General features: G+C 41.0%; 1 protein-coding gene and 1 non-coding gene across 14 annotated transcripts; both read left to right on the top strand.

Moving 5' to 3' along the window:
- The first annotated feature begins 16,368 nt into the window (after positions 1 to 16,368).
- LOC113893852 lies at positions 16,369 to 16,499 on the top strand. The gene has a single exon (XR_003511375.1). It is a non-coding gene; the product is annotated as a small nucleolar RNA SNORA38 (small nucleolar RNA).
- A 20,666-nt stretch (positions 16,500 to 37,165) lies between these two features.
- On the top strand, positions 37,166 to 69,304 carry LOC113893135 (natural resistance-associated macrophage protein 2-like). Of its 13 annotated transcripts, none has more exons than XM_027542851.1 (17): positions 37,166 to 37,273; positions 42,974 to 43,057; positions 45,278 to 45,429; positions 46,131 to 46,250; positions 46,682 to 46,801; positions 48,248 to 48,354; positions 49,629 to 49,699; positions 49,807 to 49,874; positions 50,938 to 51,093; positions 51,755 to 51,913; positions 52,591 to 52,677; positions 53,581 to 53,700; positions 53,855 to 54,004; positions 54,539 to 54,612; positions 55,481 to 55,634; positions 57,580 to 57,635; positions 66,243 to 69,304. In XM_027542851.1, exons 1-17 carry the CDS (start codon positions 37,228 to 37,230, stop codon positions 66,256 to 66,258), a joined length of 1,740 nt encoding a protein of 579 aa, XP_027398652.1. In that variant the 5' UTR covers positions 37,166 to 37,227; the 3' UTR covers positions 66,259 to 69,304. The 13 variants fall into 13 exon arrangements, 12 of the variants coding, with proteins under 12 accessions (XP_027398652.1, XP_027398653.1, XP_027398654.1 ...); XM_027542852.1 differs by lacking the exon at positions 66,243 to 69,304 and adding an exon at positions 58,999 to 59,576; XR_003511233.1 differs by lacking the exons at positions 55,481 to 55,634; positions 66,243 to 69,304 and adding an exon at positions 58,999 to 59,576 and having other exon boundaries at positions 57,580 to 57,705.
- Positions 69,305 to 71,849: the final 2,545 nt, after the last annotated feature.

Below are 71,849 nucleotides of genomic sequence, written 5' to 3'. Positions count from 1 at the left end.
ACAAAAAACAAATAACAGTAAAACGATGATAGTAGGTACACTGAGAAATGTACCTTATCTATTGGCTCTCTTTCCTTATCAAATCAAGACTCTATTCTTACTAAAATTTGTTTTGTTTCTTTTAGAGATTGAAGTCAGAACCTTTACTGCTTTCCATACAGTATCTCTGTAGTTTGTGTATAATTGAGGTTAGCTGGAAACACTGTTATCTTTCTACTTTATTTTTTTTATCCTTCATTTTGTTTTTTGCTTTAATTTTTTATTTTTTTAAATTATAAAAGTATGATGTCACATTTATAAGAGACTTGGAAAATACAGAACAAACTTACATATAGCTCTACTATATATTACAATTAGTTTTTTTAAGTAGATAAATTAAGATTTTTAGTTGGCATTTCAATATCGAACTCTAAAAAATCAATAGAATGAATATACAGAGAAGTAGATGGATATAGTAGACCTGAAAAGCACTGTGAATGAATTCAACATAATTAAGATTTATACAATTTTCATACAACAGTGCATACTTAATCACTCAGTTGTGTCCAACTCTTTGTGATCCTGTAGACTATAGCCCACCAGGCTCCTCTGTTTATGGTATTCTCCAGGAAAGAACACTGGAGTGGGTAGTCATTCCCTTCTCCAAGGGATCTTCCCCACCCAGGGATCGAATCCGAGTCTCTTGCATTGCAGGCAGATTCTTAACCATCTAAACCACCAGGGGAAGCCCCTCATACGACAATAGGATACAAATTCTATTCACGCTCCCATAGACTATAAACTAGGAGACACTGGAACATATCCAGGGACATGAAACAATGTGCAAAAATGTCATGATCTAAAGGTAGTGAAATCATACAGAACCTGTTCTCACTGTCAAATTATGTTAGAAATCAATATCAAAAGATATTTTTAAATAACCCATATATTTTCAAGTGCTGCTGCTGCTAAGTCGCTTTAGTCGTGTCCGACTCTGTGCGACCCCATAGATGGCAGCCCACCAGGATCCCCCGTCCCTGGGATTCTCCAGACAAGAACACTGGAGTGGGTTGCCATTGCCTTCTCCAATGCATGAAAGTGAAAAGTGAAAGTGAAGTCGCTCAGTAGTGTCCGACTCCTAGCGACCTCGTGGACTGCAGCCCACCAGGCTCCTCCGTCCATGGGATTTTCCAGGCAAGAGTACTGGAGTGGGTTGTCATTGCCTCCTCCTTTCAAGTGCTATGTGACATTTACTAAGAGAGATCTTTGACTTAACCACTGAAAGTCTCAATAAAGTTAGACTGAAAAAAACACAGAGGGTGATTGCAGAGAGAAAGCATTTGAATGAGAAATTAGTATCAAAATGAGAAATTAATATTAAAGATACTTTAACAAAATCCCATGTGTTTGGGAATTAAAGGTCCACTTTTATTTTTTATATAAATTTATTTATTTTAATTGGAGGCTAATTACTTTACAATATTGTATTGGTTTTGCCATAGATCAACATGAATTCACCACGGGTGTACACGTGTTCCCCATCCTGAATCCTCCCCCCCCCCCCCCACCTCCTTCTCCATACCATCCCTCTGGGTCAACCCAGTGCACCAGCCCCAAGCATCCTGTATCATGCATCGAACCTGGACTGGCGATTCGTTTCACATATGATATTATACATGTTTCAATGCCATTCTCCCAAATCATCCCACCCTTGCCCTCTCCCACAGAGTCCAACAGACTGTTCTATACATCTGTGTCTCTTTTGCTGTCTCACATATAGGGTTATTGTTACCATCTTTTTAAATGCCATATATATGTGTTAGTATACTGTATTGGTGTTTTTCTTTCTGGCTTACTTCACTCTGTATAATAGGCTCCAGTTTCATCCACCTCATTAGAACTGATTCAAATGTATTCTTTTTAATGGCTAATACTCCATTGTGTATATGTACCAGAGCTTTCTTATCCATTCATCTGCTGATGGACATCTAGGTTGCTTCCATGTCCTGTCTATTATAAACAGTGCTGTGATAAACATTGGGGTACACGTGTCTCTTTCAATTCTGGTTTCCTGAGTGTGTATGTCCAGAAGTGGGATTGCTGGGTTGTATGGCAGTTCTATTTCCAGTTTTTTAAGGAATCTCCACACTGTTCTCCATAGTGGCTGTACTAGTTTGCATTCCCACCAACAGTCTAAGAGGGTTCCCTTTTCTCCACACCCTCTCCAGCATTTATTGCTTGTAGACTTTTGGATAGCAGCCATTCTGACTGGAGTGAAATGGTACCTCATTGTGGTTTTGATTTGCATTTCTCTGATAATGAGTGAAAATTTTGGGGGGCTCCAAAATCACTGCAGATGGTGACTGCAGCCATGAAATTAAAAGACGCTTACTCCTTGGAAGGAAAGTTATGTCCAACCTAGATAGCATATTCAAAAGCAGAGACATTACTTTGCCAACAAAGGTCCATCTAGTCAAGGCTATGGTTTTTCCAGTGGTCATGTATGGATGTGAGAGTTGGACTGTGAAGAAAGCTGAGCACCGAAGAATTGATGCTTTTGAACTGTGGTGTTGGAGAAGACTCTTGAGAGTCCCTTGGACTGCAAGGAGATCCAACCAGTCCATTCTAAAGGAGATAAGCCCTGGGATTTCTTTGGAAGGACTGATGCTAAAGCTGAAACTCCAGTACTTTGGCCACCTCATGCGAAGAGTTGACTCATTGGAAAAGACTCTGATGCTGGGAGGGATTGGGGGCAAGAGGAGAAGGGGTCGACAGAGGATGAGATGGCTGGATGGCATCACTGACTCGATGGATGTGAGTCTGAGTGAACTCCGGGAGTTGGTGATGGACAGGGAGGCCTGGCGTGCTGTGATTCATGGGGTCGCAAAGAGTCGGACACGACTGAGCGACTGAACTGAACTGAACTGAATTGATAATGAGTGATGTTGAGCATCCTTTCATGTGTTTGTTAGCCATCTGTATGACTTCTTTGGAGAAATGTCTGTTTAGTTCTTTGGCCCATTTTTTGATTGGGTCATTTATTTTTCTGGAATTGAGCTGCAGGAGTTGCTTGTATATTTTTGAGATTAATTCTTTGTCAGTTGCTTCATTTGCTGTTATTTTCTCCCATTCTGAAGGCTGTCTTTTCACTTTGCTTATAGTTTCCTTTGTTGTGTGGAAGCTTTTAATTTTAATTAGGTCCCATTTGTTTATTTTTGCTTTTATTTCCAATATTCTGGGAAGTGGGTCATAGAGGATCCTGCCGTGATTTATGTCGGAAAGCGTTTTGCCCATGTTCTCCTCTAGGAGTTTTATAGTTTCTGGTCTTACGTTTAGATCTTTAATCCATTTTGAGTTTATTTTTGTGCATGGTGTTAGAAAGTGTTTTAGTTTCATTCTTTTACAAGTGGTTGACCAGTCTTCCCAGCACCACTTGTTAAAGAGATTGTCTTTTCTCCATTGTATATTCTTGCCTTCTTTGTTGAAGATAAGGTGCCCATAGGTGCATGGTTTATCTCTGGGCTTTCTATTTTGTTCCATTGATCTATATTTTTGTCTTTATGCCAGTACCATACTGTCTTGATGACTGTGGCTTTGTAGTAGAGCCTGAAGTCAGGCAGGTTGATTCCTCCAGTTCCATTCTTCTTTCTCAAGATTACTTTGGCTATTCGAGGTTTTTTGTATTTCCATATAAATTGTGAAATTGTTTGTTCTAGCTCTGTGAAAAATACCGTTGATAGCTTGATAGGGATTGCATTGAATCTATAAATTGCTTTGGGTAGTATACTCATTTTCACTATATTGATTCTTCCGATCCATGAACACAGTATATTTCTCCATCTATTAGTGTCCTCTGATTTCTTTCACCAGTGTTTTATAGTTTTCTATATATAGGTCTTTTGTTTCTTTAGATAGATATATTCCTAAGTATTTTATTCTTTTCGTTGCAATGGTGAATGGAATTGTTTCCTTAATTTCTCTATTTTCTCATTATTAGTGTATAGGAATGCAAGGGATTCTGTGTGTTGATTTTATATCCTGCAACTTTACTATAGTCATTGATTAGCTCTAGTAATTTTCTGGTAGAGTCTTTAGGGTTTTCTATGTAGAGGATCATGTCATCTGCAAACAGTGAGAGTTTTCCTTTTCTTTTCCAATTTGGATTCCTTTTATTTCTTTTTCTGCTCTGATTGCTGTGGACAAAACTCCCAAAACTATATTGAATAGTAGTGGTGAGAATGAGCACCCTTGTCTTGTTCCTGACTTTAGGGGAAATGCTTTCAACTTTTCACCATTGAGGATAATATTTGCTGTGGGTTTGTCATATATAGCTTTTATTATGTTGAGGTATGTTCCTTCTATTCCTGCTTTCTAGAAGGTTTTTATCATAAATGGATGTTGAATTTTGTCAAAGGCTTTCTCTGCATCTATTGAGATAATCATATGGCTTTTATTTTTCAATTTGTTAATGTGGTGTATTACATTGATTGATTTGCAGATATTGAAGAATCCTTGCATTCCTGGGATAAAGCCCACTTGGTCATGATGTACGATCTTTTTAATGTGTTGTTGGATTCTGATTGCTAGAATTTTGTTAAAGATTTTTGTATCTATGTTCATCAATGATATTGGCCTGTAGTTTTCTTTTTTTGTGGCATCTTTGTCAGGTTTTGGTATTAGGGTGATGGTGGCCTCATAGAATGAGTTTGGAAGTTAACCTTCCTCTGAAATTTTCTGGAAGAGTTTGAGTAGGATAGGTGTTAGCTCTTCTCTAAATTTTTGGTAGAATTTAGCTGTGAAGCCGTCTGGACCTGGGCTTTTGTTTGCTGGAAGATTTCTGATTACAGTTTCAATTTCCGTGCTTGTGATGAGTCTGTTAAGCTTTTCTATTTCTTCCTGGTTCAGTTTTGGAAAGTCGTACTTTTCTAAGAATTTGTCTATTTATTCCAAGTTGTCCATTTTATTGGCATATAATTGTTGATAGTAGTCTCTTATGATCCTTTGTATTTCTGTGTTGTCTGTTGTGATCTCTCCATTTTCATTTCTAATTGTATTTTTCTCCCTTTGTTTCTTGATGAGTCTGGCTAATGGTTTGTCAATTTTATTTATCTTCTCAAAGAACCAGCTTTTACCTTTGTTGGTTTTTGCTATGGTTTCTTTTGCATTTATTTCTGGCCTAATTTTTAAGATTTCTTTCCTTCTACTAACCCTGGGGTTCTTCATTTCTTCCTTTTCTAGTTGCTTTAGGTGTAGAGTTAGGTTATTTATTTGACTTTTTTCTTGTTTCTTGAGGTATGCCTGTATTGCTATGAACCTTCCCCTTAGCACTGCTTTTACAGTGTTGCACAGGTTTTGGGTTGTTGTGTTTTCATTTTCATCCGTTTCTATGCATATTTTGATTTCTTCTGTGATTTGTTGGTTATTCAGCAGCATGTTGTTCAGCCTCCATATGTTGGAATTTTTAATAGTTTTTTCCTGTAATTGAGGTCTAATCTTACTGCATTGCAGTCAGAAAAGATGCTTGGAATGATTTCAGTTTTTTTTGAATTTACCAAGGCTAGATTTATGGCCCAGGAGATTTATGGCCTATCCTGGAGAAGGTTCCGTGTGCGCTTGAGAAAAAGGTGAAATTCATTGTTTTGGGGTGAAATGTCCTATAGATATCAGTTAGGTCTAACTGGTCTATTGTATCCTTTAAAGTTTGTGTTTCCTTGTTAATTTTCTGTTTAGTTGATCTATCCATAGGTGTGAGTGGGGTATTAAAGTCTCCCACTATTATTGTGTTATTGTTAATTTCCCCTTTCATACTTGTTAGCATTTGTCTTACATATTGTGGTGCTCCTATGTTGGGTGCATATGTATTTGTAATTGTTATATCTTCTTCTTGGATTGATCCTTTGATTATTATGTAGTGTCCTTCTTTGTCTCTTTTCACAGCCTTTGTTTTAAAGCCTATTTTATCTGATATGAGTATTGTTACTCCTGCTTTCATTTGGTCTCTATTTGCATGGAATATCTTTTTCCAGTCCTTCACTTTCAATCTGTATGTGTCCCTTGTTTTGAGGTGGGTCTCTTGTAGACAACATATATAGGGGTCTTATTTTTGTATCCATTCAGCCAGTCTTTGTCTTTTGGTTGGGGCATTCAACCCATTTACATTTAAGGTAATTATTGATAAGTATGATCCTGTTGCCATTTACTTTATTGTTTTGGGTTCGAGTTTATACATCCCTTTTGTGTTTCCTGTCTAGAGAAGATCCTTCAGCATTTGTTGGAGAGCTGGTTTGGTGGTGCTAATTTCTCTCAGCTTTTGCTTGTCTGTAAAGTTTTTGATTTCTCCTTCATATTTGAATGAGATCCTTGCTGGGTACAGTAATCTAGGCTGTAGGTTCTTTTCTTTCATGACTTTGAGTATGTCCTGCCATTCCCTCCTGGCTTGAAGAGTTTCTATTGAAAGGTCAGCTGTTATCCTTATGGGAATCCCCTTGTGTGTTATTTGTTGTTTTTCCCTTGCTGCTTTTAATATTTGTTCCTTGTGTTTGATCTTTGTTAATTTGATTAATAGGTATCTTGAGGTGTTTCACCTTGGGTTTATCCTGTTTGGGACTCTCTGGGTTTCTTGGACTTGGGTGATTATTTCCTTCCCCATTTTAGGGAAGTTTTCAACTATTATCTCCTCAAGTATTTTCTCATGGTCTTTCTTTTTGTCTTCCTCTTCTGGGACTCCTATGATTCGAATGTTGGGGTGTTTAACATTGTCCCAGAAGTCTCTGAGATTGTCCTCATTTCTTTTAATTCATTTTTCTTTTTTCCTTTCTGATTCATTTATTTCTACCATTCTATCTTCTACCTCACTTATCCTATCTTCTGCTTCCATTATTCTACTGTTGGTTCCCTCCAGAGTGTTGTGTATCTCATTTATTGCATTATTCATTATATATTGATTCTTTTTTATTTCTTCTAGGTCCTTGTTAAACCTTTTTTGCATCTTCTTAATCCTTGTCTCCAGGCTATTTATCTGTAACTCCATTTTGTTATCAAGATTTTGGATCATTTTCACTATCATTATTCAGTATTCTTTTATCAGGTAGATTCCCTAGCTCTTCCTCTTTTGTTTGGTTTGGTGGGCATTTATCCTCTTCCTTTACCTACTGGGTATTTCTTTGCCACTTCATCTTGTTTATATTGCTGTGTTTGGGGTGGCCTTTCTGTATTCTGGCAGTTTGTGGAATTCTCTTTATTGTGATGTTTCCTTGCTGTGGGTGGGGTTGGAAAGGTGGCTTGTCAAGGTTTCCTAGTTAGGGAAGCTTGTGTCGGTGTTCTGGTGGGTGGAGCTGGATATCTTCTCTCTGGAGTGCAATGAAGTGTCCAGTAATGAGTTATGAGATGTCAATGGGTTTGGAGTGACTTTGGGTAGCCTGTATATTGATGCTCAGGGCTATGTTCCTGTGTTGCTGGAGAATTTGTGTGGTGTGTCTTGCTCTGGAACTTCTTGGCCCTTGGGTGGTGCTTGGTTTCAGTGTAGGTATGGAGGCATTTGATGAGCTCCTATTGATTAATGTTCCCTGGAGTCAGGAGTTCTTTGGTGTTCTCAGGATTTGGACTTTAGCCTCCTGCCTCTGGTTTTCAGTCTTCTTCCTACAGTAGCCTCAATACTTCTCCATCTATACAGCACCAATTATAAAACATCTAGGTTAAAGATGAAAAGTTTCTCCACAGTGAGGGACACCCAAAGAGGTTCACAGAGTTACATGCAGAAGACAAGAGGGAGGAGGGAGATAGAGGTGACCAGGGGGAGAAGAGGGGGAATCAAAAGGGGAGAGAGCAAACTAGCCAGTAATCACTTCCCTATGTGCTCTCCACAGTCTGGATCCCTCAGAGATGTTCACAGAGTTACGCAGAGAAGAGAAGAGGGAGGAAGGAGACAGAGGTGGCCAGGAGGATAAAGGGGGGAATCAAAAGGAGAGAGACAGATCCAGCCAGTACTCAGTTCCCTAAGTGTTCTCCACCATCCGGAACACACAAAGAGATTCAGAGTTGGGTAGAGAAGAGAACGGGGAGGGAGGAGATAGAGGTGACCTGGTGGAGAAAAAAGAGAGTCCAAAGGGGGAGAGAGCAGTCAAGCCAGTAATCTCGCTCCCAAGTAAAAATGGGTACTGAAGATTGGGTTCTTAAAGGTACAAAATTGATTTTAAAAAAATACCAAAAAGCAAAGATTAAAAATCTAGAGTAGAGGTTGGATTCTCAAAAACACAATATTAAAGAAAAAAAGAGTCACAAAAAATTATAATATATATATTTGAAGTTTGCTTTAAAAATAGGGTCTTTTTTGCAAATTAATAATAGGTTATAAAAATGAAAAAGTAATAGAGGACTTAAAAATTAAAAAAAAATTTTTTTTTTAAATTTAAAGAATGATAATAGTAAAAATATATCTAGGACTTCTCTGGAGCTCTTGCTTACAGTGTGGGGTCAGTTCATTTTTAGATAGTTCCTTGGTCCGGCTTATACTTCTCAAGATCTATAGGCCCCTTCCTATGTAGTTGGTGCTAACTACAGGGTTTTAATCTATTGCACCTGTCACTTCCAAGGCAGTTCCCTCTGTTTTAGCTTCTTCTGTTTGCTGGTCTCTTCAGTGTCTAATTTCCACCCTGACACAAGGGGGCGGTGGTGGTCACTTTTTTTTAGGCTCACTTGTTCAGTCATGCCATGGGGAGGGAGGAACACTGCAAACAAGTAATACTGGCGTGTGCTCGCAGTGTCTCAGCCACACTGGGTTTGCCCCTGTTCACGGCGTGTGTACTTTCCCTGTCTACACTGCTTAGGCTCTAGGTTGCTCTGCCAGGAACTGTCTGAGGCCGGCTCTGGGTTGTGCACACTTCCCAGGCCTAAGCCACTCAGGTTCAGGTACTCGGGTAGTCCTCAGAGGCACAGACTCAGTTGGGCCTGCGTTTTGTGCCCTTCCCACGTCCGAGCAGCTCAGGTGACTGTTGAGGTCCTTTAATGGACCAGAACCTGGTGGTCCGGAGTTGATCGATAAGAAAGTAATGGAGAGAGAAAGAGGCTGATATTCCTTGGTTTACGCAGAAAGCCGATAAAGCCCCTGCACGGGGCTTACTCTGTTCACAGAGGCCTCAGGCGCCCTCTCCATGCGGTGAAGGTGCAGAGGGCCTTTTCAAGAGGGTCTTAGAAGTCCAGGCAGGAAAGTGAACTCAGAGAGCCTCTGTGTTCCAGGGGATCAGCCTGAAAAAGAGAGAGGGAGAGAGAGAGAGAGAGAGAGAAAGAAAGACATGGGGACCAGAGCTCTAATGGAGCAAAGGTGTTTTAATCAACATGGTGTGGGCATATATACTGTCTTACAAGGTAGTTATTCTCAGCAAAGATAAAGATTAAAATTCCAGACTTACAAAACATAGGCAATCCATATTAAAGAGAGAGAGAGTTGTAAACAATCACTTTTACAGTATGGTTCACAAGAAGGAAGAGGGTACTCATCACCATATAGAAACACTAATGAAGGAAATGCCAGGATTCCTCAGTCCCGGGAGAGGCTTGCCTCTCCTCTTAATTCCTGAGTAAGGAACAGAGAATTCCTGACAGATCCAAAACAGCACACAGGAAGCCTCCTGTTATATGCTTCCTGACAGGTGACCAGGTGTTTGTCGAGCACAGTCTCTGCGACTTATCGCCTCCCCGGTCCCTGCCGCTCGGTTTTCTGGGTGTACAACTGGCGCACCTTCTCAGGCAGATGTTGACCGTCCAGAATTCCAAGAAGTCTTGGTTAGCAACGAAGCCTGCTTGCAGTTTGGTAGATGATGCCTCTCTGGAGCCGTGATTGCCCGCTTCTGGCTCTGGCTGCCCTTGCCTGCCTGTCTCCGGTGGGGGATGGACTGGTCCACAGCTGGCTAGCTCTGTTCAGTCCTTTGTTCTGTGCGTGGGCTTGGCAGCGTTTTAGGTTAGTGCTTTTCGCAGGGTAGCTATCCCATAGTCTGGTTTGCTATCTCAAGTTAGTTCCTTCAGATTGCCCTCGGGGCATTCAGGTCCGGTTCTTACTCTAAGCAATGCAGCCCGCGCCTCCCTGCCCAGTCCCCGCTTGCTAGTAGCAAATGCACGCGTCTGCGCTGTTTCTCCACTGGAAGTTACCATTGGGCATGTAATCTGTGGGTTTTAACTATTTATTTATTTTTCCTCCCGGTTATGTTGCCCTTTGAGGTTCCAAGGCTCGCCACTGACTCTCCAGTGAGAGTGTTTCTTGGTGTTTGGAAACCTCTCGTTTTTAAGACTCCCTTCCTGGGATGGATCTCCGTCCCTACCTCTTTTGTCTCTCTTTTTGTCTTTTATATTTTTTCCTACCTCCTTTCAAAGACAATGGGCTGCTTTTCTGGGTGCCTGATGGCTTCTCCCAGCATTCAGAAGTTGTTTTGTGGAATTTACTCAGGGTTCAAATGTTTGTTTGATGAGTTTGTGGGGGAGAAACTGGTCTCCCCATCCTATTCCTCCGCCATCTTAGGACTGCCCTACTCTCTTTCACTTTCTTATCATTGACTGTGGACTGCCAGGTTCTGGTCCATTAAAGGACCCCAACAAGTGGCACCCAGAACAGGGATCTGGTATACACGGCATTTCGGACAGAGTGACTCAGGGCCTATTGAGGTCGGGACCTACTGAGGTCGGTAAGTACTAAGACACGGGTCAAACGGCTGGAAAGCCCCATCATTTCTCTACTTTACTTCACCATTTGCTTAAAGTTCAGGGACTTTTGGTTTCACACCAACGAATAGAGCCTTGCCTTCAAACAGTAGTTGAACATAGTCCCTGATTCCCTGATAAAGACAGTTTTGATTTAGAAATTTGGCACTGGGTCAAAGAAAATGTTGAATGAGCTGCCAGATAGAGAAAAAATATTCCAATTGATTTCTGGCCCCTATGAGCTCTCATTAAAGCTGTAATCCTGCCATTTCAAGGTAATTCTAGCCCTCACAATATTCGACAACAGACAGAACACTTGTTACATAAATATGAATTAGATGATAAAACTTTACAGAAGGCCCAATTAGAACAACATAAAATATTTCAAAAATTTCCTACTAATCATACCCCAGCTGCTCCAAATGCTCCTCATGTGCCAGTGGGCACAAATCCAAAAGTCTCTTCTTTGCTAGACTTACTTGCTTTCCTTGAAATTCTCCTATTTTTGTTATAAAAAGAAAATCTAGCAAATGACGTCTCTTAACAGATCTTAATCCCAGGGATGGTGGAGCCTGGCAGGCAGCCGTCTATGGGGTCACACAGACTCAGACATGACTGAAGCGCCTTAGCAGCAGCAGCAGCAACAGACCTTTAAAAAGTTAATGAAAGGAGATCCTAATTTAAATAGCCCTCATTCACTTTCTCAAGAGACACAAGAGAAACTCTATTTAGTGCAAAAAAAATTACAAAAACAGTTTCTTACTCGCATCAGACTAGATTTACCTCTAAAATTATTTGTACTCCCTTCTCTTCATTCTCCCACAGGACTTCCTGACCCAACAGCTCCAACCTTGATATAACAAAAACATGCCTAGGTAAAAGCCTATAATTAACTCTTATCACATTATTGAAATAGACAACCCACTTTGCCCTGAGATGTCAGCCTTAGACAGATTAGTATAACTTCAAGCCAGAAAAAAAAAAGGGGGGGGGGGGGACAAACAGACCTTTTATATCTTAAAGCAGAAAACTATGAGACCTCTGTCTGTCTGGATATATATACATATATATATATATATAGAGAGAGAGAGAGACATATATATATATATATGTCTGTCTGGATATATATATATGTCTCAATATATATATGTATGTCTCATATATATATATATGTCTCAATGTATGTCTTTATCTCTGGATAATATTGCTGAGGTTGATTTATAAATGAGCTAAACAACAGTTCATGGTTTCTGAAAGAAAGTAAGATGCATGTTTTCAGTAAAAAGCGTATAAGAAATGGAATTGGCTTGTAGATGGCTATTCTATGAATAGACAAATAAAGTGATAAACACAGAAAGTGAAAAAAAAGTTTGTGAAAAGTGAGACCCAAAAAGAAAGTTCTACATGTGGTACATTTTATTAAGAGAAAAAGAAGGAAATATGGCTTATAGATGACTGTTCTATTAATGAACAGATAACGTGATGAATACAGAAAGTGTAAAAAAGGTTTGTGGAAAGTGAAACCCAAGAAGAAAGTTCTATATGTGGTACATTTTATTAACAGAAAAAGAAGTATGACTTACAGATAAATACAGAAAGTGTAAAAAAGGTTTGTGGCAAGTAGAAGAGAGTTTTATGCATGATACAAGTTTCTTAAGACTTATGAATTTACTAATAACTGCTAGCTAAAGCTATATTGTTTTCTATGTCACTTGTTTCGGAAGAATTTCTTATGTTAACAAATGTGCGACTGAGCCTATGATATAATGCTGATATGCAGTTCCACATGAGATCAATGATTATAATAATGTAACTCTAGATATGGGAAGAAACAACAAGAGGGAATATTTTCTTGGACCAAGAGGCTAGTAAGACAGTGGTCCAGAGACTTTTGCTACTTGCAAGGCCTGGTCCAATAACAGCACACTGAGTGGCCTATCAATGAAATCTTCCCTAGACCTGGAAATGAGCCTTCCCAACACCGCGAGACACAATAGCCGTGAAATGCCCCCCAAACATGGTCAAATATGTGGCTATGAAGGGACCCTGCTGACTGGAAGTTGGTACTTGCCAGCTGCCTCTACAAAGATTACATCACGACCACTACAAGGTGCTGACCTTCAACACCCCCTGAAAGGAGTTCAGGGTGGAAATCAGAAATAAGGCACTCTGTGCTCTGAGAAAAAACCCAAAAGGACTGGCCTTCAGACAGTCAGATGTTTTCAGGTAAAGATTTTATGAGCCCTAATTCTTGCATCTTCTCACACTTAGAGAAACACTAATGTCATGAACCAATGTCTGGGCCTAGTTCTCCTGGTGGTCCCTGAACAGCTTTTCTACTTATATTAATCTTTGGGCCATGTACCTTTAACTTTCTTGTTAAGTTTGTTTCTTCCAGAATACAACAAATCTCTAAATGGTAGTATGACAAGAATATTCCCTGACCAACAACTAGACAATGCTGAAACAAGTCATCTTATCATTCCATGGACTCTCATCTCCCTCTGTTAATGCACCCTGTCGGAGAACAGGCAAAAGGAACCCAGAACCCCATGACGTCCTTGTATAGCCTGAAGAAGCCAGAGCAGTCATCGCCCCCTTTCCCCTGAGACTGGGTTCCCAAATGCCCGAGAAGAAAAATAGGTAGACAGTTAGACATGAAAAGGGTATCAAAAGGGACCAAAATCCAAAATCAGGATTTCCAAAATCAGGAAAATTAATGCTTATGGCTAATCACACCATTATCAATTGGGGACCCCATGGTATGTGGTTATCTAAGTGCTCAGATGATACATTAACAATACTATGTATGACTATGCTACTCAAGTAACATGAAAAGTTACTAATACTACGATGGAACATTAGCATGACAAAGGACTTCTTGGCTGGTTTGACGATGAAATGACACCCCCTCATCCTTGAATTGTCCTTGATAAACAGATTGGGCCTGAACAATGAGACATCTGGAAACTTGCTGCGAACACCAAAAAACTTAAAACTTGGACTAGACATTTCACAGAGACCAATCGTAGTCATAATAACTATTTCTTTCATTATAATCAATCATATTTCATACAAGCTTGTGTTCCCCTTCCTTTTGTTACAATTATATTTGTTGTTTACCATTGCCTTTATGCAAAAATTGTTAAAACTAAACAGACTCAACTAGTCAAGACCCTTTTTACAGATATAATAAATAAGGGGGAATTGTCAGGGAACATTTAACAGGAGGATTCCTGCATGCTGTTTTCTATTTCTCAAGGATTCTCTGTTCCTTATCAGTTCCTATTCAGGGAACAAATGAAACAGCACACTGTTCCCAGGACTGAGGTCATAGGATGAGACATGTAAGAATCCCCTACAGTGACTCTTTTCAGCATCAGCAACCTTGTATGTATTAGACTATCCATATTGTGGCTATTGATAAAATGTCATCCTGTGTAATAGCTGAGTAATCATCTTACTAAAGATATATAAGCCTACATTTCTGCTAATAAAGCACCCTTGCTCCATCAGAGCTTGGGTCCCTGTGTCTTTCTTTCTCTCTCTCTCTCTCTGTCTTTCTCTCTTTCACTTTCTTATCGTCGACTCCAGACTGCCAGGTTCCGGTCCATTAAAGGACCCCAACACCACACAGTCAAAGACTTTAGCATAGTCAATGAAGCAGAAGTAGATGTTTTTCTGGAATTCCCTTGCTTTCTCTATGATTCAACGATGTTAGCAAATTGATCTCTGGTTCCTCTGCCTTTTCTAAACCCAGTTTGTACATCTGGAAGTTCTCAATTCAAGTACTGCTGAAGCCTAACTTGAAGGATTTTGAGCATAACCTTACTAGCATGGGTAATGAGCATAACTGTTCAGTATTTTGAACATTCTTTGGCACTGGCCTTCTTTGAGCTTGGAATGAAAACTGACCTTTCCGGTCCTGTGGCCACTGCTGGGTTTTCCAAATTAGCTGACATATACAGTGCGGCACTTTTTAGGATTTGAACAGCACCATCTTTTAGGATTTGAAATAGCTCAACTGGAATTCCATCACCTCCACTAGCTTTGTTCCTATTAATGCTTCCTAAGGCCCACTTGACTTCACACCCCAGGACGTCTGACTCTAGGTGAGTAACCACACCATCGTGTTTATCCATATCATTAAGACTTTTTTGGTATAGTTCTGTGTATTCTTGCCACCTCTTCTTAATCTCTTCTGCATCTATTAGGTCCTGACTGTCTCTGTGGTTTATCATGCCCATCCTTGCATGAAATGTTCCTTTGATATCTCTGATTTTCTTGAAGAAATCTTTAGTCTTTCCCATTCTATTGTTTTCTTCTATTTCTTTGCATTTTTCATTGAGGAAGGCCTTATCTCTCCTTGCTATTCTCTGGAACTCTCTGGAATTCTCGTTCAGTTGGGCATATCTTTCCCTTTCTCCTCTGCTTTTTATTTCTCTTCTTTCCTCTGCTATTTGTAAAAACTTCTCAGACAACCACTTTGCCTTCTTGCATTTCTTTTTCTTTGGGATGGTTTTGGTCACTGCCTCCTGTACAAGGTTATGAACCTCTATCCATAGTTCTTCAGGTACTCTGTCTGCCAGACCTAATCCCATGAATGTATTCATCACCTTCACTGTATAATCATAAGGGATTTGATTTAGGTCATACCTGTATCACTTGTTTCTGGAGGAGGGCACAACAAACCACTGCAGTATTCTTGCCTGGAGAATCCTATGGACAGAGGAGCCTGGCAGGCTGCAGTCCATAGGGTCGCACAGAGTCGGACATGACTGAAGTGACTTAGCACACACAGAGTGTATCACTTGTTAATTTCTTATTTTAAAAAATATTTCCTTATATTCTCAGAATTGGATTAGAAGTTTCCAACCTCATTTGAATTTTTTTTAAATCACTAGGATAATACATTTTGTAGACATTTAGCACTAACCCTAGATGCCAAAATACATAGAACTATATCAAAGCTTTGAGTGAATATAAATTAGAAATCTAGCATTCTTTTCATACTAAGTCAAACAAGTAGAATTAAAATGTCATAAATTTTTTTAGTCAAAAGTCATAAATTTTCTAAAATACATACATATACATACTATATATGTATATATGTATATATGTATATATATACACACACACACACACACACACACACAAGCTTTTCTATCATCCTTGATAAAAGCTTGAGAAAGAACAACAACAAAAAAGAGATGGAGAAACTGGAAAACTTAAGTGAAATGAAATGGGAGCACTGAATATGAAATAGAAAAGGTGAAACAAACTAGATAAAAGTATAAGATTATCATATAGTCCAGTTGTTTTTAAACATGGCTGCTCATTAGAAACACATCTGGAGTTTTGGAGAAGAATAGCAATAATTTGGGCATTTACATTTTTCAAAAGATTCCAAGATAATTCTGTTATGCATCTGGATTTTTAAAAGTGATTACAAGTTTTTCTATGAAATCATAGTTTTAGTGATATAGAATTCTATTATTTTCTGTTGACTGATCATGATACAAAGATATTAAGTGTATAATAGTTATATAATCAAAATAGTAAAAAGTGTTTTAGAGGAGGAAATGGCAATCCACTCCAGAATTCTTGCCTGGAAGTTTCCACGGGCAGAGGAACCTGGCTGGCTACAGTCTATTGTGGTCGAAAAGAGTTGGACACAACTGAGCAACTGAACCTACATGACCCTCCTACAAAGGTGTGTCTGTGGTCTCCTGTCTTTGGACACGTAAGACTTGGAGGCAAAGAAATGTGGATTTGGAGGAGTCTGTGGCCAGCTTCCTCCCTGCAGGCCCAAGATCAACCATCCAACATAGAAAAGCCTTTGATTTCTCCATCAAGTCTGAATGAGAGTCTTGCTGTGTAGAGTATTCTTGGTTGTACATTCTTCCCTTTCATTACTTTAGACATAACGTGCCATTTGCTTCTGGCTTGCAGAATTTCTTTTGTGAAATCAGCTGATAACCTGATGGGAGTCCCCTTGTATGTTATATGCCATTTTCCCCTTATTGCTTTTAGTATTTTATTAATATCTTTGTCTTTAATTTTCACAGTTTTGATTACTATGTGTCTCAGTGTCTCCTCCTTGGGTTTATCCTGTCTGGGATTGTCTGCACTTCCTAGGCTTGGTTGACTATTTCCTTTTCCATGTTGGGGAACTTTTTAGCTATTATTTCTTCAAACATTTTCTTGGATCCTTTCTCTGTCCCTTCTCCTTCTGTTGTTGTTGTTCAGTCACTAGTCTTTTATGACTCTTTGTGACCCCGTGGATTGCAGCACACCAGGCTTCTCTGTCCTTCACCATTTCTCGGAGTTTGCTCAAACTGATGCCCATTGAGTCGATGATGCCATCCAAACATCTCATCCTCTGTTATTACCTTCTCCTCCTGCCTTCAATCTTTGCCGGCATCAGGGTGTTTTCCAATGAGTTGGCTCTTCTTATTAGGCGGCCAAAGAATTGGAACTTCAACTTCAGCATCAGTCCTTCCAATGAATATTCAGGGTTGATATCCTTTAAGATTGACTGCTTTGATCTCCTTGCTGTCCTGGGGACTCTCAGGAATCTTCTTCAGCTCCATAGTTCGAAGGTATCAATTTTTCAGTGCTCAACCTTTTTATTGTCCAGCTCTCACATCCATACATGACTATTGGAAAAACCATAGCTTTGGCTATACAGACCTTTGTAAGGCAGTCTGTAAAAAACAGACCTCTGTTTTTTAACGCACTGTGTAGGTTTTTCATTGCTTTTCTTCCAAGGAGCGAGGGTTGACCATAAGGACATTTTTCAGCAAAGTCAAACTTTTAGGTTATTGCTATCCAATAGATGTGAAATGGATCTCATTGTTGGTTTAGTTTGCCTTTCCCCAGTTACTAGAGATGTAGACTAGTTTTTTACATATATTATTGGTTATTTGTATTTCTTCTTCTGGAAATGGTTTTTTCATACCTTTTGTCCATTTTTCTATTTGGTTGTTTATCTCTATTTTTATTGTCATTGTCGTTGGTTTGTAGGAATTCCTTACAGATACCCATCTTTTTCTAACATGTATGTTAGAAATATATATGTTGCAGATAATTTCTTCCCATTTCCCTATCACTTATGTTTTAATCTTATTTAAGATGTCTTTTATGTAGGATGTTTTAACTTTGTTAATTTTTATAGAAATTGTCCATTTTTCAAAATTTGATATAAGAAATTAGATCATGATCTATTCTATTTTTTTTTTCAGATAATTTTAAAGGTTTTGTTTTACAACTTTAGGTTTTTCACCCACCTGGAGCATATTTCACCTTCTTTTTCTGTCTTCTGAAGCTTCTGGGGCTCACCATTTGCTTCTTCACCACATTTCTCTAGTGAGAAGTCTTTGACATTCTAGACATCTTACTTCCTCCCTCTGAGTCTTTCTCTTAGAAACAACGGAATGGGGACATAAATGAAGCTCCAGGCTTAGAAAACTAGCTATTTGAAAGCCTATAAAGAAGAAGCAAGTGGCAACGATCAGGTAAAAGGAGACATTGGGAGGAATCTCTGCAAAAGATGATACATAGGGTGGTTCTTCACCCTTCACACCAAGAATCTGAGAATCCTGGAAGAAAATTTATGCTTGTGGGGAGAAGGAAGAGTGTCTCAGAGAGCTGGCCCTGAAAGAAGGGAGGTGTAGACTTGAGATAGGATCCTAAAAAAAACCTTTTTATTTGGTACTGGGGTATAGCCAATTAACAGTGTTGTGATAGTTTTCAGTGAACAGTGAAGGGACTCCACCATACATGTACATAAATCCATTCTCCCCCCAGTTATGTCCTACTTTTAAAGTTCTTCCACATCTACTTTTTTTTAAATTTTCTACTTTCTTACTTTACCTCTCTCCCCTACCTTCAAGTCCTGTGAGCTTTTTTTTTTTTTTTTTTTTTGTCTTGCACCAGAAGATTGTGAAAGTGAGGCATATAGAATCACATAGAAGTTGTTGGTGAAGTTAAGGAAGAACCCAGGTTTCTTGACCTTCTTGAACACTGGAAGGTTTCAAGCAAGCCCAGCTTGAAACCAGGTTGTGGGAGAGAGGAGCAGTATCCCAAAATTACCAGAAGGAGCCTGTGATTTCTAGTGCCATAAACATCACCACAGTCATAATCTTCATCAAAAAGCCTACTTGCTTTTTGCTTTTTGCTATCAGGGCCTACTTGCAATGAGCAATTAAGGTAGACACTGAAATAAATTTAGAATGCATTGCTCATGAACACGGTCTAAGAATTCACACTCTATGAAAAAAGAGATAAGCAAAGGCCATATATATATGACAATAAAGAAGAGATAGACCAATCTAGCTACTGCAGACAGTAAAGAATTAATATCAAATATGCCAGAAGTCACTGCAATACAAGGAAAAGAGGCTTGCTGGGTGAAGAACAGAGCCTAGTAGGAACTGGTTATGGGGGTTCCAAGTTCAGGGAAACTGTTACTGACCAATTAGGGAGGGCATGTCTCTTGCCTTCAGACTTCTTCCCCTCCCTTTTACCCACCACACACACGCCCCACCCCAAGCTTTTCTTCTTCACGGCAACATAACCCTTGCCACGGCTCAAGATTAGAGGAAGTTTTACTTTGTGTTAGTCTTTGATTCTGAATTAGGGACCTTTACCCAGCATCGGTGGGAACCACCCTCAGGAGCCGCTTTGTGCTCCCAGACTCGTGCACAGCAATTAGAGCAAATGGACAGAGGTAAGGACACTCCTGGAGGGAAGGTCTCCACGCCCAGCTTTGGCAGGGTCACCCGGGATCTCTACCATTGGCCTTAGTATTCACTGTGGCATGTGGCTCATTACTCCACCTGTCCCATTCACTGAGCTTCTCCTGCATTCAATTTCTGTAGGGAAAAGGAAGCCCCTGCTTCAGGGTACTCTCAGTCTAGGCATATCTGCACTTTCAGCAAGATTCATCAATGTCTCAAATAGCTGAATCAATATTAAATCATTCTACAGTTTAATCTCTGTCTCAGAATATCACTATCAAATATTCTAATATAAGAAAATAAAGGATTAGTATATTCACATACACATGTGAATATATATGTTACTAAATGAACACACATTGCTCAGGAGGAAGTCATTGGCTCTGTCTCAGGGTCCTTGCACTTGCTTTTCTCTCTGCTGGAAGTTTTCATCTAGATAGCTATTCCTATGATTTGCTCTCTCACTTCAGTCAGGTTTATCCTTCAAAGTGAGGTCTTTCCTAACCAGCCCCTCTAAATTGTCCTTATCTCCTACCTCTGGCTCTAGCTCCTTCTTACCATGCTCTTTCAATTTATTTCCAAAATAGAATTTATCAGGGGGCCTCCCCTCGCTCCTCGTTGGAGGGTGGTAACTATATTTCGCTACAATGGGCTCTTTTTCGTCCGGCCTGGTGAAATCTAGGGCCATCCGCGCTTCTTCCGAGGCTCGGCCAGAGAATGCCAAGGGGGAAAGGCAGGACAAAAGTTGAGGCGAATCCAGAGGCATGCCGGTATCTGATGCGGAGATAATGTCGGAGCTATTGGTAGAGTAGGTATGTGACCTCAGGATTTAATGAGAATTTAATACCAAGATAAGTCGGTTTTTAATTCATCGAGCTCTTTCCTGCAAGATCCTTTGCCGCAATGGGGATTAAGAAGGAGATAAGCTGCAAGAATGAGTCCAGCATCCAAGCAAGGTTGTTCTTTCTCCCTTGTTACTTAATCCAGATTCTGGCTGAAAAGATTCATCTCAAGGAATTGTATTCTTGAAGATGTCGGAAAAAGATTCCTGGGTCTTGGAAGAGAATTACTAAAACTGCAGGGGAGGAATAAAATTGAAGGGTGTTTTTCTTAGAGAACACCATGTGTGAGATTTATCAAGAGTTTGAAGATTTATATAAGATACGGGTCCTTTGCGCCATTTCAACATGTGAATCTTTTCACACGGTAGTTAAACAGCACCTGACCCACAGCAACACAGCGGAACTTTCAATTGTCACAATATTAACTGTGTATTATTGCATAAACTTGGCTATGGCTCTTTATTCCAGAATCATTATGCAAAGAAAAGGTGTGCATCAAGAATGGTATCAGTTACATCACTTCTTTCAAAGTCTTGGTCATCGAACATCTATTAGTTACACAGATAGCAAAGCATGTAACTGTTGCCTCCTTGTCTCCCAGTGATAAGCCCATGGAACATTTTACAAAAATGGATAATCAGAAGAGGGAATTGGTCAATAAATATGACTGAACTACAAAGAAATGAAAAATGATTAACATTGCAGATAAAATTAGTGTTAGAAGCTTTGAAAATGGCCACTGCAAAGCAAATATAGGATGATACCACGACCAACATGAAGCTACAGTACAAGCCACATTTTTTGAGTCTGATGAATATAAAAGCAAGGTAAAGTTGGTTCAACATCTTTTAGTGTAAAATTTCACCAAGAACAGAAAGCCGCTTATGGTTGAAATGAAGCATTTACTTCTCCTTTGTAGTGTAATCAAGAACAAATACCAATCAGTTTGGCATTGAAATCAGTTGCTACATTGAAGGAAATGGTAATTACAAGGACATCTATTTACTGCCAGTAAAGGCTGGTTTCATCTCAAAGTCAACACAAACTAATGTTAAACTACCTAGTGAAGCTACAAACTCAGATAAGGATGTTACTGTGAAACGTGTGCTCAGATTCCAAGAACTACAGGCAGTCCTTGCAGTATCGAGAGGCTGTACTGTGGAAAAACTGCAGCATTCAGATGGGATGTAAATGGAGTTAGAAGATAGAGATGACCATTAGAGTGTTGACGCTGCTGCCATTCAAGAAACAGTTCTAGGTATGTAGGAGGCAGAACTCAGTGAAGTTTTATGTAGGAAAGCAGTTGTAAACAATGAATGCATCTCAAAAGAAGTGATGTTGTTGAACAACTTAACATTGAAGGAACTTGCAGAACTATCATGACATTGACTGTTAAAAGATAAAATTTTGGAAGCTGATTCAAACTTGGAAATGAGTATGACAGTTTGCCAAGGCATAGATAAGATGCCTTGGCATCTCACTCCATATTATAAGTTTTATAATGAGAAAGCAAGCACATTTCAAAACTACTTGATACATTTTTTTTTAATAAAGAAATAAAACGTAAAAAAAAAAAAAAAAAGAATTTATCACTGCCTGATGTACACTTAGTGACTTGTTTTCACCCACCCCCACAACAGAAGTTCCCTGAGAGCAGGAAGTTTGTATTTTTTGTTGTTTGTTTAAAAATTTCTTTTGATGTGGACTAAAGTCTGTATTGAATTTGTTATAATATGGCTTCTGTTTTGTTAAGTCATTAAGTTGTGTCCAACTCTTGGAGACCCCATGGACTGTAGCACACCAGGCTACTCTGTCCTCTACAATCTCACTGAGTTTGCTCAAATTCATGTCCATTGAGTCACTGATGCTATGTAACAATCTCATCCTCTGCCTCCCCCTTCTCCATATGCTTCTGTTTTATGTTTTGATTTTTTGACCTCACAGCATGTGGGATCTTAGCTCCCCTACCAAGGATTGAACCCACACAGCCTGCATTGGAAGGCGAAGTCTTAACCATTGAACCACCGGGGAAGTCCCTGTATGTCTTAACCACCACTACCTGTGTCTAGAACAGTATCTGGTACAGAGTAGATCTTCAATGCTGTGTTAAATGAATGAAATGAAATACAGCAAGCATGTGTTTGTGTGTCCTTATTCTAATGTTGTTTGGTGACATTAAATAGGAGAGATTGAGATGTCTTTCTAAACTAATCCTATTCAGCTTTGGAAACTCGGTCATTCTAAACCTCTGACTCCACCTCTTAAGAAGACATCTCATAATCTCTTTTTAGTCCAGGTGACTCACCCTCTAACTGCAGTGGTCAGCTTGTGTTCTTGGTATCCTTGACCAGTATTTTTTGTTTGAGACTTGGCTTATAACCCAAGCTCAGTGTCAGACAGAGCATTCCCTGAGACTTTTGCTGGAACAATAAGGGAAAAGATATCTACCTGCTGATGGGGAGGATTCCATCAGCTCAGAGCAGATGGTGGCTGTGGTCCCACCATGTAGGCAGAACCTGTCTGAGAATAAAACCCCACTGGGACTGAAGTAGAGCCCAGAGTGAGAGGAGGTTAGAAGGAAAGAGACAAGTGCACAGCAGCTTGGTTGATACCATCTGAGTTCCCAGATGAAGCCCTGCCCAAAGCTTGCTGTTCCATTGGGTTACATGTGTGATTTACTTCCCTTTGAGCACAGTCTGAATTGGGTTTCTATCACTAGTTATCAAAAACCAAAACAAGGGAATTTCCTGGTGGTGCAGTGGTTAAGACTCAATGCTGTCACTGCTGGAACCTCGGTGTTATCCCTGCTTGAGGAACTAAGATTTCTGTAAGCCTCGAGGTGCAACCAAAAATAAATAAATAAAACATGTCTAATGCCCATTTAGCTGTATAATTTATACTACATCAGTTTTCACTTGTTTACTAAATAACACATGCAAATTTTTGCCTAAGACATTACAACATTTTTATAGCTTACAAAATAATCTGTGTATATCTATCACTTGATTGTAATGCAAGTGTGTGAGGTTGGGTGCCGGGGTCCAGCCCTGGCTGATCCAGGGTATTCGAAGCGGGGACGGCGTCGGCGAGGGTCAGGATACAATGGCTTCAATTAGATATTAATTAAAGATATAAAGAGTAATAGAATAAGGATAGCTCAGTAGGAAAATTCAGTGGAGAAAAGAGGCTGAGTAGCTTGGTTTACCCGGGAGACCAATAAAACTTCAAGACAAGAAGTTTGCACCACTTACGTAGGCCGCAGGTGTCCTTCCGTTCTCCTGAAGGAGAGGAGACACTGAGGCCTCCCCGGTCGGATCTTAGAAGCCCAGGCATAATTAGTAAGCATTCCGCGCTCCAGATGGAGACTCAGCCAGAGTGAGAGAGAGAGCGACATGGGGAGACCAGTATTTCGAGAAACTGATCCCAATTCTTTATTTTCCATGGTCTACTTTTATACACTGAGATGTTATGCAAAAGTCATGCGGGGTCAGCAGTCCTGACTTTTATCAAAGTCAGGTGCTTCACACAAATGTATACAGAGGTCTTAGGGGTGTTACATCATCTTCTGGCCAGGGGGCCTGCTGACAGTTTATGACCCTCTCCTTGTGACAGTGGTCAGTCAACCAGGACACTTATTTCTCCAGGGGTGATTATTCTTAAAACAGACGCCACCCAAATAAAGTTACATTCCTATAGGGTGAGGGTATAGTGGGTTTTAGTTAAGGAAAGAATTTACTTAGCCTAAGGTCTAACGTGATTAATATCAAAGGTTAATACTTATTTCTTCTATATATTCATTAATGTGTGTAAGGGCAGGGGATATGGAGACTTAGCAACAAACATTGGCTCAACAAATGAAAAACCCTTCACCAATACAATTTCTAATCAGCCCACTATACTTATACTAATGGTTTTCTAACTTTTCTAAGGAACCTGTTTTTAGAAGGTTTAAAGCATCTCGTGCCTCTCACGGTTGGGAGGCTGTGAGCAATCACATGTGGCCGGACAAGCCCGTCAGGCAGGCTAGAGAACCTTCAGAGGAGTTTGTAGGTTAAAACACTCTTGTCACGCCCAGGAGTTTTTATTAACTGGAGCTCTAGGTTAACTCCTTCTCCGAAAGAGGTGGTGGGGAACAGCCCCCCGTAAAGTCAGAAGTGTAGGTGAGAGCACAAAGTAGTAAAGTAGGCAGGCTCTGGTTATGGGGGTAGATGCTCGAGGATTTCCAGGGGGACTCCTGAGGCTCGATCCCGCCTTTGCATATGTCGAGCCTCCTTCCTCATGACCTTTGCCACGGGCAGAGTACCTCACTCTGGCCCCCAACAGTTGGGTATAGATTATTCTTTCAGTTGTCTAAACTGAAGCTCAGAGAAATCAATCAATTTATCCAACAACAAACAGCTAATAAGTGGCAGAGCAAGAATGCTAAGTAGGTCTTTGGCTCTAAATCCCAAGGCCCAGTCTATGGCACTTCAGCTACTTAAATAACTGAAGACTTTCTTTCTGGATTTGTCTCTATTTAAAAAATGTTTTTAAAAGATTTTCTTACCATGTTGCATGGGTTCCTGGATCTTGGTTCCCAACCAGGGATTGAACCTATACCTTTGGCAGTGAAAGCACTGAGTCCTAACCCCTGGACAGCCAGGGAACATCTGCCTTTCTTTGTCTCTCTTAATAGAAAAGCACCGCTCTTAGAGACAGGACCTTGCTCTTTGCCTTGAGTCCTTTAATCCCTAGGGCAACTCCCTGAATGAGTGGAGGCTCCGAGTGGAGCGTTCGACCTCACTAATTGTAAGGGTAGAGTTTGCTCATCAAGGAGCTTGTTATTGGCTGACTGAAATAATGCCTTTGTATCAAGTGCTGTTTTTCCACCTTTTTTGACTGCTACAGTAAAAAACATATTCTACAGCAACCCAGTACACACACACACACATACATACAAACACATTATTAAAAATAAAGTTTCACAAAATAATACCTACTTTAGTACTTTTGACCTTCTCTGATAGTTCCTATAGAGAGGGTTAATAGCCTTGATAGAGAAGCCAGAGGTCCCCAGGGGGAGAAAAGGACAAATCTTTTTTTCCCTACATTCCTGCATCTTAGTCACATAAGAAGTTTTTACAAACTCGTCTTAAACTCTTTTCAGTTCAGTTGCTCAGTTGTGTCAGATGCTTTGCGACCCTATAAACTGCAGCACGTCAGGCCTCCCTGTCCATCACCAACACCTGGAGTTTACTCAAACTCATGTCCACTGAGTCTGTGATGCCATCCAACCATCTCATCCTCTGTTGTCCCCTTCTCCTCCTGCCTTCAATCTTCCCCATCATTAGGGTCTTTTCACATGAGTCAGTTCTTCCCATCAAGTGGCCAAAGTATTGGAGTTTCAGCTTCAGCATCAGTCTTTCCAATGAATATTCAAGACTGGTTTCCTTTACGATGGACTGGTTGGATCTCCTTGCAATCCAAGGGACTCTCAAGAGTCTTCTTCAAACCACAGTTCAAAAGCATCAATTCTTCTGCGCTCAGCTTTCTCTATAGTCCAACTCTCACATCCATACATGACTACTGGAAAAACCATAGCTTTGACTAGATGGACCTTTGTTGGCAAAGTAACGTCTCTGCTTTTTAATATGCTGTCTAGATTGGTCATAGCTTTTCTTCCAAGGAGCAAGCGATTTAAATGTCATGGCTGCAGTCACCATCTGCAGGGATTTTAGAGCCCCAAAACATAAGGTCTCTCCCTATTTCCATTGTTTCCCCATCTATTTGCCTTGAAGTGATGGGACCGGATGCCATCATCTTAGTTTTCTGAATGTTGAGCTTTAAGTTAACTTTTTCACTCTCCTCTTTTACTTTCATCAATAGGCTCTTCAGTTCTTCTTCACTTTCTGCCATAAGGGTGGTGTCATTTGTATTTCTGAGGTTATTGATATTTCTCCCAGCAATCTTGATTCCAGCTTGTGCTTCATCCAGCCCGGCATTTCCTATGAAGTACTCTGCATGTAAGTTAAATAAACAGGGTGACAATATATAGCCTTGATGTACTCCTTTCCTGATTTGGAACCAGTCTGTTGTTCCATGTCCAGTTCTAACTGCTGCTTCTTGACCTGCATACAGATTTCTCAGGAGGCAGGTCAGGTGGTCTGGTATTCCCGTCTCTTTCAGCATTTCCCACAGTTTATTGTGATCCACACAGTCAAAGGCTTTGGCATAGTCAATAAAGCAGAAGCCGATGTTTTTCTGGAACTCTCTTGCTTTTTCTATGATCCAACAGGTGTTGGCAATTTGATCTCTGGTTCCTCTGCGTTTTCTAAATCCAGCTTGAACATATGGAAGTTCACGGTTCACGTTCTGTTGAAGCCTGGCTTGGAGAATTTTGAGCATTACTTTGCTAGCCTGTGAGATGAGTGTAATTGTGTGGTAGTTTGAGCATTCTTTGGCATTGCCTTTCTTTGGGATTGGAATGAAAACCGCCCTTTTCCAGTCCTGTGGCCACTGCTGAGTTTTCCAGATTTGCTGGCATATTGAGTGCAGCACTTTCACAACATCATCTTTTAGGATTTGAAATAGCTCAACTGGAATTCCATCACCTCCATTAGCTTTGTTCACAGTGATGCTTCCAAAAGCCCACTTGACTTCACATTCCAGGATGTCTGGCTCTAGGTGAGTGATCACACCATTGTGGTTATCTGGTCCTGAAGATCTTTTTTGTATAGTTCTTCTGTGTATTCTTGACACCTCTTCTTAATATCTTCTGCTTCTGTTAGCTCCATACCAATTCTGTCCTTTATTGTGCCCATCTTTGCATGAAATGTTCCCTTGGTATCTCTAATTTTCTTGATGAGATCTCTAGTCTTTCCCATTCTATTGTTTCCTTTTATTTCTTTGCATTGATCACTGAGGAAGGCTTTCTCATCTCTCCTTGCTATTCTTTGGAACTCTGCATTCAAACGGATATATCTTTCCTTTTCTTCTTTGCCTTTAGCTTATATTCTTTTCTCAGCTATTTTTAAGGCCTCCTCTGAGAGCCATTTTGCCTTTTTGCATTTCTTTTTCTTGGGGTTGGTCTTGACCACTGCCTCCTGTACAGTGTCACAAACCTGCATCCATAGTTCTTCAGACACTCTGTCTATCAGGTCTAATCCCTTGAATCTATTTGTCACTTCCACTGTATAATTGTAAGGGGTTTGATTTAGGTCATACCTGAATGGTCTACTGGTTTTCCCTACTTTCTTCAATTTAAGTTTGAATTTGGCAATAAGGAATTCATGATCCGAGCCATAATCAGCTCCTGGTCTTGTTTTTGCTGACTGTGTAGAGCTTCTCCATCTTTGGCTGCAAAGAATATAATCATTCTGATTTTGGTATTGACCATCTGGTGATGACATGTGTAAGTCATCTCTTGTCTTGTTGGAAGAGGGTGTTTGCTATGGCCAGTGTGTTCTTTTGACAAAACTCTGTTAGCCTTTGCCCTGCTTCATTTTGTACTCCAAGGCCAAATTTGCCTGTTACTCCAGGTATCTCTTGACTTCCTACTTTTGCATTCCAGCCCCCTGTGATGAAAAGAACATCTTTTTTTCTTGGTGTTAGTTCTAGAAGTTCTTGTAGATCTTCATGAAAGTGAAAGTGAAGTCTCTCAGTCGTGTCCGACTCTTTGTGACCCCATAGACTGTAGCCTACCAGGCTCCTCTGTCCATGGGATTTTCCAGGCAATAGTACTGGAGTGGATTGCCATTTCCTTCTCCAGGGAATCTTCCCAATCCAGGCCTCAAACCTGGGTCTCCTGCATTGTAGACAGACGCTTTACCATCTGAGCCGCCAGGGAAGTCCAATAGAACCATTCAACTTCAGCTTCTTTAGCATTACTGGTTGGGGTATAGACTTGGATTACTGTGAAGGATTATATAACAACAATGTATCCTGCTCAAGGGCATGTTTCTCCTTCTTAAGAACCTTCTGACTAAGCCTGTCATCTTAAAATGTATATTGTGGGAGTGGGTCCAGTAAGACCTTTACAACCTTGAGACACTCTTCTGATTTACTGTTAATAGTCAATTGAAAAAGTATATAACTCCCTTGCTGGGACTAGTGAGGGGGCACTCTCCATCCCCCCTTCTGATGTGTATGTCAGAAGCTTTCTCTGTCTTTTTCAGTGTAATAAATTTTCTTCCACATGAAGTCCTGAGTGTCTGGAACTTTGTCCCTGATCCTGAAGCTAAATCCTCTTGTTTGGAGATCACAAATTACTATTCCATTTTTACAAATTTTGATTTTACAAATTCGGATTGTGACACACTAAATTGATTTCATAATCCAATAATGTATTGAGACTCAGTTTGAAAAGCACCATTATAGGTCACAGATATATAAAGTCACATCCAAGGTAATGTTCACATCCCGTGAGAATCACAGAAGGGTTTACAGGGTGTGTGACATTGAGTTACATTTTGAAAAATGGACAAGATTTCAATACTGGAAGTGCAGGTGGAAGTAACAGCAGGAGCCAAGGTGCAGGGTCTGGCAAGCCCAGCATGTGTTCAGAATGAAGAGAATATGAAATTCAACTAGAGTGAAGGAGTTCCCTGGTGGGGAGGTTAACAGATGAGCTGGAAAGAAGACTGAGACACGGATTGGATCCCTGGGTCAAGATCCCTGGGTCATAACCCCCAGAGGAGAAAATGGCAACCCATTCCAGTATTCTTACCTGGAGAATCCCATGGACAGAGGAGCCTGGCAGGCTATAGTCCATGGGTTTGCAAAGAGTCAGGTAGGACTTACAAGCTGAGCACACACCCAAAGACTCAATTTTGGAAATATATGCATAAATATAAACAGTTGTTGTTGTTAATATTCTAATAATATTCTAATGAATAGTCTTCATTGCCTGACAGCCATAATATATTTTTAAAAGGAGATGATACGTTTATGGAACACCTTCTATATACCAGGCCTTTTTTAGCACCAAGTGTACAAAGATAATTGCCCCAATGAGAAGCTCACATTTTAGTCAGAGAAGAAAACACAAAAACATTAACCCACTAAAGGATTCTGCTTATCTTATTTGTGTTGTATCTGTACCACCCATCTTCTGCCTGGTGGTGGTGGTGGTGGTGGTTTAGTCACTAAGTCGGTTCTGCCTGGTATGAAGTTGATTTTCATTAAGTATATTCAGAATGATTTAGTGCTAGGGTAGAGTAAGAAGTATTCAGGTAGCAGGCAGAATGTAGGGCTAAGGCTCCTTGGAGGAAGGGGTCCTGTAATGTTTCAACAGAGGGGGATATTTTAATGGAACTAATAGTCTTAACGATAAAAACAACAACAATAGTGAGTTTCTCAGGTAAGGAAGGTGTATGACTGTTAGCATAACTGATGCTATCTTGGGCCCCTAGGGGTCCTCTTGTTTTTCCACTGACCTGACTTAGGACTGTACAGTCCACTGAATCACTTCTCTGTTGCCAAGTACTTTGTAGTTCATAGGTATTGTTTGATAATCACTGGGCCCATGACATTAGTAACCCATTAATAAATCTTGACTTAGGAATGCATGCCCTGTTTTGACCAACCTACCCCATATCCTAGTTTAACAATAAAATTGTCCAATTGGCCCCTTGACCGTGTGGAGTGCAGTTGTGAAAGCTTCTGGATTATTTTTCTCCCAATCCCACCCTGTGAGTAAGTACCATGTATTAATAATAAACTGAAGCATGATTATATGGAGCTGCCTGTCTTGCTTTCCTGTCTCAAAATGTCATCTCAGTTTGATGGGCATTTTTTGTTCCCTCTGTCCTCCAACAAAAAGGGAGGGGAGGGAAGAGTTAGGGGGCTTCCCAGTTGGCTTAGTGGTAAAGAATCCACTTGCCAATGCAAGAGACATAGGAGAGGTAGGTTTGATCCTTGGGTTGGGAAGATCCCCTGGAGAAGGGAATGGCTACCCACTCCAGTATTCTTGCCTGGAAATTCTATGGACAGAGGAGACTGGTGGGCTACATACAGTCCATGGGGTCACACAGAGTCAGATATGACTTAGTGACTAAGCACACACACAAAGACTCAATTTTAGAAATATATACATAAATATAAACAGACATAGTCTAATTATTAGTCTTCATTGCCTGACAGCCACAACAGATTTTAAAAATGGGATGATATATTTATACTTAACACCTCCTATATATCTGGCCTTTGTTAGCACCAGGTGTTCCAGAAAGACGCCAGGTCTGGCTGCTCACAACTCAAAGCCAATAAACAAGCCAGGTTGGTGGAAAGAAAAGTATGCTTAATTTCAGACGCTGGCAACTGGGAGTTGAGGGGTATTCGTCTGTCCAAAGGTTGACCCCTCTCCCCGTAGGTAAGAGGTTTTATAGACAGAAAGAGGGGACTACATACAGAAGCAGCAGAGTTCACTCTGACAGTCATCTTCAAATTGGTCATTTGGTAATCTGACTAGAGTCTCTTGATTGTTTCAGGTATAGTTAATCTTCAGTTCAGGGGTCTGATTTCTTTAAGGCCAGTTCTCGGAATTGTGGCAGCTCATGTTGTGGGTACAGCCTGGTCATTGTGTAGTTAACTTCTCCACCTGGAGTTTCAGTATCTATTAGACAGCTCACAGGATATGGCTCAGAATATTATCTACAGTCCTTGAGAAGGAATTAAAAGTCCTTCACTATGCTTAATGACTACATTATTATTATTAGGCGTCCTTTGACTGTTTTCCTTTGTTTTCGCATTTCTCACTTCTCAGATTAAACTTATTCTTTGACTAAAGTTCTCTGCAGACAAAACGCAGGCAGAAGACATTGGGTAGGAGGTAGGGATCAAGGGCCTAATGCTGCTGCTCTGTTTCACAGGTATATAAAGATACCTGCTGCTTTTGAGAAGCTCACATTTTAGTGGAAGAAGAAAGCACAAAAACATTAACCCACGAAAGTATTCTGCTTATCTTATTTGTGTTGTATCTATACCACTGATCTTCTGCCTGGTATGTAGTTGATTTTCAGTAAGTATATTCAGAATGATTTAGTGCTAGGGTAGAGTAAGAAGTGTTTGGGTAGCAGGCAGAATGTATAATGCTGCCTGGAGGAAGGAGTCCCGGAATGCTTCAAGAGAGATGGATATTGTAATGGAACTAATAGTCGTAAGGATAAAAACAACAACAGTAATGAGTTTCTCCGGTAAGGACGATGTATGACTGTTAGCATAACTGATGCAATCTTGGGCCCCTAGGGGTCCTCTTGTTTTTCCACTGACCCAACCCAAGACTGTACAGTCCACTGAATCACATCTCTGTTGCCAAGAGCTTTGTAGTTAATAAGTATCATTTAATAATCCTTAAAGTCTTGTAGCCCTTATGCTCTGCTGATCCTCAAACAATGACAACCTTTTGCTGACGTATTCCAGGAAAGTAGTTACTCCTCATAAATCTAGACTTAGGAACACAGGTCCTATTTTGAGCACCCAACTTAATACCCTGCTTTAATAATATAATTGTCCCAATGGCTCCTGGATGGTGTGGAATTCAGTCACCCACGTTTCTGGACCATTGCCCAATCTCACTTTGTAAGTTGTTTTTCAGCCACTCAGTAGTGTCTAATTCTTTGCAACCCCATGAATTGCAGCATGACAGGCTTCCCTGTCCTTCATTATCTCTTGGAGTTTGCTCAAACTCATGTCCAACCATTTTATCCTCTGTTGTTCCCTTCTCCTCCTGCCCTCAATATTTCCCAGCATCAGATTCTTTTCCAATGAGTTGGCTGTACCCATCAGGTGGCCAGAGTATTGGAGCTTCAGCTTCAGCATCAGTTCTTCCAGTGAATATTCAGGGTTGATTTCCTTTAGGATTGACTGCTTTGATTTCCTTGTTGTCCAAGGGACTCTCAAGGGTCTTCATCAGCACCACAGTTTTAAAGCATCAATTGTTAGGCTCTCACCCTTTTCTATGGTCCATTTCTCACATCCATACATGACCACTGGAAAAACCATAGCTTTGACCATATGGATTTTCGTCAGCAAAGTGATGTCTCTGCTTTTTAATATGCTGTCTCGGTTCATCATAGCTTTTCTTCCAAGGAGCAAGCATCTTTTAATTTCATGGCTGCAGTCACTGTTCATAGTGAATTTGGAGCCCAGGAAAGTAAACTCTGTCATTGTTTCCACATTTTCCCCATCTATGTGCCATAAAATGATGAGACAGGATGTCATGATGTTAGCTTTCTGAATGTTGAGTTTTAAGCCAGCTGTCCTCTTTAATAGCTGTTTTAATAGCTGTTTTAATGTCCAGTTTTAATAGCTGTCCTCTTTCAGCTTCATCAAGAGGCTCTTTTGTTTCTCTTCACTTTCTGCCAAGAGGGTGGTGTCATCTGCACATTTGAGGTTATTGATATTTCTCCTGGAAATTTTGATTCCAGCTTGAGCTTCATCTGCTGGGCATTTTGCATGATATAGCCTGCATATACATTAAAGAAGCAGGGTGACAATATACAGCCTTGATGTGCTCCTTTTCCAATTTGGAACTAATCTGTTGTTCCACGTCCAGTTCTAACTATTGCTTCTTGACCTGCATACAGATTTCGAAGGAGGCAGGAAAGGTGGTCTGGTATTCCCATGACTTGAAGAATTTTCCACAGTTTGTTGTGATCCTCACAATCAAAGGCTTTAGCGTAGTCAATGAAGCAGAAGTAGTTTTTTTTTATGGCATTCCCTTGCTTTCTCTATGATCAGTGGATGTTGACAATTTAATTTCTGGTCCCTCTGCCTTTTCTAAATCCAGCTTGTACATCTGGAAGTCTTGGTTCACATACTGTTGGAGCATAGCTTGAAGGATTTTGAGCATTACCTTGCTAGCATGTGAAATCCACACAATTGTGTGGCAGTTTGAACACTCTTTGGCATTGCCCTTCTTTGGGACTGAAATAAAAACTGAACTTTTCCCATCCTGTGGCCACTGCTGAGTTTTTGAAATTTGCTGGCATATTGAGTGGTGATAGAGTTCTGCCAAGAGAATGCACTGGTCATAGCAAACACCCTCTTCCAACAACACAAGAGACTCCTCTACACATGGACATCACCAGATGGTCAACACCAAAATCAGATTGATTATATTCTTTGCAGCCAAAGATGGAGAAGCTCTATACAGTCAGCAAAATCAAGACCAGGAGCTGACTGTGGCTCGGATCATGAACTCCTTATTGCCAAATTCTGACTGAAATTGAAGAAAGTGGAGAAAACCACTACACCATTCAGGTATGACCTAAATCAAATCCCTTATGACTATCCAGTGGAAGTGAGAAATAGATTTAAGGGACTAGATCTGATAGATAGAGTGCCTGATAAACTATGGATGGAGGTTTGTGACATTGTACAGGAGACAGGAATCAAGACCATCCCCAAGAAAAAGAAATGCAAAAAAGCAAAATGGCTGTCTGAGGAGGCCTTACAAATAGCTGTGAAAAGAAAAGGAGATGGGAAGATGGGAAGCAAAAAGCAAAGGAGAAAAGGAAAGATATACCCATTTGAATGCAGAGTTCCAAAGAATAGCAAAGAGAGATAAGAAAGCCTTCCTCAGTGATCAATGCAAAGAAATAGAGGAAAACAATAGAATGGGAAAGACTAGAGATCTCATCAAGAAAATTAGAGATACCAAGGGAATATTTCATGCAGAGATGGGCACAATAAAGGACAGAAATGGTAGGGACCTAACAGAAGCAGAAGATATTAAGAAGAGGTGGCAAAAATACACAGAAGAACTGTAAAAAAAAGATCTTCATGACCCAGATAATCACGATGGTGTGATCACTCACCTAGAGCCAGGCATCCTGGAATGTGAAGTCAAGTGGGCCTTAGGAAGCATCACTATGAACAGAGCTGGTGGAGGCGATGGAATTCCAGTTGAGCTATTTCAAATCCTAAAAGATGATGTTGTGAAAGTGCTGCACTCAATATGCCAGCAAATCTGGAAAATTCAGCAGTGGCCACAGGACTGGAAAAGGTCAGTTTTCATTCCAATCCCAAAGAAAGGCAATGCCAAAGAATGCTCAAACTACCACACAATTGCACTCATCTCACACGCTAGTAAAATAATGCTTAAAATATTCCAACCCAGGCTTCAGCAATATGTGAACCGTGAACTTCCATATGTTCAAGCTGGATTTAGAAAAGGCAGAGGAACCAGAGATCAAATTGCCAACATCTGCTGGATAATCAAAAAAGGAAGAGAGTTCCAGAAAAACATCGGCTTCTGCTTTATTGACAATGCCAAAGCCTTTGACTGTGTGGATCACAATAAACTGTGGGAAATGCTGAAAGAGATGGGAATACCAGACCACCTGACCTGCCTCTTGAGAAACCTGTATGCAAGTCAGGAAGCAACAGTTAGAACTGGACATGGAACAACAGACTGGTTCCAAATAGGAAAAGGAGTACATCAAGGCTGTATATTGTCACCCTGCTTATTTAACTTCTATGCAGAGTACATTATGAGAAACACTGGGCTGGAGGAAGCACAAGCTGGAATCAAGATTGCCGGGAGAAATATCAATAACCTCAGATATGCAGATGACACCACCCTTATGGCAGAAAGTGAAGAAGAACTAAAGAGCCTCTTGATGAAAGTGAAAGAGGAGAGTGAAAAAGTTGGCTGAAAGCTCAACATTCAGAAAACTAAGATCATGGCATCCGGTCCCATCACTTCATGGCAAATAGATGGGGAAACAGTGGAAACAGCAGCTGACTTTATTTTTTGAGCTCCAAAATCACTGCAGATGGTGATTGCAGCCTTGAAATTAAAAGATGCTTACTCCTTGGAAGGAAAGTTATGAGCAACCTAGACAGCATACTAAAAAACAGAGACATTACTTTGCCAACAAAGGTCCGTCTAGTCAAGACTATGGTTTTTCCAGTGGTCATGTATGGATGTGAGAGTTGGACTATAAAGAAAGCTGAGTGCTGAAGAATTGATGCTTTTGAACTGTGGTATCGGAGAAGACTCTTGAGAGCCCCTTGGACTGCAGGAGATCCAAGCAGTCCATCCTAAAGGAGATCAGTCCTGGGTGTTCATTGGAAGGACTTATGTTGAAGCTGAAACTCCTATACTTTGGCCACCTGATGCTAAGAGCTGACTCATTTGAAAAGACCCTGATGCTGGGAAAGATTGAGGGCCAGATGAGAAGGGGACAAAAGAGGATGAGATGGCTGGATGGCATCAACGACTCAATGTACATGGGTTTCAGTGGACTCCGGGAGTTGGTGATGGACAGGGAGGCCTGGCTTGCTGCGGTTCATGGGGTTGCAAAGAGTTGGACATGACTGAGCGACTGAACTGAACTGAACTGAGTGCTGAAGTTTAACAGCATCAACTTTTAGGATTTCAAATAGCTCAGGTGGAATTCCATCACCTCCACTAGCTTTGTTCATAGTAATGCTGATTGTAAACTGAAACATGATTATATGGAGCTGCCTGTCTTTCTTTCCGTCTCAAGATGCCATTTCATTTTGATGGGCACTTTTTGTTCCTTCTGTCCTCCAACAAAAAGAGAGGGGTGGGAGAAGTTTGGAGAGCTTCCCAGGTGGCTCCTTTGTAAGGAATCCTCCTGCCAATGCAGGAGACATAGGAGACGCAGATTAGATCCCTAGGTCAGGAAGATCCCTTGGAGGAGAAAATAGCAACCTTCTTCGTATTCCTGTCTGGAAAATCCCATAGACCAGTGGAGCTTTGTGGGCTATATGTAGTCCATGGGGTTGCAAAAAGTCAGACAGGACTGAGCTTCTGAGCAGGTACAAACAGGAGGAGTTAATTTCAGGCAGTTCAGGGAAAACAAAAGCTTGAAAAAGAATATTGAGAGAGTGGATGGGAGGTGAGCATGGAAGGAAAAGTCTCCTGTTCAAATAAAAAGCACATACAATACAGATACATATTAGCATCTATACAGAAATCAGTTGGTTATTGTGGTACTGTGAAATGTTCAGTGAATTTACATGAATAGGATTTTATAAAAGAGGATCATTTCCAAGCTGGAGATTTGAATGGAAGGAAATTGTTTTAGATGGAGGCACTATAGTATGGTAGTGGGGAGCTGGCTCTTTGGATCTAACAAATCTTTATTCAAAGCCTGGCTCTATCACTCACTTGTGGGTCTTTAGGCAAAGTACTTAATCTCCCTCAGACCTAGGTTCCTAATATACAAAATTAAGATCATAGTTCTTGCCTCACAAATTTATTGTGAGGATTAATTCCTATTTATAACATTTTACATATGGTGTTTGATATATAGTAAGAATTCCATTAATGTTGTCAGTTACTCTAAGTGAATAGCAGGGACCCAGTAGGCAAGACTTGAGTGTGTACGTTGGGAGCAATTCCTGAGTAAATGTGCCAGGGGTGCTATGGTAGATTCTCCTTGTAAAACGCATTCCTATTTTGGGAGTCCTAAACTAAAACGGGGCCTTTTCCTTAAACACGTTCGTTCTTGGCTGCTTTCGTATTTCTTCTTTTTTTCTTCTATTTTCCCATGAAGGCAGGTACATTGAGCCCAACCCAGTCTAAGGCAGGTATGCTTTAGGAAACTTGTCTGCTGTAGAACAAGGAGAAAAGAGATAGGTCAAATTGTAGTGGGATGACTTCTAGTCCTGGAATAAAGACATCTTCGTCTTGTGATGCTATGCTGTTCTGTGACTCTAGCTCCTGCGAAAGGAGACAGAGATGAAATCTCAGAATAAAAGTTTTCAAATGCAATTAATTGTTCATTAGTATCCAGGAATGGCAGATATATGAAGTTTTTCTTTTCAGGGCAGGTCAAAGATGAGATTTGATTATACTTCTAAGAGTGTTATTTGCTTCTTAAAATTTCCTCTGGTATCTTTAACAATGTGTTGCCCAGAGAAGCATAAGAGGCATTGTCTAACCAAGAGAAGGTGCACTCCTCTGCATATATAGAGGCAAGAAACAGGAGCAGTAGTGGAGAAAGTCAGACCCAGCCTGCACAATGAAGAAGCAGAGTAAGAAGGAGGCAGCCCCACACTGTGAGCTAAGTAAGTAGCCAGCAATAAGCATATAATAGCCCAGGGACTCTACCCACCAGAGCAGACCTGGAACACGACAAGGAGGCTCCAGCCATTTTATTTTCTAGTCGCAGTAGACGTTCCCAAAGGAAAGGTTCTGTTCTGGAGGGACTTCATTAAGCCTTTCTGAAACTCCCCATATGTGTTGCAGAGAGATTCTCAGAATTAATTTGTGCATTTTCTTTTCTCTCTAGGAGAAATTCTCTATGGAAACCCACCTGTATCAGATGTTTGATGATTCTCAGCCCAGTTTTTTGGGTCCCTGAATTTGCTTGTACTTTGTCCTTTATTTGGATTTTGCTTTTTGCAGTTTACTCTCCTTTCCTCTTCTCTTGGACTCCTTTATCAACTAATAAAAATTTCTCCTAGCAGTTTTTACACGAAGAAAGATGTTGGAGGGTTTTATGCTTTTCTTCTCTAGATCTATGACTTGGTTAGATACGCTTGGTTACCTTTAAGGAAAGCGGTTATGGGGGCGATGTGGGGGCCGGTAGAGAGAGGTCTAAGAATGTTTCTGCAGCTGTAAAGGACATTGTAGAAAATTAGGGTGGTTAGTCAGACTATTTTCTCCCTTCTGAAGCACCACTAGCCTGGTCGTCATCTTCAGACAAAGACTGGGATGTGCGATTGAAACTGGGAATGGAGCGGAACTGCTTTTGGGTAGGTGGAAAATAAAGTTTGGGAGAAGAAGCGAGGCAGCTGAGTAGGAGAAAGGAAAATTCATTGCCGAGACTTCGGAATAGGGCACCTGATGCAGTCGAACTGGCTGCACTAGCTGATGCTTCGCGGTTCCTCCCAGGTGTGGGGCGCTCTTGGTGGGGCAGCAGATACTATGATGTGGCTCTGGGGGCGGGAGGTGGCTATACTTGGCAGGGTGGAGCTGGAATTCTCATAGAGCCGTGTCTCAGAAGAAATGATCTTGTCTTCCAGGGCCTAACGAGGCCACGGCGAACTACAGCAGGAAACGTACTCGTCCGCAGGTTGCTAGCGGGGTGGGAGACTCCACAAGACAGTGTGGGTTGGACCAGCTCCAGCACTAGCTCCGCCGCAGACAGCTCCCGCCCAGGCCTCCGTGGCCCCGCCCCCAGTCAGCATGGAGTGGGCGGAGACTCGGGGTCAGTAGTCAGCCTGCCACGCGCGTTGGCCCCACGGCGAATATGAAGAATCCAACCCAAAGGAATGTGCGGCAGCGATCCTGTGGGTCAGCCGCAGGGCGTGTAGGGGGAGGCTGGCGTGGGGCTGGCTCCAGGGATATGGAGCCGCTGGAGCGGGGACCGATTGTCAGGTGGTTGCGGAGCCGGTAAGGGAGGCAGCGGGCCAGGTCAGGGGTCACGCGGGCGCCCCGCTTTCCCGAGCTCCGGGCGGCTCGAGGGCAAGCCTGGGAGCAGGCGCCGCGGCCAGTATTTGGCGTGCGGGGCGCCAGGCGGGTCTGCGAGGGGCGGCGCGGGCTGGAGGGCCTGGACGCGGGTTCCAGAAGGAGCTGCATTCTTCAAAGGAAGAGCGAGAGGAGGGCGCCGGGAGGGGGAGCGGGAAGTGAACGCCGGAGGTCGCAGGGGCCTCGCCCCTTCCCCGCCGCGGCCTAAAGAGACCTGAAGAGAAAATGGCTGAACCCCTGGGCGGACCTGCCGCGGTCCCGGGACCCGTGGTCGAAGGTCTGCTGACCCCGCTTCACGCCGCGGGAGAGGCCGACGGACGAGGGGCAAGGTCCCCTCGGCCTCCTTGTTATCTTCGGAGCCCTGATGCCCCGTCCGCTTCCTGGGCCTCCCGCCGCCGCACTTCAGCGAAAGAATTCATTTTACTTCAGGCGACATCCAAGAAGGGCCTCTTCGTGTGAAGGGCCTGGACAGACCGCTGAGTCCTGCTGTGTAGATCGGTTTTAGGGCTGTTTGTGCAGCCTCCAGGCTCAGGAACTTTTGTAGGGGCAACGCACTCCGTGTGTGAGAAGGGTGGCTGGCTGCTCGACATCTGTTCGGTTTCATAGGTTCGTGCTGTTGCAGCTATGTTTACTTTTGGACATTCTGTTTTGTTTTGTTTGTTTTGTTTTCAATTGGTTTCCCCCAATTCTCTTCATATATCAGACTTTTTCAAAGAGCATCATTGAAGAAGTTGAGTAACCTGGACTTGAGTTTTCCAGCGTGTAAAGATATTCTCATACCGTCCACTGCTTTCATAAGGAGTGTTACGAAGTTAAGGGAATGTGACACCTCTTTAAAGTAAAATCAGAAGCAAAAATTCTATGGAATGCGAGGCAAGAGGAGACAGGTTTCCAGAAACTTTTGCTGGCCATAGTTGTAGTGAATATTGCTGCAACTAGGGGACCTTGTGTTTCTCCCTTGATTCCTGTGGAATCTGAACCCCAACTAGTCTTGGCTCTGTAAACCTTTGAGCAAGATTCTTAGCCTCTTTGTTCCTTTGTTTCCACATGCTTAAAATGGGGATTGATAATATCAGTGGTAAAGAGCTGATGGTGAGTATTGAATTAATATGCATAACGTGCTCAGAACATTTCCTAGCATGTAGGAGTTTTTGTTATTATTACCTGTAAGTGCCTTCTTTCCCCTAAAAGATTCCACAATAAAGGAATTCTGATCCCCTGAACCTATTGCCCGTGAACCCTTAGGCCTGTTTTTCATCCTTGTGATTCATTACCTGAGGGTATAGTATGATTACCTGTGACAATAGACTCTCTGCTGAGTTTATTTTATCATTAACTAAGACTACATGGAAAACTCCAGCTATGCAGTACTGGGTCTGTCCATGATAGCTATGTTGGGTAAATGAAAACTTCTTTGACTGTTTAGTTTTTTATTGGATGATATTTCATTTATAGTCTTGGCCTAAGCCAGTTTTTTTTTTTTTTTCTGAAGTCAATGCCCCCCAAACCATGATTGCAGCATACTTGGTTCCTCCTTTTTCCAGGATGGCTGTGGGACTTGGGTGGAGAATTTTTGGGCAGCCTGGCTATACTTCTTGTTAGTGAATGGGGAAGCTGTACATAAATCTTACTCTACTGTTAGAAAATCAGCAGTAATCCCTTAGAATGTACACAGAGATACCAAGCAGCTTTGGTATCTTTTAAACATTTTTAAACATTTACTTATTTTGTTTATTATTTATTTGAGTGCATCGAGTCTCAGCTGTGATGCCTTCACGTCTCTCTGTGGTGCTGGCTCAGTAGTTTCCTCTCTGCATGTGGGATATTAGTTCCCCAACTGGGGATCAAATCTGCATCCCCTGTGTTGGAAAGTGGACTCTTCAAACCACTGGACCACCAGGGAAGTCCTTGGTTCAGTTTTGACTCAGTGAAGTGATGAGGTTACACACTGGTTTTTACAAAGCAGCATCTTTTCTAATATTTGACTTTTAATGCTAAGAGCTTGGGTGGGTGCTGTGAAATCAAAGATACCTTTATCCCCTATTTCCTTATTGTGTATATAAACAGAAATATCTGCTGACAGACTTACGCTCTTTATGTGAGCTTAAAAGTTTCTCTCAGGTTCTCTTGCTACTACTTGGAAGGCTCTAATGAAAGACTTCTGTCTTGAGATTCTCTCCTTCCAAAAAGCTGCTGTTTATATAGGTAGCAGAATTGGGACCTAATCGCAAAATGAGAAACTTTGAGTTTACAAAAAAGAACATTGTTTCATGCATAATATGCTGGCCTGATTTGACTGAAGTACATATGGTGTAAATTCAATTATTTTTTTTACTAGATGAATTAAGATTTTTAGCTGGAGTTTCAATATCAAAGTCTCCAAATGAATAGAATGAATATACAGAAAAGTAGAAAGATACAATAGACCTGAAAAGCACTGTAAAAGCAATTCAAGATAATTAAGATTTATATAATTTTCACGCAACAGTAGGATACAAATTCTGTTCAAGCTCCCATAGACTGTAAACTAGGAGACACTGGAACATATCCAGGAACATGAAACAATGTGCAAAAATTTCATGATCTAAAGGTATTAAAATCATGCAGAGTCTGTTTCTTATCACTGTGGAATCATGTTACAAATCAATATCGAAAGATAAATTGCAAATAACCCACATATTTTCAAGTGCAATGTGACATTTACCAAGAGAAATCTTCGACTTAGCCTTTGAAAGTCTCAATATGTTCTGAAAAAAACAGAGGAGGTGATTGCAGAGAAAAAAGCATTTAAATGAGAAATTAGTATCAAAATAAAAAATTAATATTAAAAAAATTAATATTAAAGATACTTTAAACAAAATCCCATGTATTTGGAAATTAAATGTCCACTTTTAAATGATGGGTGTACCTGAGAAGGCTTAACAAGGAAAATTAGAAAATATTTGTAATAGAATGAAAATGAAAAGACTGTTTGCCAAGATTGTTGCATGAAGCTGAAGCTGCTCAAGGCAGTTAAATACAGTGTGGAATGTTGAATAAGGTATAAAAACAAATAATGGACACGCATATAATTTTGTGAAATCTGACTTGATGTTCTGATGAGAAAGTTGGAATCTAGGGAATTCCCTGTTGGCCCAGAGGTTAAGATTCAGTGCTTTCACTGTCAGGCTGGGGCTCCATCCTTGTCCTGGGAACTAAGATCCTACAAGCTGCATGGCACAGCAGAAAAAAAAGAAGTTGGAATCTAGGATCCATTTTCTCTCTTAGACAGAGATTTCACAGAAAAGATCAGACTTATTGTGTTTTATTAGCTCTGTAAGTAATTATGGGACTAATCATTTAGAATACTAATAGTAAAAATTTATTTAAATTTTAATTTATTTAACATTTTGTCTTGAGATACTTTTGTTTAAAATTATTTTCCAAGCACCTTTTCACACTTCATACTTGGAGAAAAAGCACACTACTATCTCGATTGTTTACTTTTTAAAGATAAACTTTCAAGGCCTGTTGTGAATAGGAATTTTCCTCAATTGTATTGAAGACTTCTGTGCCTTCTGAAACAGGATATCAGTCATCACAACAAAAATAATCTGTAATAATTGAATTGGTTCCTCATGAGTAGGTCAGAAATGAGAAACTTTTTATAATAATAACAATGTTAATAATAATGTTCTTTTAAAAATAACTGCTCTTAACACTTTTGGGCACTTCTATTTTATTTTATTTATTTAATCAATTAATTTTTTGGCAGGGGAGTTCCTATGTTTTCTAAATTAGCATGAGGTGCTGTGTTTTACACTCCAGAAGATACCCCACCGCACCCCTACCCTCACCACCGGCTTCTGAGAAAATTGAAACTTGAGCTCACTTGAGTTGTTTGTTGGATCAAAAAGAGTTATAGATTCTATCCTTAAAAACCCATCAAAATGAGGGGAAGTCAGTCTTTTAAATATTTGGATTAATCTGGAGGCAAAGGCAGAGATTGAGTGATTGCCTGCAGACCTCTCTGTGGAGGCTGATTAAAACCCACTTCCCTGAAATACTTTTTACTTCAGTTTGGTTTTGAATTCTTGCCACCAAAATCATGATGAAAACTTTTACATTTTTTTCTGTTAAACATCTCTTAATCATATTCTGAAAACTGTGATTATTTTCAAGGTTATCTAATTCAGTAGAACAGTTATTCATTTCATATAGTAAGGGTTCAGTCATATAGAGTCACAGAATGCTTGTTTTGAACTTGTTTTTATTTGTTCTTGCTAATTCCTCTCCCTCTCTTCTCTCCTTTCCAGAATCCTGTTCTAAAAATTCAGACACTCAGGTATCCTCCATAGTATTGGGTCCTGCATCTTCTGTTCAGATACCTGTTCCAGATGGTAATTGATTGCTTTGTGCTATTGACTCATTTTTATTTGGAATTAGGCTTAAGCCAGTAACAGTTTACCATATTGTCCTTCTTGTCCTCTGTCCCATCAAAAATTGTCTGCGTTTCCTATCTTCTGGGACTTCCCTGTAGCTCAGTCGGTAAAGAATCCACCTGCAGTGCAGGAGTCCGCCTGAAACACAGGAGACCCAGGTTCGATTCCTGGGTTAGGAAGATGCCCTGGAGAAGGAAATGGGAACCCACTCTAGTATTCTTGCCTGGGAAATCCATGGACAGAGGCGCCTGGCGGGCTACAGCCCACGGGGTTGCAAGAGTCGGACTAAAGCACCATTGTACCCCAACCAACAATATCATGGAGACCTGCTCCATTCAGGGGTCACCACCTGGTGCCTTAGGCTGTAAATGCAATGGATTTATAACCACAGAGACCTCCCTCATAACTTATTTCCGGTTCTGAGATGAGCTAAGATTAGCTTCAAGTTTGGTTTCTTATAGCAGTAGTGCTTAGCTAGGGCTTCCCTGGTGGTTCAGATGTTAAAGAATCTGCCTACAGTATGGGAGACCTGGGTTCGATCCCTGGGGTGGGAAGATCCCCTGGAGAAGGAAATGGCAGCCAACTCTAGTATTCTTTCTTGGAGAATTCCATGGGCAGAGGAGTCTGGCAGGCTACAGTCCATGGGGTGACAGAAAGTCGGACACGACTGAGCGACTAACACTTTGAGTACTTGAAAAGGCAGTATAACTTGCAGCCTGGCATAAAAACCTCTAGGGTGGTTTAGTTCAGTTTAGTCGCTCAGTTGTGTCCAACTCTTTGCGACCCCATGAATTGCAGCATGCCAGGCCTCCCTGTCCATCACCAACTCCCAGAGTTCACTCAAACTCATGTCCATCGAGTCGGTGATGCCATCCAGCCATCTCATCCTCTGTTGTCCCCTTTTCCTCCTGCCCCCAATCCCTCCCAGCATCAGAGTCTTTTCCAATGAGTCAACTCTTCGCTAGGGTGGTTAGGCTGCTTCAGATGAGAATGCAGCAGGAAAATACTGAACTAGCGCCTTATAGAGTATTTAATGAGACTGTGCTTTGACTAATCCTTCCTGATTCTAAATTTCTCTAGACTTAGCATTCTTTTTCTGTAAATTTCCTCCTTAGTTCAGTAACACTTAAGGTAAAGTGAGTCAGTTCCCTATAGAAAGAAAACTGCAAAGATATCTTGGTAACCCTGAGATTAGAGCTTTGTGGTTAAAAATAACCATTTGATGGCTACACACACTGAGTTTCCTAACTTTCTTGTCCCTTAACACTTTTCTCTCAGACCCTCTGTCTCCCTGCATTTAAAATGAGCAGCAAAATGCAGGAGGAAGGGAAACACCGATGATTAGTCTGCGATGAACCCTCCTGTCCTGAGGGTGATAACTACGCTCCTCCCCAAGCTGTTCACTGCAGATCTTAGTCAGATGGCAAAGGGTTCCTGTTTGGTGGTTTCCTTGCAGCTTCTGATTTTAGCCTGAAATGTGGCAGGATTTTGCAAGTTACCAATTTTGGGGGAAGCCTGATGGAGATATAATGTCCAAGGGTGATCCTTTGAGTTCAGTTCAGTCGCTCAGTCGTCTCCAACTCTTTGCAACCCCATGAATCACAGCACGCCAGGCCTCCCTGTCTATCACCAACTCCCGGAGTTCACTCAAACTCATGTCCATCGAGTCGGTAAATCCTACCAAATAACGGATGGAGGGTGGAAAGGGGAGTGTCCCATTAGCCTATTTCCTTCTAAAAGTTAAGATTTTAGGTTATCAGTGAGGCTAGTCTGGGGATGTTATATATTGAGCCCTAGACATCAGTGATTTTAGAAGAAAATGAAATGATTCTAAAAATTGGCAAATGATAATAGAAGTGTGAAAGTAGGGGGAAACCGTTTGTGAGATTAATGTTGAAAACTGATGTAGAGTTGAGTGACCGGGGAAGAGGGCTGAGAGGGAGCTTTATCACCATAACCATTTTTGTATTTCTCAAATTTTCAGCCATGTGAATGTATTGCCTATTCAAAATGTAATTTATTAACAATATAAATAAAAATAAAGTAAATTGAGATAGAGTCAGGTCAGTCTTATGTGTTTAGGTATTAAAAGATTTAATTTCAGTATTTCTAAGATGATTGTTAGTATTAGAGTATTTTGTTAATTTTAACTCATTTCTTTTCAAACTGTTAATTCAGAGGATGCTTTTGGAGACCATGGGGACTCTGCCAGTCTTGGTGCCCTCAACCCTGCCTACAGTAATTCCTCAATTCCTCAGTCCTCCGGGGGCCTCTCAGAGGAGCACTTCACCACCTATCTGGATGAGAATAATGCTGTTCTTGAGGAGAAGGTTAGTGACAGGTCCTTGGAGGAAAACATTATTATCTGGGGAAAACCTATGAATTCAGAGTCTGCTGGACAACTCAAAATCAACAACCTCAGAGTCAGTTCTGGCAGGCAATCTCTGAAGACTGAATTTTTGTAGTCAGAATAAATGGAAACTGTTAAGGAAACTAAGGTCCTTGAAAAACACTTGCCAGGTTGTACTAGTGAGTATTTTTTGATCCAGAAACGAGAATGTCAGGTTCCCTTTTTACAGTGCCTTTTGTCCAATTTGGATAGTACTGATATTCTTGCTGGGGTTTTAGAATGAAAGGCTGTTGGAAAGGGCAAGTAAGAGAAGGGTTGGACTCTTATTTGGACAGAGTTGATTGTCTTATTGATAAGCTGTGGAATAGATGGCAATTAAACTTGGACACACCCATGTCCAACTTCGGAAATCCTTTGTTTATGAAACTGATACTGTTGCTTTTTATGTGATAAAATAATAAATTAGATCAGCAGTTTGGAGGTGGGTGATAATTTTTTTATTTCTCCAAGAGACACTTTATTATTATTATTTTTTAACGTTTTATTCTGTACTGGACTATAGTCAATTATCAATGTGACAGTTTCAGGTGGCAGCAAAGGGAGTCAGCCATACATATGCATGTGTATCCATTCTCTCCCGAAGGTGACATTCATTTTGCTCTGTTTTCCTCTCTCGTACAGCACTCTTGTTTTAGCTTTCGTAAACTCTGGGTCTTCACGGGACCAGGACTTCTTATGAGCGTTGTGGATCCAGGAAACATTGAATGTGATTTGCAGTCTGGAGCACTGGCTGGATTTAAGGTGAACATGGAGTCCTCCCTCTTTCCTTTTTAAACACACACAGCGCACCACAGCCTTTTCCTCTGCTCTGCCTGCTGGGTATCAGCCTTGGTGGCTACATGCTGATACTTCATTGGCCCTGACGCTTAGGTGAAAAGTACTTTTCCATCTGTTTTTAAACTTTATTTTGTCATGTAGTTGGTTTTTAATTTTATTTTACCCAGGTAGTTTCCTTGAACAAAAGTGAAACAGCAAATGGGAAAAACTAAGACTCAGAAAGGTGCAAGGTGACCTAGCAAGTTCTGTGCAGAATGTGATAGAGAACTCAGTCATTGGATCCCTGAACGGGGCGCTTTGCTGAGTGTACTGTTTCCCATTCCCATTGCCAAACAACCAAACCCAAACTTCCAGTTGTCTCATGAGTGTAATGTTGGGATTTTGTTCTTCTGTAGCTGCTCTGGGTTCTTCTGTTGGCCACCATTGTCGGGGTCCTGCTCCAAACGCTTGCAGCTAGGCTGGGAGTGGTCACCGGGCTTCATCTTGCTGAAGTGTGTTACCGTCAGTATCCTAGGGTGAGCAGTGTTTGTCTGTTACTCATAGGTAACTGTGTGTCTGGCAACCTGTGCTGTCCCACCGTCTCCCCCCGCCCCCATACTGAAATAGTGGAGGAAGAGGGGATCTGTGTCCCAGAGGACTGGCAGTCCCAAGGGAAATTCTGTAGTTTCTCTTGCTGCTAAACCATGTTTCTGCACTCCTTCAAAATCTAATGAGATTCACATTTACCAGAAAGTTTGCTTAGACGTTTCTGTGTGAGTAAACACTTACCTTTTACTATGCCTTTTGGCACCAAGCGGGGCCTAGTCCACAAAGGGGCGGGGCTGTTATCTAAAGCTTTTTTTTCATTCATCCATATTACTCCATTACTTTGCATTATGCATATTTTCTTTTTTGTTTGTCTTTGCTGTCAATCTGAAGTGAGTTTTTTTCTTTTACTAGGGCATGTTTGGCAGGATCTTTGAATTTGTTAATGATGCTTTTTCATTTTACCTTGACCCTGGAGTTTACACTGTCCTCCATAGTTTCCTTCTGGATATTTAGGTCTTTCTTGTTCCTGCTTAAGTCACAAATGGATAGACACAGGGTCTGGAAGATAGCTTTAAACCGACTTGATCTTTAGATAAGTATCTACCTCCAGTTTTTTCTTGAAGTTTAATCTCCTTTCCTGGCTGTGAGAGAGTATCTTTACCTGCCTTTTTTTGTTTTGTTTTTATATGCGTCTCAAAAAAAAAAACAACCTGGTAATTTATAGTTTGTTTAGCTTCTCTTTCTTCATGTATCTCAGCTGTTGTTTTTTTGTGACTTTTTTTTCAGTAGTAGGTACATGGAAGTGGTCCCCCCACGGCCCCCCGCCCCCTGCCTCAATGAGCTTGCACTACTAAATTTCTTTCTGTTTAATTATTTGACGAGATTATCTTCCAGATTTTGTTATTGGACACCCAGTTCCAACACTTTGCCCTGAGTCCCTTTTGCATATCTGTCTTTTCACTTGCTTGTGCATTATTATATTAAGGATGACTCCAGCCTTTTCATGTTTGTTTTGTCTCTTCAGCTATGGTCAGGATAGATATTTTTTCTATAGTATTTATGTTCTCTCCTGAACAATATTTTGACCATTTTAGCATCCTCATTTCCCCCTAAGAATTTTAGGATTGTTTTTAGGCAAAAAAAAATTAAATGGAAATAATGAATGGAAATTCCATTTTTCTGTCAAGTGAAATGGAAGGAGAAGAAATTGACATCAGCTGTTGCCCTGACCTTGACTCATAGGCTCTGCCACAAAGAGCAGCCTGGCCCTCTCCATCAAGGGGCCAAAGCTGAGTTCTGGTCCTTCATCTCTAGACCTAAGGTTTAATAAAGGACTGTTTATGGATCACTGCCAAAATGTGAATTCTAAACTATGGGGTAAGTTCTTAGAAATGATTAATTAGAACCATATCTTTCTGCTGTTTGGTGTTTAGGTTCCACGAATCCTTCTGTGGCTGATGGTGGAGTTGGCTATCATTGGTGTAGATATGCAAGAAGTTATTGGCTCAGCTATTGCGATCAATCTCCTGTCTGCAGGCAGGTGAGAGGTTTGTCTTCTAGAAAGTAATCAATGTTTTGTGAGATTTCAAAACAAGTATAAAAACAAAAGTCCTTCCCTGGTGGCTTAGTGGTAAAGAGTCTGCCTGTGAAGCAGTAGGTACAAGTTTGATCCCTCAATTGGGAAGATTTCCTGCTGAAGGAAATTGCACCCCACTCCAGTATTCTTGCTTGGGATGTCCTATGGATAGAGCCTGGTGGACTGCAATCAATGGAGTTGAAAAAGAACTGCACACGACTTAGAGACTAAGCAACAACATAAAAAGAAAAACACAAGTCATTTTCAATTTCCAAGATTCACTCAAGTATTATTTTTTCTGTAGAACCTTTCTGAAACTACCTTCCTTTCTCCTGGCAGATGTAGGCTCTGTATCTTTCATGTTCTCATGTTGAGTAATACATACCTGTGTTATCCAGTATGTGGCAGTGTGTATTATAATTAATTTGTATGTCAGTTTATCCCAAGTGAGGTCATTGAGAGAGAAGACCAGTGCTCTTCAGTTTTGTGTCCTGAATGTCTGAAATACTAGACAAAGTTTGAATGAATGTATTGTTTCACTTTGACAAACCTAGACAGTGTGTTAAAAAAGAAAGACATTACTTTAGTGACAGAGGTCCTTATAGTCAAGGCTATGGTCTTTTCAGTAGTCATGTACGGATGTGAGTGCTGGACCAAAAAAAAGGCTGAGTGCCGAAGAATCGCTGCTTTTGAACTATGGTGCTGGAGAAGACTCTTGAGTCCCTTAGACAGCAAGGAGATGAAACCAGTCAATCTTAAGGAAATCAACCCTGAAGACTCATCGGAAAGACGGATGGTGAGGCTGAGCTCTAATACTTCGGCCACCTGATGCGAATAGCTAGACTCATTGGTAAAAGACCCTGATGCTGGGGAAGATTTATGGCAGAAGGAGAAGAGGGCGACAGAGGATGAGATGGTTGGATGGCATCACTGATTCAATAGGCATGAACTTGGGCAGACTCTGGGAGATGAGATGGTGAGGCACAGGGAAGCCTGGCGTGCTGCAGTCCATGGGATCTCAAAGAGTTGAACACAACTTGATGACTGAACAGCAACAACAAATTGTTTCATTTAGTGCTGTGATCCTAAGCTACCCAGGGCCTGGCCTGCTTACCATGGATCCATTTTCCAAGTCCTTGCTCCTGCAAGTGTCAGATATCTGGAGAACTGTTGGGAAAAGAGTCATTCTCAATGTTTCTTTTCTTCCCTTAAATCTCTGTTTTTCATCTCTGACCTAGGATTCCACTATGGGGTGGAGTTCTCATCACCATTGCAGATACATTTGCATTTCTCTTTTTGGACAACTATGGTAAGGAGCATGGGAATGGAGGGGTCAGTCAGAGGAGCTGCTTTCCATGATGTGATTTACGGGGAAATCTGCCTTCTGTGGACTCACTGCTACATTTTCCCCTTCAGGTTTGCGAAAGCTAGAAGCATTTTTTGGTTTTATCTTCACTGTTATGGCCCTCACATTTGGCTATGAGGTGAGTATTACAGGCTATTCATTAACTTTATTTTTTTATTAGCTTTTTAAAACAAGATTTTTGTTCTTTTATTATAAGAGACAGTAGGTTTTAACAAAAAGCCAAATTCAACCTTATGCCAATTTTAAAGGAATGAATTGTAGTAAAGACTAGTGTCCAAGGAAGACCTGCAGGGACTGTTAGTTCAATTGATTAGAATTTCTGGAACTTTCCAAACTAATCTCCCAGGTTGGCCATCCCAATAACAGAACAGCCTTGGAGAGGGTTAGGAAAGGGGTTGCAGGGTTATTCTTGGCTGTTACCTAAACGGATTCTGTTTTTGCTCATCCTGGTTGACAGTAATTGCAGCTTGGACTGTCTCTGTATTGTAGCAATGAACTATAGGGGATACAGGGCCTATTTCCTGGTTTGTGCCCCAGTCCCAACACTCCACTGGGTTAAAACTAACTCTACCATTATATGTAGTGAAGTGAAACCCAGCACCTTTCTATGTCCAATTATTATAAACTGACTTCTCTTTATTGCCCTAGCTAGTAAGCTTTTAACAATACATCTGCTCTGAGTAGATGATATACCTTGGTCTAAGGCTTCCAAGGGAAATGCTGAACCAGGAAAAAAGTGTGTATGAGAAGTGTTTCTGAGTGAGTCTCAGCAGATGCTAGTGGTAAGCATAAGTGCTTTTTATATACGTGGTGAGCACAGAAGCATGGTTAGTGTGAGTAATCAAGAATTGACTCTATTCTAAGGTATGTCTGACAGGAGTTATTGTGGCACTAATATCAATAAGGCCGTTAGCAGCTGTTTGTTGCTTTAGAATATTAATTGCATTCTCTACACGTCTATTTTGTATATATAAAATACAATATGAAATGTCTGGACACTCCAGTCCTAAATTCTCTGAACTGTGCTTCTTGGTTTTTTTTGGGTGGTTCTGTGTTCCTCATTTCCTGCGTAGTTGTTGATGAAGGGGTTTAAGGAGTAAAGATGCAGTGTTTTCTAGTACTGTGTTACTCCCTAGTCTCATGTTCCAGAAAAGACTAATAGCTGTTCTGTTTGTGTGTAGTATGTTACAGTGAAACCCAGCCAGACCCAGGTCCTCAAAGGCATGTTCCTGCCATCCTGTTCAGGCTGTCGTACCCCACAGATCATGCAGGCTGTGGCCATCGTGGGCGCCATTATCATGCCACACAACATATACCTGCATTCTGCCTTAGTCAAGGTGAGCAAGACCTTTCTCATCTCAGTGGCCTGTGTAGTTCATGGGACCTTTTCCTTTAATTGCAAGGGACACACACTTAGTTTACAACTGTTAGAGCCCTGAAGGAGCACAGTGTTTTTCGACAGTTGGCCTCCACACAGTTGGACTCTGTTTTTATCACAAGGTGACCAGAGATAACAGACCCCATAGAGAAGAGACTAAAATCCCTCCTAAAAATACTGAAGATGTACCATGTTTCCCAGCTTTAAATCTCAGAAGCCTGAATGGCCCCCTAGTGGTCAGGGGAAAAAAGCCCAACCTGGCTTTTACCAGTCAGTCCAACACAATCATTAGCTGGGAGATTTCAGAGACTTTTGTCATTAAGGTTGTCTCCTGCTTAGGTCTGAAATCGGGTTGTTTTTGTAGGTCAGCAGTTCTTCCAGCCACAGTAACTGAGGGCTCAGAAGTCACTTGGTCACTTTTTCCAGTTTGGGGATGTGTGATATCATCACAGGGTCATGACTTCTTACTCAGTAAACCGGGATGTAAGCGGAATCGCACACATTTCATGTGATCAGTTGTTTGCCATTGAGGACTTTCAGTGGACTCCATACTCATGAAATATTGCAAGTAACTTGTTCCAACAGTTTAAAAAAACTGACTTTTGCTGTTACCTCTCTAGTCCAGACATATAGACCGAGCCAAAAGGCAGGAAGTTCGAGAAGCCAATAAGTACTTCTTCATTGACTGCTGCATTGCTCTCTTTGTTTCCTTTATCATCAACACCTGTGTCATCTCAGTGTTTGCGGAAGCATTTTTTGAGAAAACCAACGAGCAGGTGGTAAGTAAGCCAGGGACATGGGTAGTAGTGAGTGCGAGGGTAAAGAGAAAAGCTGACTGGGGCAGGAAAACGTGACAGTGACTTAGAGCGCAGAGGAAATAGATCTCAGTGCTGCCCACTAAATCATTGCTCCAGTCGTGGTTTACACTCTGGGGCTGTGGTGCAGCTCAGCCCATCCTTCCCAGCTTTTGACTGGGAAGGGGGTTTTCCTCGGACAAAGGTTGCCTCTTGCTGTTGTTAGTGGCTTCACATCTGTTTGCTCTTTCTCATCCCCTTTCCCTTCCTGTTTACCAACTACTGGCTGCGTGCCAGTCCTACTGGTGATGACAGGTTGGGAGGAATCAACACACAGAAAACAGAATCTGTGGCTAGGCAGGCTGTTTTGTTACTTTGAATTCTCTGTCCTCGTGACTCCTGATTGCCAGTCTGGTTTTGATGACTCCTTTTTTTCCCATCATAGGACCTCTGACTTCCGTCTCTGCTTTGACTAAGGGCTCCTATTCTGGGTGTCCTCTCATATTTGTGGCCAGTCTCTGCTCTCATCAGAATCCATGTCCAGTTTCTTGCCTTTAGCATCTGTCTCTTAGATGACCTGTGTGTGAGCTGTAGGAGAGGTCTTCTTAATTTGAGTCCTGACCTCAAAATTAAAAGTCGTTCCTAAACTGCTCTGGTTCCAGGTTGCAGTCTGTAAAAACAGCAGCAGTCCCCACACTCACCTTTTCCCAGACGATAACTCAACACTGGCTGTGGACATCTACAAAGGGGTAAACCTGTTCAGATTTCTGATCTTTGTCCCTGAATCAAGATTCTTAGCATAGTATCTGGTCTTTTCTGAGGGTTCACTTCAGAGCTCAGCATATCTTCTCTGGATTGTTGAGTATTGTTATTCAGAGGTCCCTTGCCAGACAAGCCTTTTGGATTATGGAAGGAAATATAAGATCAGCTGAAAATATGAATTGTATCCGTGATTCTTAAACTTGTGTTGATAGCATTTTGTGCTATAGGCGTTAATTGGCATCAAAGAAAGTGTTCTTAGTAAAGTGGTCTTTTTTTTTTTTATATATTTGTTCTCCTCCCCAACCCCTCATCCTTGTGGCTGGAGACTTTATTTATTTAGACCATGCTGTGTGGCGTGTGGGATCTAGTTCCCTGACCAGGGATCATCCCATGTCCCCTGCATTCGGAGCATGAAGTCTTAACCACTGGACTACCAGGAAAGTCCCAGGAAAGTGGTCTTTGTTGGGACCTCTCTGTCCCTTTTATGCCAGGTACATGGTGAACTCCAAGAGTAGAATAAATAGTATGCAGCATCTCCAGAATTCATTTGCACTTTATCTCCATTTCTATCACCGTCTTCTAGAATACTGTATTAAGGAATATAATTTGGGAAATGTAGACTTTGTTTTAATAGTTAACATATAAGTTGAGGATAAAGGCTTTAGGAGCCTAGAGAAGAGAAGGGACTAGGCTGAAGAGGAATGGGGGCCCATCCAGAAGAATTTAGGTTGAAAGCCTCTAGAATGAGGTCAGGACCCGAGTCTAACTTCTGGGACAGTGCCAGCGCAGCGCTTGGTAGAGGTGGGTGTGTAGCCAGGAATGGGGAGAGGTGACGCAGAGGAGCACTATGGGGTGTTGTCTCAGGTGATCTCTCTCCCTTGCCTCTCCAGGGTGTTGTGCTGGGGTGTTACTTCGGGCCTGCCGCTCTCTACATCTGGGCGGTGGGGATCCTGGCTGCGGGGCAGAGCTCCACTGTGACAGGAACCTATTCTGGCCAGTTTGTCATGGAGGTACATGCTGCTGTGACTGGGATAGACGAGAGGAAGAGGACGTTGCCCTTTTGTCCTTTCTTAATCCCATGCCTCTAAGGTCTTCCCGAACCTCCCCAGACCTTTTTCTGTTTCCTCTTCCAGACATTCATCCTGTTTCTGTGTTTTCTTCCAGGGATTCCTGAACCTAAAGTGGTCACGCTTTGCCCGAGTGAGTCTGACCCGCTCTATTGCCATCATCCCCGCTCTGCTTGTGGCTGTCTTCCAAGACATGGAGCATCTAACAGGGTTGAATGACATCCTGAATGTTCTTCAGAGCTTACAGGTGAGGAGGGAGCTGGGGAAACTCACATCCCGTTGAGTCAGGAGGCATTCTGTATTGCCCTTAGGTACCAAGCCTAGTGTGGGTGTGGGGAAAATTCAGAGGAAGAAAGGACACATTCTTGGTCTACAGTGAAAGCATATGAAATCTCTGGCATCTCAAAGGCTTTTAGAAATGACTTTTTTTTTTTCTAAGCCTGTTGAATGGGAATTATAAACGGTAATTACACAAAGAACACAATGTTATTGTTTGTTAATCCAAGCAAACATTAAATAATGTATAAGACACTCCTTGGTTTTATGGAGGTTAAGAAAATTTGGCAGATACAAATTTATTAAAGACACTATGAGCATAATTGATGCTAGGTTCATGTTACAGATTTCCACATAACCCTCCAGCATGTTGTGATGACAGGAATCATTTCTCACAGAGTAGGTGAGGCAGGGTCTGTGGTTCTGTTTTGCTAAGAGTGCTGCTCTCTGGGGTTTTACAGGAACCCTCCATAGCCTTGTCTGATCTTAGTTTTCTCTTTTCCAGCTTCCCTTTGCTCTCATACCCATTCTAACATATACGAGCTTGCGACCGGTCATGAGCGAATTTGCCAATGGACTGTGAGTGTGTTTCTTTTAGTTCCCAAAGATGTTTGGGGGAAGAGTATCTTCATTAAATAGGCCAGTCAGAAAATCAGTTCTAGGGGAGCTGTATGCTTTAAGAAGTGATTGCTAGAGCTGCCCCTTCAATCTACGTCTTAGAAAATAGAGACTCCTGGGGACTTCCCTGAAACTAAGGTCTCGAATACCACAGAGAATGGCCAAAAATTAAAAACAAATAAGCACAACATTGTATATCAACTCTACTTCAATTTTTAAAAAGTTAAAAAAAAATGAAGATAGAGATTGTGTATGTAACAAAGGAGGGGAAGCATATTTTTTGTTCTAATACCTTTTCTGTACATCTTTAAAGGATATGCATATTTGAAATGACTTGTTTCATCTCTAGAGACTCAAGACTTTTTGCAGTTTTAGGGCTTGTGTCATTTTTAGGGAATTAAATAATAGGGATTATTTGATAGTGTAACACTATTTTTCCTCTTTCTGTGTGTGTGTGTGTGTGCGCCACTCAGTCGTGTCTGATTCTTTGTGACCCATTGTAATTTGTGACCATGGCGTTCTTCTCCAGGCAAGAATACTGGAGTGGGTAGCCATTCCCTTCTCCATGGGATCTTCGTAACCCGGGGATTAAGCCCAGGTCTCCTGCACTGCAGGCAGATTCTTAGCTGACTGAACCACGGGGAGGGAAGCATTTCTTTCTCCCTAACATTGCGTAACTTTGACCCTTTTAACCTAATCTGGGACATAAGATCTACTTTTAAGTTTATTTTGAAATGCTGCTTACTCCTGCCTAAGGAGATACAGTGTCTTTTTCCATCTGTGGACAGGGTGGACTATTCCACCGATAATTGTGCTGATTCTTTTACAGAGGCTTGAGGATCGTGGGCGGTATCGTGGTCCTTATCATCTGTTCCATCAACATGTACTTTGTCGTGGTTTATGTCCAGGATGTAGGGCATATGGTATTGTATGTGGTGGCTGCAGTGGTCAGCGTAGCTTATCTGAGCTTTGTGTTTTACTTGGTAAGTCCAGTTGGAAGGGGCAGGGGTGGTCAAGGGGGGCTAACACTCAGAAGAGAAAGGACCCAAAAGAGCACATAGCTAGCTATCTTCAGGTTATTGACACAATTCACATGAAATTGTTAAACCAGCTGTGACTAAAGAATATTTTTAGCCATAAATTTTCCCTCGGTTCCTAAGTGCTGTCATTTTTCTGTCATTCCATCTGATTTCCATTCCTAATACTTCCTAACAAGAGAGTGTGGTATGTTTGAAAAACGCAAAGATCAGCCGTGTAGAAAGTAGAGAGTGGTAAAAGATGGGGCTGGAGAAGGGAGCTGTGTCATGTGATTTCAGATCTTTGGAGGGCAGCACATGTGGGTTCACAGCCCTGCCCAGCTCTACTATTTAATAGCTGTCCAATGTTGAAATTAGTAAATAGTGATATTCTCTCTTTGAATTATTCTAGAATTATTAAAAATGATGGTTATAAAACATAGCTCTGTAAAAAAGGAATGCAGAATTATGTATACCTAGATAATCAAAAAAGTATCAAAAGTCTAGAGCAAATTATGTAAAAATGGTAAGAGTAGATGCCTTAGGATGGTGGAATTATGGATATATTCTTTCTCTATTTTGCAGATCTATAATGTTACTTATATCAGTGAAAAGCAGTGATAGCTACAACACATCCACCTCCCTGTTCTACACAGGTTTCTCTAAAAAACACAGGGTTCAGGATTAGGGACAGCAGAATTTATAATGTATCTGCTACAGAGAATGGCAAGGCTGGAAGGTGGAAACCCCCTGCTCATCTTTCTAACACTGACCTAGTTCCCATGCCTGGAGAAGGCAATGGCAACCCACTCCAGTACTCTTGCCTGGAAAATCCCATGGACGAAGGAGCCTGGTAGACTGCAGTCCATGGGTTCGGTAAGAGTCAGACACTACTGAGCGACTTCACTTTCACTTTTCACTTTCATCCATTGGAGAAGAAAATGGCAACCCACTCCAGTACTCTTGCTTGGAAAATTCCATGGATGGAGGAGCCTGGTGGGCTGCAGTCCATGGGGTCAGTAAGAGTCGGACACGACTGAGCGACTTCACTTGCACTTTTTACTTTCATGCATTGGAGAAGGAAATGGCAACCCACTCCAGTATTCTTGCCTGGAGAATCCCAGGGATGGGGGAGCCTGGTGGGCTGCCGTCTATGAGGTTGCATAGAGTCGGACACAACTGAAGCGACTTAGCAGCAGTAGTTCCCATGCCAGTATCTGCCACAGGGTAGGTACTTGATTGGGAGAACATTTTAGTAAATATTGAAAAATTATGACTTGAGTAGATACATCTCTTCTTTTTTTCTCCTGAGTGAACCATGAGCAAAATAAGATTATGATGAGCCTGTAATATAGGGACTTACTCTAAGGAAACCCAAGTAACTGAGTATGGTCTTGACAGAAATTGTTTTAAAAATTCGCAGCAAGGCATTCTCTGGTGGTATAGTCATTAGGATTTCGGGCTTTCACTTCAAAGTCCCAGACAGACAGACAGACTCACATACCCCCACCCAAAGAAAATGCTGTAGAAGTTAAGGGGATCTTTCCTTCATGCAGATGTGCTGAATTGTTCTCAGTCAGCCTGACACTATAGAAATTGTTGAAGACCTACTTTTAAGGCCGAGCACTGATTCTACAGTGAAGTACTACTGTTTAATCAGGAGACTATCTCGATTTTATTAGTCAGTCATTCCCCGTAGTGCAAGGAATGTGATAAGCCTGAACAAAAGTAGTATTCTTGGAACTCTCCCAATCAGATAAAAGAAGCAAACACAGAGCAGTAGGAACAAAGGGAACTGAGTATCGAAATCAGCACAACAAAGAAGTTTGCATCTGAGCAGTGCAATGTGGGCGGTGCAGCGGGCAAGGGCTCTCCACAGAGTTTGGTGAATGATGACTGTATTTTCTTTCAGGGTTGGCAGTGTTTCATTGCACTGGGCATGTCCTTCCTGGACTCTGGACACACACGGTAAGCATCTCTAAAGTCCTGCTGAGCGAAGATGCTATCTATGGCTACACTAAGTAAACACTGTCTGCAGGTCCCATCAGTGTTTCTATGGTTTACTGTGTGAACATAGCCAGACGTATGTGTTGCACAGACTGCATTTAGGACTCAACTGTTTGTTGGAAAAGGCTTTGTTGTGTGTGTTTGAAAGATGGCATTATTTTTCTCTCTGAACTCTAACCTGGGAACTGGATTAGGTAGGATCCTTGACAACTTGACGTCTGCTTCTCTCAAACAACACTGAACTCTTTTGCTGCCCAAGGGCCAGCTTCTTTTATCTTTTTGAAGCATAATCCTCTATGTAAGATTGTGAGAAAGACTGACTATATGTTAAAAAAACATATTTAGTAATTCAACAAATTTTTTATAATACAAAGTACAGAATACGTGTGCAAGTTTAGTTTATCCAATGACAGTGCATTTAAAGGCTGCGAAATACTTTCCTTATGCATACCCTTTGAATAATTGTTTTTTCTTTACATCTGTTTAATGTCTTATCTCCTTTAGTAGAATCAAGGGAAAGCAGTTTGTGTTGTTCATAGCTATACTCCCAAAACCTAAAGTAGTGTCTCAGTTCAGTTCAGTTGCTCGTCCAACCCTTTGCGACCCCATGGACTGCAGCATGCCAGGTTTCCTTTTCCATCAACAACTCCTGGAGCCTACTCAAGCTCATGTCCATCCAACCATCTCATCCCTTCTCCTGCCTTCAATCTCTCCCAGCATCAAGGTCTTTTCCAATGAGTCAGCTTTTCGCATCAGGTGGCCAAAGTATTGGAGTTTCAGCTTCAGCACCAGTCCTTCCAATAAATATTCAGGGTTGATTTCCTTTAGGATTGACTGGTTTGATTTCTTTGCAGTCCAAGGGACTCTCAAGAGTCTTCTCCAACACCACAGTTCAAAAGCATCAATTCTTCAGTGCTCGGTTCTCTTTATGGTCCAATTCTCACATCGATAATAACTACTAGAAAAATCCTAGCTTTGACTATACGGACCTTTGTTGGCAAAATAATGTCTCTGCTTTTTAATATGTTGTCTAGGTTTGTCGTAGCTTTTCTTCCAAGGAGCAAGTGTCTTTTAATTTTATTTTCAATTTAATTTATTTAAATTATAATAAAATTTGATTTTATTTTCAATTTAAATTAAGTAGTGCCTAAGATATATTAAGTGCTCAGTAAAGTGTTTATTGCATAAAAGGTTAGCAAAGATTTTTGACTGCTACATATGGACAATGAACTTAGAAATGTGAACAATAATATATTTGCAAAGTGTCACACTGGAATTTTCTTCCACTTAGAAAACCTTAAACCTGTTCTCATTTTTCAACAAGCTTATGAACCTATCTCTCTGATGGATGGAGGTGTCAGTGCCATTGAAGGATACGAGAAGAGATTGTTCCACGTTGCTCTCTTTCCATACTCCAACATGACTACAATTTTGATTATTGTAAAGAGTTTGTTTCAGGATTCCTCAAAATCTACGACTCTTGGTTTCAAAGCCATTGTGCAAGTTTAGTGTTGAAATCTACTAGTGTTGGAGGGTCTCCTCTAGAGGCGTGGGTCAGCAGTGGCTCACTGCAGGGACTGGGGCACTGGTACCAGCAGTCCTCTGGATTATTTTAATTATAAAGTAATAAATTTTTAATTATAAAAGATTAAATCTCAACTAGGGTGGCTTGATCCATATTAATAAAAATCATGAGATAATCTACCCCTATCAGGTTCAGGATTCTTTTAATTTATTTTCACTTTAAATTTCTCAGTGGCAGTTAAGAGGGATGAGAAAGCATAAAAAAGATGATATATGGACATACGGTAAAACTCACTTGTAGGGGATGGTAACTAATCTGTTAGAAAATCACTTGAACAATTTTCTGCAGAGATTAAATAAAGAGTTTATCAAAATTTTCTTTGGAGTCCTGATTTTAATAATTCTCATATTAGCACAGAGCTCTCCTGATGGTATTTCTTATTGAACACTAGACTTGGGAAACCTTCCCCTTCCTCCTCCAGGAGGGTAGCGATAGAAAAAAATGGTAGCATTTATGAACTGATGTTCTCAAGAGACATTAGAGTGAGGAGAAGAAGAAAAGGAGCCATCTGTTTTATTCCTAAAAAACACCTTCTACCAGAATCATCATGTTTTTCTGAAGCATGCCCAAGACGACTTGCAAGGCAATCTCAGGAGCTCTGGATGTAAGCGTTGGAAAGCTCACTCCCTCTCAGCGAGTCCTTTGGTGTCACTGGTTGCCAAGTTCTCTCTGCAGGGTTGCACTGGGCTACCTCTCTTCAGCCATTCCCTCAGAGGGAAAAACTTTGAGACCAGATGGTGGAGCTCTGGAGTCAGAGGAAATGGGTCCCTTCAGCATGGAGCTGCTGCTCTTCAGCCACTTCTGACATTTTTACATGTGGAGCCTGACACCATGTGATTATCTCAAACCAAATCACATTGTCTGCTGCTACTGCTGCTGCTAAGTCACTTCAGTCGTGTCCGACTCTGTGCGACCCCATAGATGGCAGCCCACCAGGCTCCCCCGTCCCTGGGATTCTCCAGGCAAGAACACTGGAGTGGGTTGCCATTTCCTTCTCCAATGCAGGAAAGTGAAAAGTGAAAGTGAAGTCGCTCAGTCGTGTCCAACTCTTCGCAACCCCATGGACTGCAGCCTACCAGGCTCCTCTGTCCATGGGATTTTCCAGGCAAGAGTACTGGAGTGGGGTGCCATTGCCTTCTCGATCACATTGTCTGGTGGAGATAAATAATGCCTTCTTTTATAGCCACTGACTTGGTGAGAACAGTAATGGGAATGCAATCAAAGGACTTTTCATTTTGGTGTCTTCCTTCTGTAATTCCTGTTGATTGATATTCTCTCTTCACCTGAGCCCCTAAAGGCATTGTTTCCAATAAAGCGCAGACTGAATGGACTGTTTTATATCTCATTAAGGGTAAACTGGGGGCTTCTCTGTTGGCTCAGATGGTAAAAAATCCATCTGGAGTGCAGGAAACCCAGATTTGATCCCAGGGTTGGGAAGATCTCCCAGAGAAAGGAATGGCAACCTACTCTAGTATTCTTGCCTGGAGAATCCCATTGTTAGAGGAGCCTGGCAGGCTACAGTCCTTGAGGTCGCAAAGAGTTGGATACGACTGAGTAACATTAACTCGCTAACTAAGGGTAAACTGATGTGTTCCACTGACCATACCTTTACCTCAACCCTTCCAGTGACATAACACAGAATCATGATAGGAAAATTCCCTAGCCATTATTCCTCACATCCCTTTCTTTCCCTAATATCATTCCCTAAACTGGTTACAAGGGCACTCTGAAAATAACTGGGGACTGACATCTTAAGTTCTCATCTGGCCTCAGTAGGTGAGGGCCATGTTGACAAAGTTCTTTGTAAAGACAGTACACGAACATTTACTTTTCCCCAAAGTCTGGGTAGGTCCGGTCAGTCTCAGATTTACAGATGTTTCAAAACCCAGGTAAAAGCTGCTAGTTTTCTTTTTAAAGTTATATATATGACTTGCAGTGATGGAAAATTTCTTCCCAGTTAAGCTGCTGTTTATATCACTATATGTGTAGTATTTTTACAGTGTTAACACCCTCATGCTATATATTCCATCAGATGCTCTCACATGTAAAGTGTACTTTCTGTTCAGCCAGTACTTTGGCTACAGTAAACAACATTTGAGATTGAAATCTTCCAGCGCCAGCATATGCAGTCTGTGTGGCATAAAATAACTGCTGCTACAGCATACTGGGAATTAACAGGGATGGGGAAGAGCTGCAGTTTGGCTCCTGTGAGGTCCGTTAGTGGTTTTGGGAGTTGTTAAAATGAGCTTTTAGTGACATTTAACAATATGTACACTTAGTTTGTCATTTAAAAGTTTTTTTTTCTTTTTTCAATTTGGTTTCCTGGGTATTTTTTTAACCTTGAAAATACTCTGTTAATGGGTCTCAACACGTTTGAAATACTGAAACATCAACTACCACCTGGAGAACACATTAGACCCACAGTGTTAGTGATTCTTCTCTTTGTAAGAGTTAGAGAAATACAGTTTACACCTGGATATCCAGGGATGCTGACCCTCTGTGGAATAAAAAAAATAATTGGCCTGTAATCTATAGTTAGCTCTTCATGTTTATACTCAGCCCTTCATGTCCAGTGTTCCCCTGAATCTGTGATTCTGCATTCTCAAATTCACCCGACTTGGGATCATGTATTTCTGTAGCATTTAATATTGAAAAACAATCTGTGTGGGAGCAGACCCTCAAGGTTCAAATTTACAGCGTTCAAGCCTCAACATACGTTTAGTTCTGAGAAGACTTGAATTGTCGACAGCAAACACTAATTTCTACTACCGATTTAGTTAGTTTTGCTGTTGCTAAAGATTACATCGTTACCATATTTAAAGTTGAAAAAAATGGTCATTTTGCATTTCTCTGCTCTAAGCTGAATATTTTTCTGTCTGTAGTCTTGTTTCACCATTGAGGTAGGCTTTTATATTCTGTATATGCTGCCAATAAAAAGTATGTGTATTTGAAAAGAGAAATGAAAATTGTTTAGCTTAGATATGAAAGCATTCTGGCAGACTGTTGAGGTCCTTTAACGGACCGGAACCTGGTGGTCCGGAGTCGACCGATAAGAAAGTAAAGGAGAGAGAAAGAGGCTGATATTCCTTGGTTACGCAGAAAGCCAATAAAGCCCCTGCACGGGGCTTGCTCTGTTCACGAAGGCTTCAGGCGCCCTCTCGATGGGGTGAAGGCGCAGAGCGCCTTCTCAAGAGGGTCTTAGAAGCCTGGGCAGGAAAGTGAACTCAGAGAGCCTCTGCACTCCAGGGGATCAGCCTGAAAAAGGGAGAGTGAGAGAGTGAGAAAGACACGGGGACCAAAGCTCTGATGGAGCAAAGGTGTTTTAATCAACATGGTGTGGGCATTTATACTGTCTTACAAGGTAGTTATTCTCAGCAAAGATAAAGATTAAAATTCCAGACTTATAAAACATAGGCGATCCATATTAGAGTTGTAAACAATCACTTTTACCATATGATTCACAAGAAGGAAGAGGGTACTTATCACTGTATAGAAAAACTAATGAAGGAAATGCCTGGATTCTTCAGCCCCCAGGAGAGGCTTGCCTCTCCTCTTAATTCCTGAGTATTCAGGAATTAATAAGGAGCAGAGAATTCCTGACAGATCCAAAACAGCACACAGGAAGCCTCCTGTTAAATGCTTCCTGACAGCAGACCAGATATAAATACAAAGACCAAGCTCAGACACAGTAACCTGCTAGGCTTGTCACCAAACACAAGGCAGGAAAAGCTAAGTCACTTAGTTTGTCCCAGGAGTGTCACTAGAGCTTCATTTTCCCTTTGTCTATTGCAAGCTTCCCCTGTCTGTCTTACAGGAATTGAATACTGTAAGTTACACCATAGAAATTATCTCAGAGTTTTGTTCTATATTTGTCCTTCCTCCCTTATTACTTTTTTTTTTTTAAATGTGCCATGTGGCTTATGGAATCTTAGCTTCCTGACCAGGGATTGCACCTGGGCCTGTGGCAGTGAAAGTCTGGAGTCATAACCACTAAGCCACCAGGGAACTCTTTATTTGGGTTTAATTTCAGAACTAAAATAAGATGCATAACACTTTGAAGGTCCTGATTTTAGACATTTCCTTTAGCTCTGCCCTCTGCAGTGCTTTCTGTTTCTTCCACGGACAGGACCAGTGAGTCCAGATGTGTCACCTTCTTTTGACACCTTAGCTTGGGACTGTTAAAAATGACTAACGCATGCTAGTTGGGTGTCTAAGCACTCACGTTTGTGTGTGTGTGTATTGGGGGGCACTCAGTCGTGTCTGACTCTGTGACCCCATGGGCTATAGTCTGCCAGGCTCCTCTGTCCATGAGATTTTCCAGGCAGGAATACTGAAGCAGGTTGCCATGCCCTCCTCCAGGTATCTTCCAGACCCAGGGATCAGACTCGAGACTCTTGCACCTCCTGCATTGGCAGGAAGATTCTTTACCACTGCACCACCTAGGAAGCCCAAGCACTCACATGATCTCATGTAATTCTTATAACAAAAGGATATAGATAAGGCAACTGAAGGACCAAAAATTAAAACATATCACCAGTAAGTGGGCAGTTGACCTTTGAACCTGACTAGCTTAATTCTAGAGCCCATGTTACCGTTACCAACCATCCTATACAATATACAGTATACACTTTGTAGTATACATTTTAAGACACCAAGCTTTGGTGTCTAGCAGCATCCAGAATAGCACCATATCAAAGATACTTTTCTTAATGCTCTGAAGAGTGCTATAGTACATTAGGTCAAAAGTTGCCAATTGATAGGCTAATTTTGTTTGGCCTGTGCTAAATTTTCAAAAGTACCTGAATGCTTTTTCTGGTAGGTGTAGAAAATGGGCAGGGCCAGTAATAGCTAAGAACTGATAGTTTATTCATTTCCATAGCCCTGTGCCCTTGAAAGGTTTAGCCAATTCCTCTGCCATTTAGCCCCAGTTCTCAGTGTCCCCAAGCAATACCACAAACTTATCCAAAGAAGGAGTTTTCTCTACTAAGTCATCAAGTGATATAATCTGGAGGTCATAGGACTAAAAATGCAGCCCTTGCTTACTACAAGCCCACCCCACCACCTTGAGAATAGGCTGCAGTGAATTGCCCGATATCTGATAATTGCTCTTGGTTATTAAGACCTTAAGTCATAAGACCCTAAATTTGTGTGAAAGGTGAAGTGCTGTTATTCTGCCCTAAGGCCAGTGTGTTTCAGTAATTGCTAGCCTGATAGTTGAGAATAGTTTTTATCATAGGCTCCATTTTGTCTCATCTTCTTACAGTCATCACAATCCTCTGATGGGCATTTTTAATGTCTAAAAAAATATCGAAGACCTAAGTGAGTTAGGCTTCCCAGATGGCGCAGTGGTAAAGAATCTGCCTGTCAGTGCAGGAGAAACAAGAGATGTGGGTTTGATCCCTGGATTGGGGAAAATCCCCTACAGTAGGAAATGGCAACCCATTCTAGTATTCTTTCCTGGAAAAATATTCATGGACAGAAGAGCTGGTGGGCTATAGTCCATGGGGTCACAAAGAGTCAGACACGCCTGAGCACAGACATCACACACACAAAATGTGGTAGCTTATTAATGTCCTTGGCATTTTCAAATGTACCATTTTTTCTGGTTTTACAAATGAGTAGGATAAGGCTTCAGAAGGATACATGACTTGCTCAAGGTCACAGGGAGTGGCATAGTTGGAGCTTGATCCCAGCCCCAGTGCCTTTTCCACTACACTGTACTAGTCCATAGGGTCAGAGTCAGACATGACTGAAGTGACTTAGCACGCATGCATACTGTTAATTTATTGTGTGCATTCAGCATCCTGCCTATTCATATAGTCTTATTTAATTCTTATAACAAAAAAATCAGCCTCTAAATTACAGATGAGGTAACTGAAAGAGCCAAAAGAGGCTGTTACCAGGGGCAACAACATTCCTAAAATCCCAGGTAATACCAGTAGGGCTAAAAGGAGACTCAGTGATTGTCCCACGGTGAATGCAGAGAAGAAAAACAGGGTAAGCTCCATCTTCACAAATGCCAGTACAAACCGTCTGGATTAAGTCTCCAGGAGTGGGTCTGGCAATATGTTTTTTTGCTTTGTTTTCATATTTATTTTTGATCTGCACTGGGTCTTGGTTGCGTCTCAAGGGATCTTTTGTCACCGTGCGCAGGCTTCTCTCTAGTTGCTGCTTGTGGGCTCCAGAGCTAGAGCTTGCTCAGTTGCTCCCAGGCATGTGAGATCACAGTTCCCTGACCAGGGGTCAAACTATGTCTTCTGCCTGGCAAGGCGGATTCTTAACCCCTGGATCACCAGAGAAGTGTCTGGCAGTGTGTTGTAAAAGCAGCTGAAGTACTTCTTATTCAGTCTGATAAGTGTTCGGGACCCATAGATTTTTTCCTGTTCCCTTAGCACATGCCATGTTATGTTTCTTTCTTTAAATGGAAGACTTTTCTCTGCTCAGGTGCCAAAGGATAATAGAGCCCAGATAACAGGGCTCGGGATTTAGATTATTTGAAATTTGATTTCTTTTCTCTGTTTTGGCTGCACTGTGCAGCTTGTGGGATCTTAGTTCCCTGACCTGGGATTGAACCCGAACACTCAGCAGGGAAAGCACAAAGTACTAATCACTGGACCACCAGGGAATTCCCTGAAATTTGAGTTCTAACACACTCGATATTAAGGTATAAAAGCTCACAATACATTTGCTCTTAATATCCTGATCAGAAACACCCATGCGGAGGTAGAGTATGTCACAAGGATAGTTAAAGTGAAAATTTTGTATTTGGCATTTAACAAATCCTTAACTATTTCAGCTCCTGTCAGTTATTTTATATATGTAGTAAACCATTCATATATTTATAAGCCATTTATTTTCTGAAAGAAAATCAGTATAGCAGAACTGAAATAAGAGCTACTTTTATATGCTGATTATAGATATTTGAATGCCAATTTTAAATACTTATAAATCAGTCTAACTCTTTTCCATCTTTTTGTCCTCAGCACCATCTGGGATTGACAGTTCAACCTGAACTCTACCTTCTGAACACCGTGGACGCTGACTCACTTGTGTCTAGATGACGGACAGCCTCAGGGACTATAGAAGACCCACTTTCTTGTAGTCCTTCTGTGCCAAGTGTCCTGTTAACATTTCTCTGTTAGTTCAGTCGTGAGTTTTGTTCAGATGTTTTGAACAAAAGGTAAAGATTTCCTCATAGGGTAGATTTTGTCACAGTGTTAAAGCTGACAGCTATTAAGTGTAGGTCAGAGACCCACCACCTCACAACAGTCCTACAGCTGCCAGAGTTAAATGATTAGCCTATGGTGGCCACACACCCCTATGGGCTTTTGTCTGGACTTCTGGAATTTTAAAAGTATATATGTGTGTATGTTTATGTAAACCTGAACTTACTAGTTTGGGTAGAGTTTTATATAAAAAGGATATTTTTTATTTTATTTTTTTAAAGAATGTTGTTTCAGATAAACCAGATATTTTGCCTGAATCACAAGTGACAAAGGAATAAGAGCACTGTTCTTTTTCAGAATGAGCTGGTCAAATTGACTTACTTTAAAAGTGATACTTGACTATGGCCAGTTGAACTTGACTTGGATTTAATCGACCTATCCTTGGTAGCTACTGATACTAGCACATCAATTCCAAAGAAAACATTTCTTTTATCCGGCAGTTGTATTTCATCCTGGTTGCTGGCATGCTCTGTGATTGTTATTTTCTTTCTTGTTGTTTTTCTTGAATTTTTCTTCAGCGATATGACGGTATTTTCCAAAGAGCTTAATACCTAGTAACAATATCCAGAAGTCATTCTGGATTCTGGTCATTCTTTAACCAATGATCGTTTTCCATGCTGCCTTGGAACTCAGCCCATTCTAGCACTTTAGGTATAAAAAGAATTCTAACACGGAACTTTATAAAGCCCAACAGAAGATAATGGAGATATTAGTTTTCTTTCTAATATGTGTATAGTCCCAGTTTTTCTTCCCACTTTTTCCATTAATACTCAAACACCATTTCTAGGCCAAAGTCTATTCCTAATAGCCTTTGGAAGTATTTCTAATATTTCGAATGCAACTCTCCTAGGGAATGCTAAGCATTTAAAGTTATTTATACCAAGTAGTATGAGACTAGAAGTAGACTGGGACTTGGAAGATACTGTCACAAACTGCCTGCCCACATGTGGATTATAGAGTTTTTTTTGACTCCTCTTCCTAACCAGGATTTTTTTCCATAAAATTTTTATAATACATCATTTAATACCTAAAACTTGAAAGTTTCTGCATATTGATCTGATTGAAAAGTCAGAGGATTCTGAACACCAGGCTCACACCCCTTAATGGAAGTGCAGTTGGCTTACACTGAATGGCAGCTATCCGTTCTTAATGGAATACAGTCTGTGCCTTCTCTCCTTTTCTCCCAGCCCCAAAGACACTGAGTTTGCAAGCCCTGCAGCCTTTGTATGTTTGAGCATCATTTTCCTCTTTCAGCGTAAACCTTGCTGCCTTATTTTAAAACTTAGGACCTTTCAGTAAGACTTAAAAAAAAAAAAATCCAGACATTACCTTTGTTGATTTGTAATGATTTGATCCTCTGAGTGTCAGGGATATTTTTTCCAAGATGATTCTTTAAAAATCCCTCATTTCTACTTCGTGGCCTTTGAAATTTCTGATAAGAGCAACAGCCTTGCATCCCAGGTTAGAGAGCTTGTGATCTTAAAAGTAAAACTGAATTAACATCATTTATCAGCTCTTATTTGAAAAAGAGACTTAAAAAATGAATTTCAGTGTTTTGGTTTCTTTATACAGAGACAGCAACTCTAGATGAATCAGTTTGTTGGGTTTTTCTTCCCTCCCTGGGCAAGTGTCCAGATGTTCATTTCTCAGTAGTTTCATTACCAGAGAATGTTTGGGGAAAGAAAAAAGCAAAAAAAAAATCCTGTTATACAGCTCATGAGAAAGATAAGGTGGTTGGTTAAACAGAGATTAAGTTCTTGGGGGCATTTCTGTAGCTTATCTCCATTCTTTAATTGTATGTTACTAGGAATAGACTAGAGTTTGCAGAAATTTATTTATAAGTATACCCCTCAGGTCATACAACTCCTGTAATCAGAAAACTTGATATAAAGCAAAAACTAGGTCATGCCAAAACCAGTGGAGGAGACTGATGTTTAAAGATTGAGTCTTGGGTAGATGTTTTTGCTAAGTTAAGAGCATTTAATCATTATGATTTACAAATCTGGATTTCTATGATATGTGCTTATATAGACAGTAATATAATCAATCTCCCCCCTTTTGACCCTACTGGGCGGCATGCGGGATTCCCCACCTGGAATCCAACTGATATCCACCTCCAGTGAAAGTAGAGAGTCTTAACCCAATATGTTCAGGGGAAGTCCCAATATATTCAGTCTTAAGATTAACCTAGATGTACATACTCACTCAATTCCTAAGGTTTAACACTGTGGAGTCAATTTTAAAAGGATTCTCTGACAGTGTATACCCAGAGTTTCAGAAAAATGCAGTTCAATACTGAGCAGCTGCTCAGTATTGAATTGAACAGCTGCTGCTGCATACTACATTATTGAGCAGCTGCTGCTACATAACTGTGTGCTGGCCTAATAAAAAAGGCATTCAGAGCATACCCAATAGTTTAACTAGTCAGTGAGGCATCAGAGATTACAGCAGCCAATGAAAATAGCCTTCTCAGTTTTTAAACATTATGATATTAAGCACCAAGCCTTTGCCCCAGAAGTACCGTGCACATTCAGGTTTGTATCTGTAGGGTCTTCCCTCCATGACCTCCCCTCTTTGCCCAAGCTAATGTGGGTAAATGGGCATCCTGCATACTTAGCTCGTCTCCATAAATGATTTTACATTTTAATTTAAGCATAATTGCTGAGCTCTTATGTATAACTACTCTTAATTTTTTTCACTGCTTTTTTCAAGCAAGAATTACATTAGTATATTCAGAGTAAGATTATTGTAAAATTCTGGAGTCTTTTGGGTTTTGTGAGAAGAGCCCATTTCTCATTAAACAGTTCATCTATTTTTAATGTTGAGAATCTTTTGGGAGAGGGGGATCTTTGTGGTAGCCTGATTAGAAGTATCTTTTCATTGTATAATCAGTATGAAGGATGACATTTCTATGGCCTCGGTCTTAAATTTTCCTGACTCTCATGGAACACATTGGAGCCAACTGCTGGAATGTTTACTCTAGGGAAATAGAGTAGCTGGATTCTTTCCTTGCCTGTTTCCTAAACGGGACAGTGTTGACTGAAACATGTATGTCTCTTGGTGGCGCTTGAAGAGCTTCATGGTGAGTACAGATGGCAACTTTAAAAAGAATTACCCTATGCCCTAGAGAAAAGTGTATATAACATAGAGCAGTGAGTTAATGTTGTCTAGAATGTAGATATAGTATCCAGTATTCCTGCATCTTTCCCTTCCCCAAACACTAGACTTCACTTTCCAGTCAGAATAATTTCTCCAGTACAGAAAACATCAAGGAAGAGGAAATCAGCACTACAGATCATATTATAGTATCCCCCCACCCTTTTTTTTTTAATAGTGCATTCTTGCTTTTATCTCAGTGGGTACTTTTTTTTCCCCTCTTTGGTTTTCTTCCCCAGGCCTGGAGTTGCAAGAGATCTTAGGCATAGCAGTTATGACTTTAGCAAGATGGAGCTAGTTTTTAGAACCCTAAGGCTTACAGAGGAGCTTGACGCCTCAGGTATACTTAACATTTATTATCTTTGTTTCTTGTGTTTTCTGCAGTGTCATACCACATCTCCCACAATACTGCCATATGAGGGAAAAGGGATATTTTTTTTAGCAATTTTCCTTTGTACTCCCAAAAATACTTTTAAGAAGTATAAGGATGAATACACAAATATTTAAATCTTAGATATTTATGTTTGTGGTAAATGAGTCAAATTTCTTTATAAGAGTGAGGTGCAGAGTAATGAACCAGGTTTTTTTTTTTTTTTTTAATTCACCGAGCCCCAGACAGCACGCTACCCAGCACAAGCTCTGTGCTAGCCACGTGCACTCCCACCGGGGGCCTCTGGGCTGAACCAAATTTAAATAAAAACATGGCCGTTCATTCTCCTCTGAATTAATTTTTGCCCATTCTAAAAAGGAGTTTATGAAAGCCTTAATTACCTTGCCCTGTTTGGAGAGAATTGAGTGAATAGAGCATCACATTTAATATGGATAGTGAAAAGTTTTCTGTAGCCATTATATAACTCCTAATTTTCAGATCGATTTGGCATAATATAGATTATTTTCTGCCACTAACTAGAAAATAAAAAAATTCTTAAGTGAGAACATCATGTCCTAGGTTCTAAAAGACAAAGGTATTTTTGAGTTGACTATGATTACTGATTTGGAAATCAATGTCTTAAACAATTGAAGGCTATACGAATTCTGATGGGAACTTCTGCAGTATAATTTGCTATATATTGAAAATTCACTCTTCATAGGGACTTCTCAGAAGGCCTTATTTTTCTTGTGTGTAACTTCATTTTTTGGTAATCCTTACAGAGTAATCCTTATAAAGTAAAGAACACCTAGAAACAAAAAGATGTATATTAGTAGAATATCCGTAAGAAACAAACACTGAATTGCATCACTTGTATTTTTTCTAAAACTAACCTACAATTGAAAACAAACACTCTTTATCGTATTCATTTTTGGCTTGGATCATACAAATGACTCTAGAGGGAAAAAAACCCCAAAATCCAAGAACCCTTTAGAATCAGTATAAATCTGAATTTATGATGTTACTGTGCCACTGTGAAGTTTGAATTTTAAGATAGTGGTGAGAAGGGAAAGTGGGAAGATTGGCTAGATCTTGAGATTTAAAAAATAGGCACTTAGAAAACATATATTCAGTATTGTACACAGTATTCTGTATTCAGTACTGTACTCAGTATTGTATTCAGTATTTTGATAAAAAGGAAGATGAATGGATCGTATTCCCTGCTTCTAGGAATTTACCGTTGAGTGGATGAATTAGCTATCTTTAGGCACATGAGCAGATGTACATCTTCCCCAAGGATGAGGTCCTAGGGCTCTGCAGAAAGGGGGAAGGGCCTGGGAGGATAGCCTGAGGAAGAGCTGATTCTGTGAATTCCAGGGACATCAGCAAATGTTCATACCCAAAGCAAGATAGGGAGTGGCAGATTTAAAATACATTCCATAACAGTTGTCAAGGCATCAGCTATCTAGTCAGTCAGTTCAGTTCAGTCACTCAGGCATTTCCGACTCTTTGCGACCCCAAGAATCGCAGTACGCCAGGCCTCCCTGTCCATCACCAACTCCAGGAGTTAACTCAAACTCAAGTCCATCGAGTCGGTGATGCCATTCAGCCATCTCATCCTCTGTCGTCCCCTTCTCTTCCTGCCCCCAATCCCTCCTAGCATCAGAGTCTTTTCCAAGGAGTCACCTCTTCGCATGAGGTGGCCAAAGTATTGGAGTTTCAGCTTTAGAATCATTCCTTCCAGAGAACACCCAGGACTGACTGATCTCCTTTAGAATGGACTGGTTGGATCTCCTTGCAGTCCAAGGGACTCTCAAGAGTCTTCTCCAATACCACAG

The sequence above is a fragment of the Bos indicus x Bos taurus genome, chromosome 5 (genome assembly GCF_003369695.1).
Source record: "Bos indicus x Bos taurus breed Angus x Brahman F1 hybrid chromosome 5, Bos_hybrid_MaternalHap_v2.0, whole genome shotgun sequence".
In the NCBI taxonomy this organism is placed as follows: Eukaryota; Metazoa; Chordata; class Mammalia; order Artiodactyla; family Bovidae; genus Bos; species Bos indicus x Bos taurus.
The sequence above is the reverse complement of the archived record's forward strand: the minus strand, read 5'-3'. Positions and strand labels throughout refer to the sequence as shown.

Excerpts from the sequence above, each read along its gene's own strand:
- LOC113893135 (XM_027542850.1), top strand. The coding sequence starts at position 37,228 with ATGAAGAAGCAGAGTAAGAAGGAGGCAGCCCCACACTGTGAGCTAA. Across the intron at positions 37,274-42,973 it reads AGCCCCACACTGTGAGCTAA|AATCCTGTTCTAAAAATTCA; the intron begins GTAAGTAGCCAG and ends TCTCCTTTCCAG. Across the intron at positions 49,700-49,806 it reads TCTCTTTTTGGACAACTATG|GTTTGCGAAAGCTAGAAGCA; the intron begins GTAAGGAGCATG and ends TTTCCCCTTCAG.